At 45.4% G+C, this 72,089-nt stretch overlaps 1 protein-coding gene across 2 annotated transcripts; it reads left to right on the top strand.

The window, feature by feature from the left end:
• Positions 1 to 19,800: 19,800 nt before the first annotated feature.
• Positions 19,801 to 64,483, top strand: UBXN2B (UBX domain protein 2B). 2 transcript variants are annotated; one of them, XM_040432200.1, is made up of 8 exons: positions 19,820 to 19,950; positions 22,059 to 22,159; positions 29,678 to 29,798; positions 34,266 to 34,358; positions 51,303 to 51,412; positions 59,908 to 60,045; positions 62,539 to 62,700; positions 63,956 to 64,483. In XM_040432200.1, exons 1-8 carry the CDS (start codon positions 19,834 to 19,836, stop codon positions 64,116 to 64,118), a joined length of 1,005 nt encoding a protein of 334 aa, XP_040288134.1. In that variant the 5' UTR covers positions 19,820 to 19,833; the 3' UTR covers positions 64,119 to 64,483. The 2 variants fall into 2 exon arrangements, with proteins under 2 accessions (XP_040288135.1, XP_040288134.1); XM_040432201.1 differs by lacking the exon at positions 22,059 to 22,159 and having other exon boundaries at positions 19,801 to 19,950.
• The last annotated feature ends 7,606 nt before the right edge of the window (positions 64,484 to 72,089 follow it).

The following is a 72,089-nucleotide window of genomic DNA, read 5'->3' as shown; positions in this document are numbered from 1 at the left end:
TAGTGCTATTCTTGCAGTAATAAACCCTGATGACAGCCATATCCCACTAAGCAATCAGTGACAGTGGGCATGGCTGCATTATAAACTGAAACCATGAATCTAGTGTGAACAGAGCCTTACTGATATTGATCTAAACTGTATGTTAGGTTTATCTTCTACAGAAATCATTTCCATTTACTGTATGCAGAAATAATGACATTAGGTCAGATAATGTTTTTCTCACTGACTGCATTATGAGCTATGACATTACAGAATAGGTTCATTAATTGTGCCAGTGATATCCAGTGATTTGCTGCCTTCTGAAAATGTAATAGGCAGTTTTGCATCCTGCGGTCATCTGCAGTTTATGGAGACCACAGTAAAATGACCCATCAATGTAATTATGTTTTGAGTCCTAGTAATACTAATGCACGTGACCCATTTTAGAACGATCAATGTCCTGCCACATTCAGGGTCTCGTCTGTATGAATGATATTACAGACACATTGTGTGCTAACATATTCTGCAACATTTCACTAATGCACCTCTATTTAAAAAAAAAACGTCTCACATGACATGGAGTAACACGCAGAATAGTGTAGCTAGAAGGAAGGGGCTGCAGAGTGCCGTGGCCCTTCTGCTACTATCGGCTTCGCGTGGTTTCATTTGGGAGTTGAGAAAAGGGGCTATAGACTGTAATACAAATATGAAATAAGAAACCTCAAATAAAATTTATAATCCTAACAATCAGCGTTCATCTGACAGCTATTTCTCCCGACTTAAAGGGGTTCTCTGCGAATGATTCAAAATAACCGCAGAATGTGAGCAGGACTAGCTGCCTAAGGGGTTGAGGCCTCACTACACTGTTCTACAATAGATGGTAATGATGTGGTCCTACCTATGATACGTCATCATGGCTGAGCAGCCTGACAGGAGCACTCTCCGATGTGTTGTATATGCAAATGCCAGAGTGCAGTGTGTAGTGAGGCCCCTCACTCCCCTATACAGTTCTGCAAGTGGAGGCAACCAGTGCTGCTAGCATTCTAGGACAGGTTTCCGGTGGCCATTCCTGGAGAATCCCTTTAAAATGGCTTTTTCAGCGAACCTGTGGAGAGAATACACTTTCAGCAGTACTTGCTCTTCCGTCACTTCGCCAATTCTGCAATCCTAACTGGCTGCTTCTTCTGACGTTCCAACCGGACAAGCTTCTTCCTGTACAGCCGCATATTGTAGATGCAGCTGGACGTCTAAGGGCCCAATGACATGTGTAGACGATCGGGCAAATAACAGGGACAAACATTCACCCAATAATTGCCCTGTCCAAATGTTCTAACAAGCAGCCGACAAATTAGCAAATTCCCATTTATCAAGTGATTTGATCATTTATTAGGGACAAAAAAAATCTAAGTCATCACCCAGTATAAACAATGAAGTGCTGCCAACAAACAATGAAACTATATGGGAATGAATGATCGTAGTAATGATCGTTCCTGCATGTAAGTCCAGCTAACAAGCAGGCAAAGATCAAGAAAAAACGTTTGTATGAAGGTTCGTTTTCTGTAACTGCTCAATAGGTAGTCAGGGCCTCTTTACTGTCCATGGCCTGATGGTGGACGATAACATGTGACGACGGATGATAAAACAATATGACCAGCACTCACCATAAAGCTGTAGTGCAATCTGCAGGCAGCATGTTATAGAGCAGGAGGAGTTGAGCAGACTGATATATAGTTTTATGGGAAAAGATTCAATAATTTATTCATATAAATCTCTGCTTTTTCTGGGATTAGGAGTCATGTGGACGGTCCTATCAGCCTTTCTTGTAGGGTTGAGCATACAGATATCTCTGTCAATCACTGTGAATAGCCCACATGACCCTAATTGCTCATTGGTCAGCTGATCAGTGAGGTGTACTGTATAGACGGGTTGTGATCCGCCAGACAAATGTTCCTACGAAGATTTTCTCCCGTTCAACAGCCTATGTAAAAGGCCATTACCCAGAGGCAGACTGGCCATAGACCCTAGAGGGAAATTTCCCAGGGGACCACCTAAGCCCTCCTCCTTCCCACTTAGGAAAAGTCTCCACCACTGTGCAAAACAATGTGATAATCACCTTACTACTCTCCATTGCTCCTGTTAGGCCTCTTTCACACTTGCGTTGTCCGTATCAGTCATGCACTCCATTTGCCGGAGGTGCCCGCCGGATCCGTAACAACGCAAGTGAACTGAAAGCATTTGAAGACGGATCCGTCTTCAAAATGCGTTCAGTGTTACTATGGCACCCAGGTCGCTATTAAAGTCCTGGTTGCCATAGTAGTAGTGGGGAGCGGGGGAGCAGTATACTTACAGTCCGTGCGGCTCCCGGGGCGCTCCAGAATGACGTCAGAGAGCCCCATGCGCATGGATGACGTGACATGCGATCACGTGATCCATGCGCTTGGGGCGCCCTGACGTCACTCTGGAGCGCCCCGGGAGCCGCACGGACGGTAAGTATACTGCTGCCCCGCTCCCCACTACACTTTACCATGGCAAACAGGACTTTAGTGTCCCGGCAGCCATGGTAACCATTCAGAAAAAGCTAAACGTCGGATCCGGTAATGCGCCGAAACGACGTTTAGCTTAAGGCCGGATCCAGATTAATGCCTTTCAATGGGCATTAATTCCGGATCCGGCCTTGCGTTCAGGATTTTTGGCCGGAGCAAAAAGCGCAGCATGCTGCGGTATTTTCTCCGGCCAAAAAACGTTCCGTTCTGGAACTGAAGACATCCTGATGCATCCTGAACGGATTTCTCTCCATTCAGAATGCATGGGGATAATGCTGATCAGGATTCTTCCGGCATAGAGCCCCGATGATGGAACTCTATGCCGGAACACAACAACGCAAGTGTGAAAGAGCCCTTAGGCAATTGCCATGTAGGCAATTACTGGCTGCTGCGGAGACCTGCGCGTCAAGAGGAAGCAGAGAACAAAGGGGGGCCGTGAAGCAACTGAACAGGAACAGTGGGAAATCGATGAGGTAAATACTGACTTGTTTTAATATGTTATACAACTGGGAAGTTTCTTTAGAAAGTGTAAATGGCTGGAGTACCCCTTAAATTTTTTTTTTTTGCTTTTACATATTCCAACTATAGAATTATCATCCTAAAAATTGTGAATGTTTCTATGAAAGTCTACGTGATAAGTTCTGTTCACATTAACAAATGTCTTCCTGTAATGGAGCTACCACTGCTAGGATGGAACTGTTCTCGGACAGATCCCGACAGGCCCCATTGACCTGGGGTCCATCAGGTTTCTGTAGCAGTTCCAATACTATTGCCGTGGAAGCCCTTGGGTAACAGATCTTATTACTATACAACAATATGGAATTATAATTTCAACCAGTTAAATGACACCTAAATACGACACCAGCCTAGAGAGGCACCCAAATCTTTTCAGAAAGAGGAGCTCTGTGATCTCTTCATATCAAGTCAATGTTGCCTAGGGGAGATTGATTCTCTGATCTCAGCTAAGACAGAGGAACAGCTAAAAAGCATGACACAATCTGAGAAGAGCTGGCAGCAGTCATCGTCAGACGATCCGCCTGACCTCCTGCTTCTGAGGATCTCTTTGCTTGTCAGCTTCAATTATTTCAGCAGATACATGAGAAAAATACATATTTCTGCATGTTCTATTTCAATCCGTTTAGTTATTTAGCCTAATATTAACTCTTGATCTGGATGACAGAGCAAGGTTTACGCTTGTGTCATTTCACAGGTATCAGAGAGCAGGATTTATTGGGAACCAATCGCCTTTTCTAATGGAAACGTAACCAGTAATAGAAGTAAATAACTGCTCAGTCAGCATTTTCTTCTACACTGAAGACAAACATATAATATGTACATGGTGGCCAACATTTGAACACTTTTTCTACGCAGGACGCAGTCTATCAGAGTATGGCTTGTTATGAGGTGGGTATTTTTGGGGTTGTGAGTCGTCACTCCAAAGCAGTACCACTGTAGTGATATTGCCAACTTACAAAAGAAGAGTCCGGGACTCTTCTCCAGCGACATCGGGAACATGCATGCACACTGCGCCTATAAAGCCAAGGATTGTACAGGTCGCTTCACTTTGCACGAGCCCAATAGCCCAGTAAACCGAGGTGTACCATCCTTGGCTTCACACGTACATTATAATGACCAGTGTCACGCAAAGGGAGGGAAATGGGAAGGCCCTGTCCAAGGGAGAGGGAAAGGTGGTGACCCCTGACTCACCTTGCGGCTGGCACCTGACTGCCCTGACGTCCCTAGACGGGTTCCTCACCCGTACACCGATCACGTGCCTAAACCCTGGCTTTCCCTAAGATGAGCCCTGTGTAGTGAACGGGGCGGTGGGATCACTAGTCCGCACCACTGACACTAAGAGGAAAACACCAAGGAGAGGACAGACAATACAGACAAACATATAATCCCAGGTGGGCGACAACAGCAGACCACCAAGGCCCAACAGGGATCCGGAGGGTAACGCTCTGGAACAACAACCAGGGATCACAGCTACTCAGCTCTAGTAGGTCAGTATAGAAGTCCAGGCAGGAAGCTCTATATCTGGCAACCAGAGAAGAGGGAGAGGGGAATATAAGGAGGTTGGGATTGCTGGACAAGAAACAGCTGAGGAGGAGAAGCTACGGATCCCTGAGTGAGCCAAAAAGGATTGCAAGGCAAACCCAGAAAGCTACCATTACGAAACAGCACTGTCTTTGTACATCGAACGCGCTGCGACTTCCTGACCCCGGGTATAACGGAGTCAGACGTGGCTCTTGACACCCTCGTGACATACATGGGATGAGTTCTGGACTCGTCCCTCAGTAAGTCTGAACTTCATTTACTTTCTTTTGAAGGGCCAAATAGGTTTTCTATGGGCAGGTTTGGGACCCTAAATCTCGGCTGCATAATGGCATGCTAGTGATTTAGTGGCCCCAAATCAGGGGACAGGTTCCCTTTAAGGGAAACGGTCAGCCCCTTTATGCTGCAATCTCTGAGGGCAGAGTAAAATAGTGATAGATGTACTGATTTCACTAATGTGTCATTTATGTCTGAAGATGTTTTAGTTTTGGAGAACTCACGGCTTAAAGGGGAACTTTCATGGTTTTTGCTTATTCTAGATAAATACCTGTCCCTTGCGGAGTACCCCCCGCTGATGCTGCCACCCTGCCTGTTTTTTTCAAATATCACTCCTGCGCCCCCCTGCAGTTTTCCCGCTCAGTATGTTAATCCTGAGCATCGATACAGGAAGGAGGAGACGCCAGGGTTTCTCAATGGGCGTCTCCTTCTCCCTGGCTGTGCCACGATCCAATCACAGTGAAGAGCGTCACAGCCAGGGAGAAAAAATCTCACCTTCTCCCCGATTGTGACGCTCTCCGCTTTGATTGGATCGTGGCACAGCCAGGGAGAAGGAGACGCCCATTGAGAAACCCTGGCGTCTCCTCCTCCCTGAACCAGGATTAGCATACCGAGCGGGAAAACTACAGGAGGGCACAGCGGGGCGATATTAAAAAAAAAAAAAGGCAGGGTGGTAGCATCAGCGGGGGGGGGGGGGGGGTACTCCGCAGGGAAAGGTATTTATCTAAACTTAAAAAAAAAAAAACATGAAAAGGTCCTGTTTAATCTTTGCTAGTGCTGTGAGGCAGGAGATCTCTGGATCCATGTGAGGTACAGGGCTGGTTGTACCTATGTTAGAAAGAGGTTGTCATGTACTAGATTTTTTACAATAATCATGGGATAACCCATTTAAGCTATATATATATATATATATATATATATATATATATATATTGTTTATAATCAGACCATGTTATATCTTTAGCTATGGGAAGTTAGCCATAGGCTTAAAGGGAATCTGCCAGCTCCAAAACACCCCCTAAACTAGAGTAAGCGGACACTGTGCTCCCACAAACCAGCAGTAAAATGCACTGGGAGGACTCCTCTTTGAGTCTCCTCCATTAGGTGCATGAGCTTGGGAGTCCTCTCAATGCATTTTACTGCTGGTTTGTGGAAGCACAGCGTCAGAATGAAATGGAGTATGCAGATAAAAGTTACATAACCGGACCAGGTTATCACCATACACTGCTTGTTCTAGTAGGGGGATGTTTCGTTGCTGATAGGTTCCCTTTAGGATGTCTGTTGGCTGAACGATCACTTGGCCAACAGATACAAGCCCGATGCACCCATTAACACGAAGATTTGGTAACATTTTCCCAAACCCTATCCATGTGACTCAGAGCAGAGTAGAGAGAATGCCCCACATTTACTATGCCATGCTTGGCAGTTTTGGAACGTCTGATTTTAGAGATATTTATTATTCAGATGCACCAAAAAAAAAAAAGACTTTTTCTTACATCCTCAAAATTTCTAGGTTGGCAAAATATGCATACCTTCCGTGTGCATTCCGCTTTTTTTTGACACTACCATCAATAGAAAGGGCTATACTCACCTGCAAACGAACCAGAATAGGACATGCTCTATAATTCACAGGACAGAAAATGGGATCCAAAAAATACGGTCATGTGCGTGACTAATTAGATACAACTGTGAAACTGAAATCCAAAATTCTGCCACAAAAAAGTGGTGCAGGTTTAACCAACTTAGAGCTGGTCTAAGGTTTTTGGCAGTCTGAATTTTGGCGCATTGTGACAAATCTTCAGCTCATACTAAACCAACAAATAGGTCATATAAACTACAGACAGTCTAAAGATGTGCCAGATTTATCATCCAGCATAAGCCACATGATACATTTGGCATAGATTTTCTGTCTACAAATTAGATTAGTAAACTTGGGTCCATCTTTCTCTCTGGAAGACCCCTCTATTGATTTCAATCAGTACCGTGTGATACAGCATTAACAGATAGGCTCATCATCAGGGCACCTGTCTAAAGATGTATTGCCCAAACTGGAAAGAAACACATGGGAAATGATTTTTATTTTAAAGAAGCAAGCGCAGATAACACCGGCACCATATATCTCTAGGTGAAACCAAAGGACTTGATTGAAATAATCAATCTGAGTCCAGTTCCTTCGTAGCATCAACAGTCTACTCTCACCACTTCTGAATGTGCAATGGTGCCCTCAGGAGATTACATTTGGGAATTGGATCGACACCAAGTTCCATTGACAGACACTCAACTGTATCTCTCCAGTAATGTTACAAAGCTCCTCGACTGGTCCCATCCACTATCAGTTACTTAGGAATCACATTCTAGTGACCAAAATGTGTAGTACAATATGCTAGTGTGATCTTCACCAGTCCAAAAAAATGGTTGGCACTGTGGTGGCGTCTAGCTATCTTGGCAGCGAGGCTACGGTCTCACCAGCTAAGGGTCTCTGGTCTTTAATTAGGTAATGCTCCAATACCACTGCTAATCAAAGTCTCCTGGAGAACGACTTCTACCCGAGTGGCCTTACACTTCCTCACAGCTGTCTGTTGTGGTCCTTGCTTGGACCTTTCCAGGAGTTTTGTGCCTTGCAGGTTCTCTCTTTGCTAGACCAGACCCAGATGAGCAGATTTTGCTCAAAACTAAGAGAGTGGCCAAAAATTTGTGGTGCCAACTGTAACCGCCTCATATGTCTTCTTAGTCCCCCCAGAGGAACACCATTGCATAGTGTTCCAGGGCCCAACACAACTGACCAGTTGAACCACTACCTGTACACAATAAACAGTATATAAAATAGTTTAAACCCAGGATGCTTAACCTGTGGCCCTCCAGCTGTTGCAAAACTACAACTCCCAGCATGCCCTAATAGCTGTAGGCTGTCCAGGCATGCTGGGAGCTGTAGTTTTGCAACATCTGGAGGGCCACAGGTTGGGCATCCCTGGTTTAAATAATACACAAAGCAACAAAGTATAACTACATTGCATCTAAAATATATACAATGCAAATAGGTACCATAACAGAATAGACTGTCAGCTCAGAGGACGCACCCTCACAATGACATAAGTACGACATCAAGTTATGTAATTCACATTATATACTAATGGTTCTCAAAGAGAGCACCCCAGAGACTGCATGCTTTTTTAGATCTTGGCACATCAGCATGCAGAGTAAATTACTATACCTGGCCAGATGCCATGGACATGACTGATCTAGGAATTCAACTGTCAAGAAAATACACCAGTCACTTTCTGCCCTCTGTCTTCTTAGTATTGTAGCTTGTGGAACTGTAAGCACATCACTGAGCAGCTCCTGCATGGTGACATCTTCAGCGTCAGTCGATGCATTGAGGACACAGGAGACGTGGTGGTGATCACATATAACATATCAGTGTGTTGATCTGCCAAGATAAAATAGACAGGGGTCCTCAAAACCCTGGAGCTGACAAAGACTTCCAACCAGGCATTCATTTACCTTATTACATGTTGCATAATGCTGCAGCTAGCCTCTAGATGTCCTACATGCTGCTAGGATACAGGCCCAGATTTACTACTGGGTCCGTGGCAAAAATCGGTGCTAATTGGCGCGTCTAGGGTTTCTACACTTTTCCCCAACATGCTTTATAATTGGTTGAGGCTTAGTAGAAAATGGTCAGAGCATCATTGGAAAGAGGTAAGGCTACGATACGGTTTCAAAGTTTCATGGCAATTCTGTCTCAAAAATCTGTCTTAAAGGGGTTGTCCACTTTTTACTATTGATTACCTATCTTCAGGATAAGTCATCAATATCAGATCAGTAGGGTCCAACTCCCAGCACCCCCATCAATCAGCTGTTTGAAGAGAAGGCAGTGCTCATACGAGAGCTGCTTTCTCTGTCCTGTTTACCTGCTCGCTGCAGAAATTGCAGTGGTCAGCAGGTGTAATTTCAAGAATGGCTTACCCATTTACTTCTATGGGATGCCACCGTCTGTTCAAGTGAATACTACAGAGGCGTACCATAGAAGTGAAAGGGGACGCCATACTTGTACTTACACCTGCTGACCACTGTAATTGCTGCAGCGAGCAGGTAAACAGAAGAGAAGGCAGTGCTCATATGAACGCTACCTTCTCTTCTAACAGCTGATCGGCGGGGGTGTTAGGAGTTGAAACCCCGCGGATCTGATATTGATGACCTATCCTGAGGATAGCTCAATAGTAAAAAGCGGAATAGTAAAGTAAGCCAACCAATAGTTGGTATGGAGTCAGAGAAAGGCGTCAATCTCTACAGCACATTTATCAATTCTGTGATGGCTAACTCCAGCTGTGCTAAAACTACAACTCCAAAGATGTACACAAAATGAATGGAGCATGCTGGAGTGCCGGAGGTTAGCCATCACTAATCTAGCCTAAGCCCCTGTGATAAATCTGGTGCAAGTGTAGACAGCCTAGGAGTGGGCGATATAAATTTGTGCCACGATATGGATTTTGTGCATATTGCCGGACCGCGATATGATCGCGCTCTCGGCACGCACCATGTTCTCCTGAGCCGGCACAGTGGAGAAGGAGGGAGTCCCTCCCTCCCCACTGTGTGCGGCTGCCGCTGACCACCAATGAGAACAGAGTAGGAGGAGGAGGGGAGGGACTGTGGCCACTGCGCCACCAATGAATGTGACGGCCATGTAACCGATCGGAGCCAGGAGTCACGCTACTGAAGTCCTGGCTGCCATGGTATGTTAGTGAGCAGCATTATACTCACGTGCGCCGTGGCCGCACGGCGCACCTGAGTATAATGCTGCTCACTAACATACCATGGCAGCCAGGACTTCAGTAGCGTGACTCCTGGCTGCCATGGTAACCGATCGGAGCCCCAGCATTACACTGCTGGGACTCCGATCAGAACTGTCCACTGCTACCAATGATGGGGGGTAGGAGGGGGACCCTGTGGCCACTGCCACCAATGATTAATACTGGGGAGGGAGGGGGGGCGCACTGCCCACTGCCACCAATGATGGGGGGGGAGGAGGGGGACCCTGTGGCCACTGCCACCAATGATTAATACTGGGGAGGGGGGGGGTTTGAGTTACCAGAGGGGGCTGATAAGAGGGAGAGGCTGGGGGGCGGATCAGAGGCTGGGGGGCAGATCAGAGGCTGGCTGCCATGGTCAGCTCCCTGCTGTTGTGTGCACAAAGCACAGGGCAGCAGGGAGAGTGTAAAGTACTATTCACCCTAATAGAGCTCTATTAGGGTTTATATGACAAGGGTTCTAGCCCTTAAGGAGGCTAATAGTTATTAAATAAAAAAGTTTTAAAAAAAAGTTTAAACACCCCCCCAAATATAGAAAATATATCTCGATATATATCGCATATGCTTAAAATTATATTGCAATATAGATTTTATGCCATATCGCCCACCCCTAAGACAGCCTGTATAAACTATGCCATCTTTATGTTTAGTAAATCTGGGCCATAGCGTTTGTTTTTTCTGACTTAAACTGGGCTCCCTAGTACTTTATAGAACAGGAGGAGCTGAGCAGATTGATATAAAGATTTGTGGAGAAAGATTCAGTATAATGTAATTTTGTATCATTTAAATTTCTTCCTTTCCATGAGTAGGACTCCAGCTGCAATACAATACAGAAATGCACACTGCCACTAACAGCCAATAAAAAAGTACACCTTTATTATTATAAAGTAGTTAAAACACATACATAATAGGCAGACACAACCCACATAACAGATGCCATATTACGGTCTAATCAGAAGATATTGAGGGGGATGGGAGGGTACTAAATGCTCAAATGTAAGTATCCAAACGTAAGTATTCAATCTAATATATAAACCTGTAATTACAGGTAGTACAAAAAGAGAACCCACCAAATCCCAAATAGTTAGTAAAAGGTCATACAGACCCAAGATATGGGACTCAGACAGACCCCAACATGTGTTTTGCGATGCTTTCACAGGGGTAAGGAAGCACAGCATGCACAGTGAAGCTGGGTGTACATCACCTGGCTTCACCACGCATGGGATGCGGAATGGCAGACAGTGTGCCCATGAGCGAGAATAGGAGACGTGGGAAGATGACGTGGACATGGGTCCAAAGTGCGCATCAAGGGGAAGAGGACTTGATGCAGAGGAGAAACCAGACTCCTTGAGTTCAAAGAGGGAATTTACATGCGCGGGGACCGTTAAAGTGGATTTTCACGACAACCAAGCTACACAAAAACAGAAAAACTTCAGAAAACACATGACAGAAGTAATAAGGTAATGGGTATATAAAAAAAAAAATCTAAAAGTGGGATCGCAGGTTGCCTTCAATTATGTCAAATGGACCAAAGAAATGAGTTGCCAGTTTGTAAGAGGGCACTTTGAGTTTGATGTTCTTACAGGACAGTCAGACTTTGTCACCAGGAAGAGAACTGAGGTGGCATTGGACTGTAGAAGAGTGGCTTTAGTCTCCTGCCTGATCTGAGAAACTAACAGAAAAATCAGCTGCTGGGATTCCAGAAGTAACAGAAATAGGAAGATGAATTCTAAGTTGGCACCCATAAACAATGGAAAAAGGGAGACTTGCCCATAGATGCACTAGTGTGATTATTATAAGAAAAGTGTACACATAGTTGTTTAGAATCTGGTTAATGCACTCTACTTGTCCATTGGTTTGTGGGAGGCAAGTGGTAAAAATGTCCAAACTGACCTCTAACCACCCAAATGGCATCCATGTGCAACCAGAGGCATAGGGAAAGTCTGTAATGAAGTCCAAGGCAATGTGCTGCCACAGAATCTCTTCCACAGACAAAGTAAGAAGGAGACTAGCTGTCACGGTGGGAAGTGAGGGAAACCGTCCAATGTCAAGGATAATGGGGGGAGCAGCTAGGCCAGGACGCCAGAATCAGGGAGCAGGTCACCTCCTAAAGTGTCCCTAATCCTCACCCTAACAGCGGACCTGGATGGTAGGACGGCTCATACCAGGATACCTTTGGCCCTGATAATCTCTCACATAGGATCAGGGGAGAGACGACCTGTTCTTCCCAGACACGGATGAACAGGAGTCTCAAATGGCCAAACAGCAGGGAAAGACCATATGCAGCAAGAGGATCGGCAGGTAAGAACAACAAGACAACTCACTTACCTGCTGGAGCCTCCACAACCAGAACCCGTGCATAAGTACAGGAGCCAGAACACACAGCAGGTCACAGTACAAACAACCCACACAGGAATCCAGCATACCAACTCTGCCAGAGTCCCCTATGCTCACACAGTGCATGGCAGCCAAAAGCAGTGCTGCATATAGGCTTATGGTTTACCCCTCCGGGAAACCAGCCCCCTCACGGAGGTATCAACATACAGGGTAACATATAGCATACATGCAGGGACCAACACAAACAACAGCCCAGACATGTAACAACCAACAAAATGCTACACACACCCAGAATATAAACCCACACCACATACAAGTGAGGGTAAAGGTACAAGCAGGGTACAAAACGGATGACAATTTATGTTCCATAAGGTAGCCCTCAAGGACTGGGCTGGAACACCCAGGCAAGGAGCAAAGCTCCAACACCAAGCAAGGCTGTAGTACAACTGCCCCCAGCCTGCAAGCCACAGGTTTATAACAAGCTTGCGGCCACACCCAGGAAACAGCTTAATCCCCACTAGCCAGAAGATTAACCCCTTTCTCACCAAACAGCAGGGAGGCACACCCTAAAGGAGAAGTGCATGAGCAAACCGCAAACTTCACGTTGCCCCTGGCAACCAGTATGCACGGCAACCACATCACGGTCAAACACCAATATGACCGTGACACTAGCAGGCTTCAGAGTCTTAGGCCTCTTTCACACGAGCGAGTTTTCCGCACGGGTGCAATGCGTGACGTAAATGCATAGCACCCGCACTGAATCCGGACCCATTCATTTCAATAGGTCTATATACATTTTTTTTTCACGCATCAGTTCTGCATTGCGTGAAAAACTTAGCATGTTCTATATTCTGCGTTTTTCACTCAGCCCTGGCCCCATAGAAGTGAATGGGTCTTCAGTGAAAAACTGGAAGCAAGTCCGGACGCAATGCGTTTTTCACTGATGGTTGCTAAGAGATGTTGTTTGTAAAAACTGAACGCAATCGCAGACAAAACTGACTGATCTTGCATGAAAAATGGTGCGAGTTTTGCTGAACGCACCATGAACACATCCGGAGCCAATCTGTATCGTTTATGTGAAAGAGGCCTTACTGTGAGCACAAGTATTTCCGAATGTCTTCAAACATAGACAGCCACCAATACTAGAGGGAAATCAGCATGACTGGCGATCTTAGAGCGATGCCCAGGCTAGGGCTTCCTTGGACAAATGTGAGATCAGAAATGCCGACTTGGTCCGTTCGGTGGGAAGCTGATGGGATAGCAACTCAAAGTAAAATGTGCATTGGTTAATGAATTCACAACATAGCTTGGGATCACCAGCATAGTGTGGGGGGTGGGATGATAGATGAGGGCCGGATCCTCCTGTGTGTGCAGCTTGAGCATGTGGTACAGGTGCTGCTGAGGGTTGCGGTACCACTGCGGTAGTTTCAGAACGTGAAGGTGGGCGGACATAATGTAATACTCTAGAAATACTTAAGGTAGACCCATTCAGGGTGGGCCAGAGGGATCCATGGCCTGAGTTCTACAGACACTTGTTGTGGAACCAGTGTACCAACGAACTGGTAGTGGTTAGGATAGGCAGCAGAGGATCAGAAACGGTAAACAGGCAAGGTTCGGTAGACGGGCAGACAGAAATTATCACACCTTCACTAGGAGTAGCAAGATTATAATTCCTAAAGTGCAAGTGTGTTTCCCTTAAAGAAGGCGCCTTAAATACACAAAAATGACCAGCCATAGGCTGCAGCAGATATCAGCACACACACACTGACCCTTTAAGTGTCAGCAAGAGCGCACGTCCTAAGGATAGAGGAGGGGGCCATTGCGGAAGGAGCAAGCTGCAGCTTGCACATAGGATGCCAGAGCCCAGGCCTACTGCATACAATAGTTAAAGAAGCAGTGGATCTGGACTGTTAGGCCTCATGCACACGACCGTTGTTTGGGTCCGCATCCGAGCCGCCGTTTTGGCGGCTCGGATGCGGACCCATTCATTTCAATGGGGCCACAAAAGATGCGGACAGCACTGCGTGTGCTGTCCGCATCCGTGGCTCCGTTCCGCGGCCCCGCTAAAAAAATATAACATGTCCTATACTTTGCGGACAAGAAACGGCACGGTCGTGTGCATGAGGCCTAAGTTGAGAGAGGGGCAGCCTGGTGAGTGATGTAGGGCTACTGCCCACCCTGCTCACTCCTTCCTGCTCCCCTCACATAGACTTGTATTGACATGTGTAATATAGTCCTTCTGTGAGCTGCTCCCATCCTGGATGGATTCAAAGCATATTTCAAAGAGAAAAGCAATTAGCAAGGAAGGGGAAGGGGGGGGGGGAAGTAAACAGTTGATAACATGAGAACCAGACATTTTTATCTGATAAGATATATTACAAAGTTTCTTATGGTCACTTGTACTTGATGTGTGAAAAGTTAGTGACTAATAAAGGAAAATACATAAGTAACTAAAAGCAACTGAATGATCACCAGATAATGCCACCATGGCTCAGAAGTAATTGTTTCCCATTAGTGTGCCTAGCTCTGTTCAGCACAGTTGTTTCCATAATACCAAGGCTTGCAGTAAGCTTCCCTCTCACAATTATTCTGTTTCCAGCATGCCCTTTATGACAAGGTGTGCTAATGTGTTACTTTAGACTCAGTCTGCTCTTGGGTGCCCAGAATGCCACCTCAACAGGCAGAGAGTGAAGGGTAGCAAGGAAGAAGCCGAGATAGATAGTTGAGAAGAGGATGGGATGTGTTCAGAGCAGAAGATAAATATTTCTCTTCATCCAACCTAGACTGCCATGAAGATTTCCTCCGGCCACGACTTGTGTCCGTACAGTGAAATGTAAAGAAATCTTTGGGTCCTCACTTTGACCACCATTGAGTAGTTATGTCAATGTTTTTGCTCCATACAATAATAGTGTCCTTTGTGCCCCCATACAATAGGAATGTTCCTCTTCGTGCCCATATACAATAGTGATGTCCCCGTTTGTGCCCTTGCATTACAGTAATATGCCCTAGTTGTGCCCCTTTCACACAGTCAGTATTATGGGTCCAAAACACAGAAGAGGCACAAGTCTTGCCTCATGCACATGACCGTATTCTTATTTCAGTCTGCAAACCACGGATCTGCAAAATACGGATACCTTCTGTGTGCTTTCCGCATTTTTCTATCTTCCAACAATAGAGGTGGCTATTCTCGTCTGGGATGTGGACCAGAAGAGGACATGTTCTACAATTTGCGGAATGGACTTAAAGGGGTTCTGCACTTTCCTTTAACTGATGATCTATCCTCTGGATAGATCATCAGCTTCTGATCGGCGGGGGTCTAACACCCGGGACCCCCGCCGATCAGCTGTTTGAGAAGGCAGCAGCGCCGCGGCCTTCTCACTGTTTACCGCCGGCCCGCCGGCCCACTGACGTCACGACTAGTATCAACTAGCGTGGGCGGGGCTAAGCTCTGTTCACTTCAATGGAGCTTAGCCCCGCCCACGCTAGTTGATACTAGTCGTGACGTCAGTGGGCCAGCGGCCCGGCGGTAAACAGTGAGGAGGCCGTGGCGCTGCTGGAGCGTCGCTGCCTTCTCAAACAGCTGATCGGCGGGGGTCCCGGGTGTCGGACCCCCGCCGATCAGAAGCTGATCTATCCAGAGGATAGATCATCAGTTAAATGAAAGTGCAGAACCCCTTTAAGGATGCAGATGACATCCGTGTGCTGTCCATTTTTTGAGGACCCATGGAAACGAATTAGTCCGTGTACGACCCGCAAAAATGCAGATCTGACAGGGATGCAAAATAGGGTTGTGTGCATAAGGCTTTCCACTTTATTCATTATACTTTTTGTCTGTAGATTCCTGTACTCGTTTTTGGTCACAAATATCAATGCAAAATACTGACCAAATATTGACTGTGTGAAAGTGGCCATCCCCTGGTTGGATGAGAAGTATTTGTGAATGGTTCCCTGGAAGCTTATCCTCACAGTGTGTTGTGACTACTCATTACAGGAGCGCCACCTAGTGACTGATTGGATCATGTCTCCACTTTTGCAAGGCACAAAAACTTACTTTCTGTACTCCAAAAATGTACAGGTTTACAGCAAATAATGTTCAATTCTCAAACCTTTGTGTTATAGTTAGAAGTGGAGCTACTGTAATGTAAAATCCTCAGTGTCCCAATAAGATAATTGTACAGTCCCTGGAGACTCTGTGATGATCTAGTCCCTTCATAGAAGCCAAACAGGGACATGTGGAGATAGCGAGCAGTGTAGAAGTCTTAAGTGCCCCCATAACAGTTGCCACCACAATGCCGGCACAGTCAGTCACAATACTACTAATGCCAGTCACAGTGCCCACAACCATCCACACTTGCCAGGTGACAGATAAGGAAGAAGTCTCCTAGGCTCCCAAACACGGTACCCTCTGCCCCTCCTATCAATATGAGAAGAGCTCATACTGCCAATGAGATATGTGTGCTGCACTGTGTCTGAGCCCCAGATCTTGATGACCCATCCTCAGGATAGTGTAACAGTAGGATTAGGAGCAGCACTTGTGGGCCTTATAGACTTTAATGGAATGCAATAGCCTGTCCACCACCGCAGATCCTCAGCAGTTCACAGATCAGCAATCAAATACAGATGACGGCAGCATCTCCAGATGAATATTTGTTCAACGTTCTCACATGAATATGTACAACAGAAGAGCAAGAAAATGCAACGTTTCGGCTACATAGCATGCTTGAAAAAGGCTACCATGTATCCGAAACGTTGCATTTTCTTGCTCTTCTGTTGTACATATTCATGTGAGAACGTTGAATAAATATTCATCTGGAGATGCTGCCGTCATCTGTATTTGATTGCTATCCTCAGGATACGTCATCAATATCAGATTGGTGGGGGTCAGATTCCCGGGACCTCCACCGATCGGAAGTTTGAATATGCTGCAGCACTTGTGTGAGCGCTGCGTCCTCTTCAGAGTTTACCTCCACGCCGTCCCCTTCATGTGATCTTCAGAGGAGGCGGTTATCAGTGATGGTCAGTTCGCAGTGTTCACCAGCGAACACACGCGGGCTGCCATCTTTAGTAAGGTAGACTCACCCGTCCGCCAATGCATAGGTAAGCCCTTACCTGTGCCGGGAGCCGGTCTGAAATCAAATGCAGTCACCAGGAGCAGGCAGTTCCGAGAATAGCCCGATGAAAAATAAAAAGTAGGAAAATAAAAAAAATAGTCATCAGGACTCCTTGGCCCTGAGTTATCATGCCTTCACTCCAGAATTCTGGCTTCAAAAAGTCACATAATGGAGTTTTAGCGACTTTTTAGGTTCACTTGCGCAAAGATTTTTCAACTTTTTGCATTTTTACACCACTCATTCCAGTTCTGAAATCTGGGAAGGTAGGTGCGGTTATGGGAAATCTGGGAAGGTAGGTGCGGTTATGGGAAATCTGGGAAGGTAGGTGCGGTTATGGGAAATCTGGGAAGGTAGGTGCGGTGAGCTATGTCTCACTCCAGTAGGAGGGTGGAGAAGGGAAACTGGAGCAGCTTTCTAGACAAAATTGTTAGCTTAAGGGCTCATGTACACGGCCGTTGGATGTTTTTGCGGTCCGTAAATTGCGGATCCGCAAAACACGGATATCGGCTGTGTGCATTCCGTATTTTGCAGAACGGAGAAGCTGGTCCCTAATAGAACACTTCTATCCTTGTCCGTAATTCGGACAATAATAGGACATGTTCTATTTTTTGGGCGGAACAGACATTGGGAGATACGAAAACGGAATGCACACATTTCTATCTTTTTGCAACCCCCTTGAAGTGAGAGGCCGCAAATTAAAAAAAAAGAATGGACACGTAAAAAAAAAATACATTCGTGTGCATGAGCCCTTAAGGAGAAGAAAAAATGCTCAAAGCCCTACATCTACAGTACTACTTATGTATTACTGCAGACAAGTGAATAGGTCCGCATCTGCAAACGGCGGGCGCACGGCTGGTGCCCGTGCATTGCGGATGGTTATTTGCCGTTTCGTGTGACAGATTATCTTTAAAGGGATCTGTCACCAGGAAATTCACTGTTAGGCCTCTTGCACACGAACGTATTTTTTTTCCGTTCCGTTTTTGCGGTTTCCGTTTGTGGTCCATATGCGGAACCATTCATTTCAATGGTTCCGCAAAAAAAAAACGGAATGTACTCCATGTGAATTCCATTTCTGTATATATCCGTTCTGCTAAGAGATAGAACTTGCCCTATTATTGCCTGCAAATAACGTTCCGTCGCTCTATTCAAGTCAATGGGTCGCAAAAAATACGGAATGCATACGGAACACATCCGTATTTTGCGGATCCATGCCCACTTTGTCCATGTGTTTACTGTTTACCAACATTACAGTACATTACAGTAATGATTACAAATTGTATGTTTCTGTTTGCGATCCGCAAAAAACGGATTGCGTACAGAAACCATACAGAGATGTTTTTTTCAGAAATATGGAACGGAAACGGCAACACAACGGAAACAAACAACGGATCCGTGAAAAACAGACCGCAAAATACAGCAAAATACATATGGTCGTGTGAAAGATACCTGCTTCGATTTTTTTCAACGCTTTACCTTCTAAAAAAAATTTAAATAGAAAGTGATCAAAAAGCCGAACACCCCAAACTGTTATCAATAAAAACAACAGATCGCCCCCTGCCATAAATGAGCCCTAACTACAAACAGGTTATGGCGGTCAGAATATGGCGAATAGAAGGAAAAAACTCATTTTTTCAAAAGTTTATATTTTATGTTTCAGTATTAGGCTACATGCACACGAATGTTGTTTGTTTCTGTGTCCGTTCCGTAGTTTTTTTTTTTTGCGGATAGGATGCGGACCCATTCATCTCAATGGGCCCGCAGAAAATGCGGACAGTACACCGTGTGCTGTCCGCATCAGTATGTCCGTTCCGTAGCTCCGCAAAAAAAATAAAACATGTCCTATTCTTGTCCGTTTTAGGCATTGTTACAATGGTATATATGGTACACATGGTATATGGTCGTGTGTATGTAGCCTTAAAACAAGAAAAACGATATACATCTGGTGTCACTGTAATCGTACTGACCCAGAGAATAAAGGAAACAGGCCAGTTTTACCGCATAGGGAACGCCGTGAAAACAAAACCCATAAAATTGTCGTGGAATTGCTTTTTTTCCCCAATTCCACCCCATTTGGAATTTTTTTCAGCTCCTCGCGACATCGTAGGCAATAGTAAATGCTGCCATTAGAAAGTACAACACAAAAAACAAGCCCCCGATGTGAACGGAAAAATAAAAAAGTTATGGCTCTGGGAAGGCAGGGAGCGCAAAAAAAAAACACGTAAAAATGAAAAACCGCCCAGGGCTGAAGGGGTTAAGAGAAATCTGGTCTGAGGCCTGTATTTTAGGCGGTCTCTATTAGTTTACAGCCTTTAGGGGTCCGCATTTATTTTGAGGGTTTGGTCTTGTGTATTATCTAGGTCTGGTGTGAGATCTCTATTTAGGGGGTCAGTGGTCTACTATATTAGTCTTGGGGTCTGTATGGGGGTAAACCCTTTTCTGTCTACATTGTACAGTAATGTGACATCATCGCTTTTATGCTTCATTTACCTCACAATATCTACGGTCCCTAAACTGGCGCCAAAACACATTCTTCTGGTCTGTAAGGGGTTAAGCTCGTCTCCTGACCAGGCCACCAGTGTCACCTGCGCTCTCTGAGCCTGCGCGGCCATGTTACCATAGCAACCAGCGGCGCGCCGACTGGTGACAGGCATATCAGGGAGCACAGGGCGGTGACGTAGGCGGGGGGCGGGGAGCCGTCACCTGCTCGCCTGCAGCAGTCTGAACATGGAGGAATCCCGAGCAGAGGAGAACGGACAGGACGAGGCTGAGGGTCAGGATGGAGAGGAGGAGGAGGAGGAGGAGAGGGCGGGGCCTCTCAGACCCTCCGTGCTGGACATCCAGGTGCGTGGTCCTAGTGCGCCTCTGTCGTGTACCAGTGAGGCCTTGTTCGCACCTTGCGTCTTTTTGCAATTGTGCTATCACATCTTTCTCTCTGCAGAAGGCACAGCCGGCCATGTTTCTGTGCAGGCCACAGCAGAGGTAGTCCTGAGCAGTGACTACCCTACTGGGCATAGCTTGGCCAGAGGTGCCCATTTTATGCCCATCATGCCACGGTGTGGTATCCCTGTCTGTGGCTCATTTACACCCCTCCTGAGGGAACTGATAGGAGTCCATGTGTCTCCCCCCATGTTCTACCCCCCCCCAGTGGACAATGTGCTGCAACTGGAGGCACACAATACAGAAGACCGCGTGTGGCGCAAGCGCCTAAAACCGCCGCCTGCCCAATGCCAGGCTGAAGCAGTGTCCACTGCAGGACACACTATGATAGAATGAAAACTGAGACAGTTTTGGAAAGCACCACAAGATGGCGCTCATGGCAGGTGTCACTTTTTAGGCCATTGACTCCCACTGGATAATGTGTATACATAGAAGGTACAGCGGTTCCATCTGGAGTATACTGTAGGCGTCTACGCAGGATGCTCGCTGCATAAAGACTATTTTGTTTCAAGTGCATGTGCTGTCCGCATCCGTTGCTCCGTTCCGTGGCCCCGAGACATGTCCTATTAATAGGCCTCTCTATAATGGGCCTCCTGTTCCGTTCTGCAAATTGCGGAAGGCACACGGGCGGCATCCGCAATTTGCGGACTGCAAAAAAACGGCACGGTTGTGTGCATGAGCCCTTAGGTGTAGGTTTTTTGTTTTTATATAATGTATTTGCAATATTACATTTTTTGAACTCATTAAGGGATTGCTACTAGACATCCTTTATTTTGGGCTGGGGCTACACGGCCACATGAAAGTGGCGCAATTGTGGTGCAACTAGGGTTTTCTGAGTTGCTGAAAATGGGGACGGGGCCTAAATGTAACATTTTTGCTCCAAAATTGCCTCAAAATGCTTTCATAAAATTTGACGAATAGTTGTACAGAGTCAGAGAGAAGTGTCCGTCCCTGCACCAGATGTATCATCCAGCCTGAGGCCCTGTGATACATCTGGTGCAGGGACAGGCGTCCTGTCTAAGCTCACACCATCTTTAAGGATTAGTAAATTTGGGATTTAGGGCTCATGCACACGGCCGTTGCCCCGCCGTGCCCTGCCCGCCGCGTTCACCCCGCATCACGGATGCGGACCCATTCACATTCACGGATGCGGACCCAGAGATGTGGTGTTGAAGCACGGATCGTAAACCCACGGAAGCACTACGGAGTGGTTCCGTGGTGTTTATGGCCGTGCCTCCGCACCGCTAAAAAATATAATGCATGCACGTCGGATGCGGATCGCGGACCCCAAGTGAATGGGTCCACGTTCTGCATGCGGCTGCCCCACGGTCGGTGCCCTTGCATTGCGGACAGCAATTTGCGGTCTGCAGCACGGGCCCGGCCAGCACACGGTCGCGCGCATGAGCCCTTAGTGCGACCCTATTTCTGAACAGACAGTCCTGGTGTTCTTTGTAGATCCCCAGCGCTTACTGCTGATCAGTCTCCAATGCAGTACTCTTCAATCAATCCACGGACTGCTGCAGTCAAAGGGTTAACAGAGCTTCCTCTGATCCCAACTGTACAGCCAGAGACTGCTCCAAGAACTGACGCTGATCGTAGACCTGGTCGGGAGCTGCTAAGCCCCTCTAATGCAGACTGAAGACCCAGACTGCCCACCATCAAAACACAGTGGGCAGGATTAAAAGGTGAAAGAGAAATAAAAAAATAAAAATGATGGTTTGAGAAGTAATTCTACCCGGGGCGTCTGGATGACTTTGAAGCTGGTGAAGGTCTGGGCTCCTGGACATGTGGAGGAGCACTGTGTGGAGAGTTCTCTTGGTTCTCGGCTGTCAGCCAACCAGGAGTGTTTTCGCCAATGCAGTTCTCCATAGGTTACAGGGGCTATTGTGAGGGCACTGATTTCTCCTTTATCTTCTGATGCCCGTGTGAGTTTGACTCGTGACGGAGGTGCTGTGTGACTATACTTTTTTCTTTTTCTTTTGCTGTTTTGAGTCTTCTATTTTTTTGTGTAGTTGGCCTTGGAACGTTTATGTGAGGACGGATATGGAGAGCAGCCATCAGAATCCGACCAACATATTTCCTTGGAAACCAGCCAGGAGGATTCACTGGAAAGGTAGACACAATAAATCAGTGAAGTGTAAATGTGGTAAAGAGGGTGTCCCATATTCAACACTTAGCAAATGTCTGATCGCCAGGACCCTCGCCATTCCTGAAGCTGGCACATACCCGCTGCTGCTCCAGTCTATGGGCCTGACAGATATAGCAGTGACAGCACTTGGTAATCTTCTTCAGTTCCATCGAAGATGAATGGAGTGACAGCGGGCATGTGACCATCCGTAACCACCACCACTTATTGTAACGTGGAGCACAGGACCCCCACTTTTGTGATTGGTGGGCTCTCCATGATCACATGAGTGTACAGCACAATGGCTATTCTGTGTCTGCAAATCTATTCTTGGAAGGAACACTCCGGGCTCCAGCAACACATTTACGTCCTCCCTGCTGTCACTGCGCTAGACCCTGTGGCGAGGCGGGACGCTGCACAGTACATGTGTTGGGCACAGCCACCTGACCTATAGGAGGACATTTATTGAGACTGGCGTTTTCCATGCCATTCTTAAAACCTCTGCACTGCTGGTCCATTCACACATCCGTATGTGTTTTGCGGATCCGTAAAACACGGACACCGGCAATGTGCGTTCTGCATTTTGCGGACCGCACATCGCCGGCACTATAATAGAAAATGCCTAATCTTGTCTGCAATTGCGGACAAGAATAGGACATGTTCTATTTTTTGGGGGAACGGAATTGCGGACCCGCAAGTGCAGATCCGGACAGCACATAGTGTGTCCCCATAGAAATGAATGCAAAATGCAGAACAGAATTACAGACGTGTGAATGGACCCTTATGGGGGGGCATGGGGGGGGGGGAGGGGTGATAGACTAATCTTCAACAGCTCCCTGCCACTAGCTCATTGGTAAAAAAAAACTGTCCGGTCTGGCCCCGCCCACTTCCCTGCCCATGCCACACCGCTTTCGGAAAAGTGGCGCGAGCAGGAAAAAGTTGCCGATTTTACTGCAAAATGGCGTGCGACAAAATCTGCGACTTGAATACGCCAATATTGTGGCGTATAACTGTTAATAAATGTCCCCCATAGTAATTAAAAGGAACCTGTCACCTCTGTGATGCCCGTTCCCCCCCAACCGCCCACAGTACTTTAAAGCTCAGGTCATCTTGTCTCCAATGCTGCCTTTTGATATTTGATCCGATGGGCAATTTTGCAGCAAAACAACTTTATTTCCCCCGACTCCACGACGCAAGTGTCGCTATCGGGCACATCGCGCCTGAAGAAAGAGAAATAGCTGTCCATCAAGAGTGAAGAAGGCAGAAAGGGGGTGTGGCAAGCTTGACATGAAGCACGAAGGCCGCCGCCCCCTTGACTTCATGCTGCTCATTTACATACGCCGAGTGGGGGGGGGGGAGTTGTTGTGCTGAGATTTTAACCATCAGATCAAATAACAAAAGACAGCATTGGACCAGACGACTTGAGTTTTAAGGTACTGCGAGCAGTTGGGGGGGGATTACGTGAGTAGGTTACCACCAATACACCTTTTTACGGCGATCACTAAGGGGCCTTAGTCGTAAAAAGGCGCCAGCCCAGTCTTAGGTCTGCACATGAGAGCCGTACTCGTGCTGTAACAGCCAGGACTTGCAGGAGCTCCGATCTGGGCTGTTTAACCCCTTACATGCCGTGGGCAATGGTGCTCGCAGCATGTAAGCGGTTACAGAGGGAGTGGACTACCTCTATCTCCCACTGGCACCCCGCAAATGATATCACGGGGTGTCGATGTGTGGCCTGCCTCGGGTGTTCAGTATAGCACTGACATTAAAATACAATGCACTATATAGGAATAGTGGGGGATATTTATCAAACTGGTGTAAAGTAGAAGTGGCCTAGTTGCCCATAGCAACCATAGCAACCAATCAGATTGCACCTTTGATTTTCCAAAGAAGCTGTGAAAAATGAAAGGTGGAATCTGATTGGTTGCTATGGGCAACTAAGCCAGTTCTACTTTACACCAGTTTGATAAATATCCCACAGTGTATTGTATTTTAGAAGGATCGCCTGTTATAGTAATGGTTAGAAAAGTAAAAAAAAAAAACATTTATTAAATAAAACATTTCAATAAAAAAAAAACTTTTCAATGGAAAAAAATTGAAATCTCCACATATTTGGTATTGCCGCATCCATAAGGACCTGCACTATGCAAAAATCATGTAAATTATAGCATTCATGCCATAAAAATAAACAACAAAAAATGCCAGAATTACAGCTTTTGCTTAATCGCCACCAAATAAATTAATAAAGAAATGATCAAAAAGTGTTATGTACCTCAAAATGATACCAATGAAAACTGCAAGTCGTCCTACAAAAATCAAGCCCCCGCTCTGTAGAAATAAAAATAAAAAAGCTATGGGTCTTGGGTTGTGGCGATGCAAAAAGATTTTAATCTTTTTAAACAAAGGGTTTTTGTTGCGCAAAAGTAGTAAAACTTAAAAAAAAACCCAAAAAAAAAACTATATGTATTTGGTATCACTATATCCATAAGTAATTGTGTTATTTATGCCAAAAAATTAATGTCGCAAAAAACTTAAAAACTAAGTGGCTGTGTTAATAAAAGTTACCCCAAAATATCACCATTGAGAACTACAATTTGTTCTGCAAAAAACAGGCCCTCATACAGCTACATAGACCGAAAAATAAAAAAGTTATGGTTCTTGGAAGGCGACGATGAAACAATGAAAAAAAAAAATACTTGCTCAGTAATGCACATGACCGTAGGCAGCCCGTGTCCGTATGAGTCTGCAATCCGGAAGATACGGAGTGGAAGGCCACGGAAGTACTACGGAGAGCTTCTGTGGCATTTCGGTCTGTGCCTCCGCACCGCAAAAATATAGAACGTGATGCGGACGGATCCCAGACCAATTCAAGTTGAATGGGTTTGCATCCGTCAGCACTGGCCACACGGACGGTACCCGTGTATTGGGCACTGCAATTTGCAGTCCTCAATGCACATGACGGGCGGCACACGTTTGTGTGAATGAGCCCTAGGCTGCGTTCACACTTCCATCAGTTATTGTGAGCCAAAAACCCGTAGTGAGGCCTCCAGTCAGGTATTGTGAATTGATCCGTACCTGTTCTGTGGTTTTCACCCGCACCTAGTTTTGGCTCACCATATGGCCTCATGCACACGGACGTTTTTTTTTGCGGTCCGCAAAAACGGTTTCCGTTGTTCCGTGATCCGTGTCCGTTTTTTCATCCGTGGGTCTTCCTTGATTTTTGGAGGATCCACGGACATGAAAAGTGAAAAAAAAAACTAAGTCAAGTTTGCATTAAAAATGGTCGGAAAAACGGACACGGATCACGGACGCGGATGACTATGTTGTGTGCATCCGTGATTTTTCACGGACCCATTGACTTAAATGGGTCCGTGAACCGTTGTCCGTGAAAAAAATAGGACAGGTCCTATTTTTTTCACGGACTGGAAAAACGGATCACGGACGCGGAAGCCAAACGGTGCATTTTCCGATTTTTCCACGGACCCATTAAAAGTCAATGGGTCCGCGAAAAAAAACGGAAAACGGAACAACGGCCGGGGATGCACAGAACGGTCGTGTGCATGAGGCCTAACTGATGGAAATAACTGATCAAATAACTGAAGTGTGAACTCAGCCTAAGGCCTATTGCACACGACCGTATGGCTTTTTCAGTGTTTTGCGGTCCGTTTTTCACGGATCCGTTCCGTTTTTTGTTTCCGTTGTGCTTCCGTTTCTGTTCCGTTTTTCCGTTCCCTTTTTCCATATGGCATATACAGTAATTACATAGATAAAATTGGGCTGGGCATAACATTTTCAATAGATGGTTCAGCAAAAAACGGAACGGAAACGGATGCATTTCCGTATGTGTTCCGTTTTTTTTGCGCACCCATTGACTTCAATGGAGCCACAGAACGTGATTTAACGGGCAATAATAGGACATGTTCTATGTTAGAACGGAACGGAAATACGGAAACAGAATGCATACGGAGTACATTCCGTTTTTTTTGCGGAACCATTGAAATGAATGGTTCCGTATACGGACCGTATACAGAACGCAAAAAACGGCCAGTAAACGGGGGGAAAAAACGGCCGTGTGCAGGGGGCCTAAGGCCTCTTTCACACGACCGTATTTTGTTTCCGTGTCCGTACCGTTTCATTTCAATGGGTCCACAAAAAACGTGTGCTGTCCGCATCAGTATGTCCGTTCTGTTGCTCCGCCAAAAAAATAGTGCATGTCCTATTTTTTTCTAGTTTGCGGACACGGATAGGCATTATTACAATGGATCCGCAAAAAAAACGGATCCGCAAAAAAAACGGATGCCATACGGAACGTCATCCGTTTTTTTTGCAGATCCGCAATTTGCGGACCGCAAAACACATACGGTCGTGTGCATGTAGCCTAAGGTCTCTTTCACACGACCGTATTATTTTCCCCCGTGTACGGGCCGTTTTTTTGCGTTCCGGATACGGTCCATATACGGAACCATTCATTTCAATGGTTCCGCAAAAAAAACAGAATGTAATCCGTATGCATTCCGTTTCCGTATTTCCGTTTTTCTGTTCCGTTGAAAGATAGAACATGTCCTATTATTGCCCGCAAATCACGTTCCATTTAAGTCAATGGGTCCGCAAAAAAAAAACGGAAGACATACAGAAATGCATCCGTATGCTTTCTGTATCCGTTCCGTTTTTTGCAGAAGCATCTATTGAAAATTTTATGCCCAGCCCAATTTTTTCTATGTACAGTAATTACTGTATATGCCATATGGAAAAACGGAAACAAAAAACGGAACAACGGTTCCGTTTAAAACGGACCGCAAAACACTGAAAAAGCCATACGGTCGTGTGAAAGAGGCCTAAGGGCCCTTGGGCCTCTTCACACGACCGAGACATAAGGTCCATGAGCCGGCCATATGTCCCGGAGCGGCATACATCGTGCGCACGGGAGCGCACAGCATCATAGATTACAATGATGCTGTGCAGGTCGGGCCGCCCGCGGGGCTATTGTCCCGCACTCATATGATCGTATAGCCCCGCGGGCGGCCCGACGTGCACAGCATCATTGTAATCTATGATGCTGTGCGCTCCCGTGCGCACGATGTATGCCGCTCACGGACTGTCTATCTCGGAGGACATACGGCCGTGTGCAGGGGCCCTTAGGAGTTCATTCCGCCTTTGTGTCCGCTCTATGTATACTAACCCTGTTTTGGCTCGTGTTTCTCCTCTGCTCTGATATGAATGTTGACCTGACCTGCTGTGGTTGCCTGACTACTCTCTGGGTCTCCCATGTTACCAGGTGCGCTCTCTCTGCACCTTTCTGCCCCCCCCCCCCCCCCCCCCCCCTCACGTGAATACATCTACCTACTCTGGTATGGGCAGATGGGGGCCAATCTAAAAATGAGTCCACTTGTTGGCCAAACATCATTATCCAGGATGAGTGTTCCTTTTACAGTATGTCCACAAAATGTGGTCATCAGTAGATGCTTCTTTCCGTAGGATGCGATGTGTGTAGTGAACGCACAACATCCGGACTGACACCTGACCCATTCATTTCACTGGGTCTGTGTCCGTGAGCGGCGTTTTTCACCCATCATCTCTGCGTACAGCATGTTCTATGTTGTACGTTTCCCTGGCTCCATAGAAGTGAAAGGGTCTTGCATGAAAAATGGACGCCGTCCGGACGGTTCTTCGGTGATGTGGATTATCATTGTTCCGTTTTTATTCACGTGCATGAAAATTGCATGCAATCCGGATAAAATCCAGAATGCGCATGCAAAACCATCCGTTTTTTTTCCGCAACAGCTGCTGACACAATCTGGATCGCTCGTGTGAAGGAGGCCTTACATTGCACACGTAATGTGTAAACTGTAGGGGGCAGCCTTTCCATTCCGATGTAATAGACTCAGGTAAAGGGAACCTATAGAGAGACCTCTCTGACAGTATAAAGCCTACGCCGCCTTGCATCTTTACAGCAGGATAACATTTTTTTTTTTCAGTTTAGGTTCAGTTTTTTGCGTTCCGTATACGGACCCATTCATTTCAATGGATCCGCAAAAAAAAACAGAAGGTATGCCTTCAGTTTCCGTTTTTCCGTTCCGTTCAAAGATAGAACCTGTCCTATTATTGTCCGCATAACTGACAAGGATAGGACTGTTCTATCAGGGGCCGGCTGTTCCGTTCCGCAAAAAATGGAGTGCACACGGATGTCATCCGTATTTTTTGCAGATCGTTTTTTTGCGCACCGCAAAATACTGAAAAAGCCATACGGTCGTGTGCAAGAGACCTAAGTCAATGGTGCCGGATTCATTTTCTCGTAGACAAAATAAAAAGGATCTGTCCCCCATTGACTTAGACCTCTTGCACATGACCGTATTGATTTTTCAGTATTTTGTGGTCCGCAAAAAATGCGGATGACGTCCGTGTGCATTCCGTTTTTTGCAGAACGGAACAGCTGGCCCCTGATAGAACAGTACTATCCTTGTCCGTTATGCGGACAATAATAGGACATGTTCTATCACTGAACGGAAAAACGGAAATGAAAGGCATACGGAGTACCTTCCATTTTTTTTTGAGGATCCATTGAAATGAATGGTTCCGTATACGGAACGCAAAAAAAGGAACGGAAACAGAAGCAAAAAACGTTTGTGTGCAAGAGGCCTTATAATGGTTTCAGAGACGGATCCATCATGGCTATTTTAGAGATAATACAACCGGATCCGTTCATAACTAGCGCAGTCGGTTGTATTATCATGACGGAAGCGTTTTTTCTGATCCCTGCCGGATCCAGCAAGGATGGGAAAATAGCTTTTATTGGGTTGATAGGCGTTCGTATAGTTTCTTTCATCTGTAAAGACGGTGATTTCCGATACAGTTGGCAACCACAGAAAATCGCTTACTGTGTGACCAATGTGTGACCTGTGCCCCAGTATGGCTGGACACTGGCGTACATCTCAGGCTTCTGTCGGGGTTATACGTTGGGAAATCGTCCCTTCCTATACCTCAGATGCAGTGTGCACAGATTCTAAGGCTACATTCACATGACCCTATGTGTTTTGTGGTCTGCAAATTGCGGATTCGCTAAAAAAAAAAAAAAAACAGATGACATCTGTATGGCATCCATTTTTTTGGCGGGTCCATTGTAACAATGCCTATACTTGTCCGCAAAACAGACAAGAATAGGACATGTTCTATTTTTGGGGGGTTTTTTTGCGGGCCTACGGAACGGACATATGGATGCGGATAGCACGCAGTGTGCTGTCCGCATTTTTTGCGGACCCATTGAAATGAATAGGTCCTCATCCAATCCGGAAAAAAAAATGGAGCAGACACGGAAACAAAATACATTTGTGTGAATGTAGCCTAATTGTGATTTATGTTAGGCCGTGTGGCCACTTACAGTAGTGCAGTCTAATAATGCGTTTACTAGGTGGATGTGGATGAGTGGAATTATTCAGTCATATTTTATAGCTAGAATTGATTATTTTTAATATTACATTTCAATGATAATATTGTTTTTCTTCTCTTCGTTAGCTTTTCTAGAGTTCATTCTCCCGGTAAAATAGTCAATGAACTTTTTAAGGAAGCGAAGGAGCACGGAGCAACCTCAGTAGAAGAAGCCAGCAAATTGTCAGAAGAACTTTTTAAACCAAGGGTATGTGTGCTGTGTAACATTGACGTTTTGTCCATTTAGGCCTAATGCACACGAACGTATTTATATTCCTTGTCAGTTCCATTTTTTTTTTGTGGACTCTATACGGAACCATTCATTTCAATGGGTCCGCAAAAAAAACGGAAGGTACTCCGTGTGCATTCCTTTTTCGTATGTCCGTATTTCCGTTTCGCAAAAAAATAGAACATGTCCTATTATTGTCCGCATTACGGATAAGGATAGTACTATTCTATTAGGGGCCAGCTGTTCCGTTCCGCAAAATACGGAGTGCACACGGATGACATCCGTATTTTTTGCGGATCGCAAAATACATAAGGTAGTGTGCATGAGGCCTTAGGCTGGGTTCACACCTGAGCGTATTCGATAAGCGCTGTTTACAGGCGTTTTTATCGGGCGTTTTTGAGGCGTATTTTGGGGCGTTTTTGTATTTTGGAAACGCGCGTCGTACACGCGTTCTTGCTATTGACCACAGAGGCGTACAATGAAAAACAGAGGTGTTACGCGCGACAATGCGCCCCAAAGAAGCTCCTGTACTTCTTGGGGCGTAGGGCGTTTTACAGCGCGTTCGTATGTGCTGTAAAACGCTCAGGTGAGAACCATGCCCATAGGGAAACATTGGTTTTTGCCTGTTGAGCGTTTTACAGCGCGTAGGAACGCGTTTTAAAACGCTCAGGTGTGAACCTAGCCTTAGGCCTCTTTCACACGAGCATGACGGATTAGGTCTGGATGCGCTCAGTGAAACTCGCACCATTTTGCAAGCAAGTTCAGTCAGTTTTGTCTGCAATTGCGTTCAGTTGTTCTGTTTTTTCATCACGGGTGCAATGCGTTTTGATGCTTTTTTCACACGCGGGTGATAAAAAACTGAAGGTTTACCAACAACATCTCTTAGCAACCATCAGTGAAAAACGCATCGCTCCCGCACTTGCTTCCGGATGCAATGCGTTTTTCACTGAAGCCCCATTCACTTCTATGGGGCCAGGGCTGCGTGAAAAACGCAGAATATAGAACATGCTACGATTTTCACACAACGCAGAAGTGATGTGTGAAAAATGAATGGGTCAGGATTCAGTGCGGGTGCTATGCGTTCACGTCACGCATTGCACCCGTGCGGAAAACTTTCTCGTGTGAAAGGGGCCTTAGTAAAACATTGAACACAAAGGTAGAGATTTATTAAGACGGGCTTTATGTATGCTGGTCTTAATTTACCCTTCACTGGTGTCAGATGCTCCACAATTATTAATTCACACAGTCAGGCCTCGTTCACATTTCCGTTTTTCACTGGCGTGTGCTGTAGATTGTATAGCACACACCTGTAGATTGTATAGCACACACCTGTAGATTGTATAGCACACACCTGTAGATTGTATAGCTCACACCTGTAGATTGTATAGCACACACCTGTAGATTGTATAGCACACACCTGTGGATTGTATAACTCACACCTGTAGATTGTATAGCTCACACCTGTGGATTGTATAGCACACACCTGTGGATTGTATAGCACACACCTGTAGATTGTATAGCTCACACCTGTGGATTGTATAGCACACACCTGTAGATTGTATAGCACACACCTGTGGATTGTATAGCACACACCTGTAGATTGTATAGCACACACCTGTAGATTGTATAACTCACACCTGTAGATTGTATAGCTCACACCTGTGGATTGTATAGCACACACCTGTGGATTGTATAACTCACACCTGTAGATTGTATAGCTCACACCTGTGGATTGTATAGCTCACACCTGTGGATTGTATAGCACACACCTGTGGATTGTATAACTCACACCTGTAGATTGTATAGCTCACACCTGTGGATTGTATAGCACACACCTGTAGATTGTATAGCTCACACCTGTGGATTGTATAGCACACACCTGTAGATTGTATAGCACACACCTGTGGATTGTATAGCACACACCTGTAGATTGTATAGCACACACCTGTGGATTGTATAGCACACACCTGTAGATTGTATAGCTCACACCTGTGGATTGTATAGCACACACCTGTAGATTGTATAGCACACACCTGTGGATTGTATAGCACACACCTGTAGATTGTATAACTCACACCTGTGGATTGTATAGCACACACCTGTAGATTGTATAGCACACACCTGTGGATTGTATAGCACACACCTGTAGATTGTATAGCACACACCTGTGGATTGTATAGCACACACCTGTAGATTGTATAGCACACACCTGTAGATTGTATAGCACACACCTGTAGATTGTATAGCACACACCTGTAGATTGTATAGCACACACCTGTGGATTGTATAGCACACACCTGTGGATTGTATAGCTCACACCTGTAGATTGTATAGCTCACACCTGTGGATTGTATAGCTCACACCTGTGGATTGTATAGCACACACCTGTGGATTGTATAGCACACACCTGTAGATTGTATAGCTCACACCTGTAGATTGTATAGCTCACACCTGTGGATTGTATAGCACACACCTGTAGATTGTATAGCACACACCTGTAGATTGTATAGCACACACCTGTGGATTGTATAGCACACACCTGTGGATTGTATAGCTCACACCTGTAGATTGTATAGCTCACACCTGTGGATTGTATAGCTCACACCTGTGGATTGTATAGCACACACCTGTGGATTGTATAGCTCACACCTGTAGATTGTATAGCTCACACCTGTGGATTGTATAGCACACACCTGTAGATTGTATAGCTCACACCTGTGGATTGTATAGCTCACACCTGTGGATTTTATAGTACACACCTGTAGATTGTATAGCACACACCTGTAGATGCTCATGGACATGGTGGTTTTATGGCTCCGTTTTATACATGCTGTAATAGTGCTGTCATAGAGGTGTACGAGTCCTCCACTGTATCACCGATTTCATACGGAGGTTTTTTGTGGCATGATCCATTGGACTTCTTTTGTATGGAGGGGATCACCCCCAAAAACATTGAATTTTAGGGTAATATATTGTGGCTAACTGCAGACATCACCACCTAATATTGCCAGGGGATTGCCCTAGGACTAATTGATTGAGTTTAGTCCCCCCCCCCCACTCCTTCCTCCACTTAGGGGTGTAAAAAAAGAGCAAGGGGAGAGAGCCAACAACTAGCGTTGAGCGACTCGAGCTTTAGATCCAAGATCCGAAGTCGAATCACTCAAAACTTCATTTTAATGCTGTATATAGACCCGTCTCCGTACAGCATTTAAATGTATGTGCTCCGGCAAGGTGAACAGAGTTATCACCGAAATCTGGCGAGTTTTCGGTGAATAACTTTGGCCATCGATTTTTTAACTTTTAAAAACCATTTTAAAACATGGATCCGAAGTCGCCTTCGGTATCGGCTGGTTATAAAGTTGAAACCAACTCCCGCGACACTAACGAATTTCCCTTGCCGGAGCACATACATTTGAATGCTGTACGAAGACGAATCTCCATACAGCGTTCAAAAGAAGGTTTTGAACGAATCGACTTCAGATCTTGGATTCGAAGCTCGATTCGCTCAACACTACCAACAACACACTCCACCATTACGTTAATTGATATTAGGCCACAAAAAACAGGGTGGCAGCGGCACCCCGATAGTTTTAATGGACTACACTTCTCGTACCCTTTTATCAATATGAACATTAAAAGTTACGTTTTAACCATTTCAAGGGTGACCCTGCACAGGGATCAATTTAGGGTTGATAGCCCCCTTTATTTCTCTTTTTCCAAAATCCCCATGGGATTCACCCTCTAGGGACTTTTATTATTATTTTTTTTAAAACCAGAGGCCTCCAACAATAGCCTGGGGAGGAATTAGGACATGTGTGCACTGGTCCATAAAGAGCGAGGAAGCACAGGTGCCCTATGGGCAGGGGGAGGAGGCCAGACCAAGAAGCACAGGCTGCGGCCTGCAGGAGCAGCACAAGACCCTAGCGATCAGGCCCTCTATGGGTGAGGAAAGGAGGGACTGCGGGTACGGGCTGCCAGACAGGTCAAGGAGGGTGGGCAAATCAGCACCTGTGCCCAGGCCTCTGAGCTAACACCTATCTTCAGGATAGGTCCTTAGTATCAGAACATCTGTGGTCCGACATCCGGCACCCCTGCCGATAGCTGTTTGAAGAAGCCGCGACACTTATGCTAGTGCCAGGTGCTTTTAACCTGCTCGCTGTCTAGATCATAGCACTGTATAATTACACCTTCTATTGAATAGTAGAGGAGGGTGTAAAAGGCAGAAGAAGATGTAATTACACAGGGCAGCGGCGATGATCTACTGTAGATGGCGAGCAGTTTAACAGTGAAGTGGATGTGGGGCTTGCACGAGCGGCTGATCTGGGAGGATTCCGGGTGTCAGATCCCTGACAATCTGATATGGATGATCAGTATCTGAGCACCACACAAGCCCTTTAAAGAATGCTGACAAATGTGTAATAATGGTTTTGTGTGTTTTTCTTCTAGTCTTTTTCCGGCGGTGGTTACAAACTGGGCGATTCATCAATAAAGAAGTCTGAATATATTCAAGAAGATGAGCTCTTTTCTGGAGGGACAGATGTAAGAGGTTTCACCTTATAGTTTCATCGTTAACTTTAAATGATCTTTTTTGAGTGCCCGTGTATGTAGCAATAGTGAGCCACGTGGCAACGGTTTGCAGCACAGATTTCAGCCGCAAAGCTTGAACCAGTGAAGCACATTGCAAATTGCAATCTGCCCTGCATACTAGCAGTATGTGAACAGACACCCATATACCGATTACCAGTTTTAACATATATACATTACTAGCAGGATGACCCGTCTTCGCACGGGTGTATTTCGTATTTCGTCTATTTCATTTAATGTTTGTGTGTGAGGTTAAAAGATATCCATAGTGTTCTCCATAACAGTGACCTCTACAGCACCCCTCACCCTTAATAGTGACCTGCACAGCAGCCTACCCCCTTAACTTTGACCTCCACAGCAGCCCACCCCCTTAACTTTGACCTCCACAGCAGCCCACCCCTTTAACAGTGATCTCCACAGTGCCCCACCCCGTTAACTGCGACCTTCACAGCCCCCCGCCCCTATAACAGTGTTCTCCACAGCGGCTGGTCCCCTTAACACTGACCTCCACAGCAGCCCACCCCCTTAAATTTGACCTTTACAGCAGCCTGCCCCCTTAACCCCTTCACGCAACATCACGTACATGTACGTGGGGGAATGTGGTGCCTCACCGCATTCCCACGTGCATGTACGTGATCGGCTTTCACTGTCAGCGCAGGGAGCGAAGCGCTGAAGCTCCAGTGAAGCCGGCGTGCTGGGGTTGCTAGGCAACCAGAGAAGCCGGCAGGAGCTGTATTGGAGCTCTGACCCGCCCGCGATCGCTGTGATTGGTCCATTACTGCAGAGGGACCAATCACAGCGCATCGGGGCAGGTAAGAGGGGGTTAGGGAGGGACTATGTGCTTCTCCTTCTCTGATCGCCCCAATTCCTGTCAGGGAAGCGATCAGAGAAGGAGATAGTGTGAAAATATTCCCGACCTATGATGAGTATACTCGTCATGGAGCACTGCTACTTAGCGCGCCATGATGAGTATACACGTCATGGCATTTAACTGTCACCATGTCTGCAGACATGGTGACAGCGCTGAGATCCCGGCTGTCACACACAGCCGGGCACCTTAGGTCAATGCCGAGGGGGGTCCTGTGACCCCCCCATGTCGGCGATCGCTGCAAACCGCAGGTCAATTCAGACCTGCGGTTTGTAGCGGTTTCTGATCGCCGCGGTCCCTGACCGCGGGGATCAGAAACTTTACTATGCCCAAAATAAAGCTTTTTCACCCCCCCTGCACCCCTGAATGATGTTATGTGGGCGGGTGGTGCAGGGGGGGTGTCGCAGGCGGTGGGGAGGTGCGGTAAGCTGCGGGAGGCGGGCGGTGCGGCAGGCGGGATCGCGATCCCCCGCCCGCCTCCCTTTCAATGATCGTTGGCTTCTAGTGGGGATACCAGGGTGCCAGCACATTGCTGGCACCCTGGTATAAACGGCTGACATCTGCGATGCGATGTCAGCCGTTTAACCCTTTCCATACAGCGGTCCGTACGGACCGCTGTATGGAAAAGGTTAACAGCGCAGGGAGCTCTCTCCCTCTCTCATCGGGGGGCTGCTGTGCCTTTGCAGCCCCCCGATGGGAGAGGGAGAGAGCCCCCAGAGAGCCCCCCTCAGCCCTGTACTTACCCTTCCCCGTCTGCGCAGTTCTGACCAGTACTGAGCAGACGGGGAAGGTTCCCATGGCAACAGGACGCCTCTCAGGCGTCCTGCTGTCCATGGTGCTGATCAGAAACTTTACTATGCCCAAAATAAAGCTTTTTCACCCCCCCTGCACCCCTGAATGATGTTATGTGGGCGGGTGGTGCAGGGGGGGTGTCGCAGGCGGTGGGGAGGTGCGGTAAGCTGCGGGAGGCGGGCGGTGCGGCAGGCGGGATCGCGATCCCCCGCCCGCCTCCCTTTCAATGATCGTTGGCTTCTAGTGGGGATACCAGGGTGCCAGCACATTGCTGGCACCCTGGTATAAACGGCTGACATCTGCGATGCGATGTCAGCCGTTTAACCCTTTCCATACAGCGGTCCGTACGGACCGCTGTATGGAAAAGGTTAACAGCGCAGGGAGCTCTCTCCCTCTCTCATCGGGGGGCTGCTGTGCCTTTGCAGCCCCCCGATGGGAGAGGGAGAGAGCCCCCAGAGAGCCCCCCTCAGCCCTGTACTTACCCTTCCCCGTCTGCGCAGTTCTGACCAGTACTGAGCAGACGGGGAAGGTTCCCATGGCAACAGGACGCCTCTCAGGCGTCCTGCTGTCCATGGTGCTGAACAGATCTGTGCTGAAAGCATAGATCTGTTCAGACAAGTGTAAAATACAGTACAGAACAATATATATTGTTCTGTACTGTATTATACAGACATCAGACCCACTGGATCTTCAAGAACCAAGTGGGTCTGGGTCAAAAAAAAAGTGAAAAAAGTAAAGTTTCAAAAAAACACATTTATCACTGAATAAAAAATAAAATAAAAAAATACACTACACATATTAGGTATCGCCGCGTCCGTAACGACCTGATCTATAAAACGGTCATGTTACTTTCCCCGCACGGTGAACGCCATAAAAATAAAAAAATAAAAACTATGAGGAAATTGAAATTTTGCCCACCTTACTTCCCAAAAAAGGTAATAAAAGTGATCAAAAAAGTCGCATGTACGCCAAAAAAGTACCAATCAAACCGTCACCTCATCCCGCAAAAAATGAGCCCTTACATGAGACAATGGCCCAAAAAATAAAAAAACTATGGGTCTCAGACTATGGAGATACTAAAACATGATTTTTTTTTTGTTTCAAAAATATTATTGTGTAAAACCCTGATAAATTATAAAAAGGTAGACATATTAGGTATTGCCATGTCCGTAAGAACCTGATCTATAAAAATACCACATGACCTAACCCCTCAGGTGAACACTGTAAAAAAAATTTAAAAAAAACGGTGTCAAAAAAGCTATTTTTTTGTTACCTTACATCACAAAAAGTGTAATAGCAAGCGATCAAAAAGTCATATGCACCCCAAAATAGTACCAATCTAACCGTCATCTCATCCCGCAAAAATGATACCCAACCTGAGACAATCGCCAAAAAACTGAAAAAACTATGGCTCTCAGACTATGGAGACACTAAAACATGTTTTTTTTTTGTGTCAAAAATGATATTATTGTGTAAAACCTAAATAAATAAAAAAGTATACATATTAGGTATCGTCACGTCCGTAAGAACCTGCTCTATAAAAATAGCACATGATCTAACCTGTCAGATGAACGTTGTAAATATTAAAAAATAAAAACAGTGCCAAAACAGCTATTTTTTGGCAAATTTTCCATTTTAATTCATTTTTTCCCATAACAAAGCAAGGGTTAACAGCCAAACAAAACTCAATATTTATTGCCCTGATTCTTTAGTTTATAGAAATGCCCCATATGTGGTCGTAAACTGCTGTATGGCCACACGGCAGGGCGCAGAAGGAAAGGAGCGCCATATGGTTTTTGGAAGGCAGTTTTTGCTGGACTGGTTTTTTGACACCATGTCCCATTTGAAGCCCCCCCGATGCACCCCTAGAGTATAAACTCCAAAAAATGACCCCATTTTGGAAACTACACCCCTCAAGGTATTCAAAACTGATTTTACAAACTTTGTTAACCCTTTAAGTGTTCCACAAGAGTTAATGGCAAATGGAGATGAAATTTCTGAATTTCTATTTTTTGTTACTTTGCCTCACAAAAAAGTGTAATATAGAGCAACCAAAAATCATATGTTCCCTAAACTAGTACCAACAAAACTTCCACCGTATCCCGTAGTTTCCAAAATGGGGCCACTTTTTTGGAGTTTCTACTCTAGGGGTGCATCAGGGGGCTTTAAATGGGACATGGTGTCTAAAAACAATCCAGCAAAATCTGCCTTCCAGAAACCATATGGCATTCCTTTCCTTCTGCACCCTGCCGCGTGCCCATACAGCAGTTTACGACCACATATGGGGTGTTTCTGTAAACTACAGAATCAGGGCCATAAATAAAGAGTTTTGTTTGGCTGTTAACCCTTGCTTTGTTACTGGAAAAAAAATATTAAAATGGAAAATCTGCCGAAAAAGTGAAATTTTGAAATTTAATCTCTATTTTCCATTTATTCTTGTGGAACACCTAAAGGGTTAACAGCGTTTGTAAAATCAGTTTTGAATACCTTGAGGGGTGTAGTTTCTTAGATGGCGTCACTTTTATGGAGTTTCTACTCTAGGGGTGCATCAGGGGGGCTTCAAATGGGACATGGTGTCAAAAAAAACAGTCCAGCAAAACCTGCCTTCCAAAAACCGTATGGCATTCCTTTCCTTCTGCGCCCTGCCGTGTGCCCGTACAGCGGTTTACGACCACATATGGGGTGCTTCTGTAAACTACAGAATCAGGGCCATAAATAATGAGTTTTGTTTGGCTGTTAACCCTTGCTTTGTAACTGTAAAAAAAATATTAAAATGGAAAATCTGCCAAAAATGTGAAATTTTGAAATTGTGTCTCTATTTTCCATTAAATCTTGTGCAACACCTAAAGGGTTAACAAAGTTTGTAAAATCAGTTTTGAATACCTTGAGGGGTGTAGTTTCTTAGATGGGGTCACTTTTATGGAGTTTCTACTCTAGGGGTGCATCAGGGGGGCTTCAAATGGGACATGGTGTCAAAAAAACAGTCCAGCAAAATTAGCCCTCCAGAAACCAAACGGCGCACCTTTCACTCTACGCCCCGCTGTGTGGCCATACAGTAGTTTACGGCCACATATGGGGTGTTTCTGTGAACATCAGAGTCAGGGCAATAAAGATACAGTCTTGTTTGGCTGTTAACCCTTGCTTTGTTAGTGGAAAAAATGGGTTAAAATTGAAAATTAGGCAAAAAATGAAATTCTCAAATTTCATCTCCATTTGCCAATAACTCTTGTGCAACACCTAAAGGGTTAATGACGTATGTAAAATCAGTTTTGAATACCTTGAGGGGTGTAGTTTCTTAGATGGGGTCACTTTTATGGAGTTTCTACTCTAGGGGTGCATCAGGGGGCTTCAAATGGGACATGGTGTAAATAAACCAGTCCATAAAAATCAGCCTTCCAAAAACCAAACGGCGCACCTTTCACTCTACGCCCCGCTGTGTGGCCGTACAGTAGTTTACGGCCACATATTGGGTGTTTCTGTAAACGGCAGAGTCAGGGCAATAAAGATACAGTCTTGTTTGGCTGTTAACCCTTGCTTTGTTAGTGGAAAAAATGGGTTAAAATGAAAAATTAGACAAAAAAATGAAATTCTCAAATTTCCTCCCCATTTGCCAATAACTCTTGTGCAACACCTAAAGGGTTAACAATGTATGCAAAATCAGTTTTGAATACCTTGAGGGGTGTAGTTTCTTAGATGGGGTCATTTTTGGGTGGTTTCTATTATGTAAGCCTCGCAAAGTGACTTCAGACCTGAACTGGTCCCTAAAAATTGAGTTTTTGTAAATTTCGGAAAAATTTCAAGATTTGCTTCTAAACTTCTAAGCCTTATAACATCCCCAAAAAATAAAATATCATTCCCAAAACAATTCAAGCATGAAGTAGACATATGGGGAATGTAAAGTCATCACAATTTTTTGGGGTATTACTATGTATTACAGAAGTAGAGAAACTGAAACTTTGAAATTTGCAAATTTTTCCAAATTTTTGGTAAATTAGGTATTTTTTTGTGCAAAAAAAATAATTTTTTTGACTTCATTTTACCAGTGTTATGAAGTACAATATGTGTCAAAGCGTTTTAAAGTTATTAGCACTTAAAGTGACACTGGTCAGATTTCCAAAAAATGGCCTGGTCCTTAAGGTGAAAATGAGCCCGGTCCTGAAGGGGTTAAAGGTGACCTCCACAGAGGAGTGCCCCCTTAACAATGACGTCCACAGCACCTCTCCCCCTTAATAGTGACCTCCAAAGTACGCCACCCTCTAACAGTGACTTCCACAGCAGCCTGCCCTCTTAACAGTGACCACCCCAGAACCCTGCCCCTTAACTGTGACTTCCACAGTGCCCTGCCCCCTTTACACTGACCTACACAGTGGCCAGCCCCTTAAAAGGGACCTCCAGAATGCCCTGCCCCCTTGAAAGTAACCTCTACAGCGCCCTGCCCTCTTAACAGTGACCTGCACAGTGGTCCACCCCCTTAAGAGTGTCCTACACAGCACTCGTCCCCTTAACAGTCACCCCCCCCAAGCACCCCACCCCCTTACCAGTGATCACCACAGCCTTCCGCAACCGTAACAGTGACTTCCACAGCGGCCTGCTCCTTAAGAGAGACCCCCCTACAGTGCCCTGCATAGCGGCCCACCCCTTATCATTAACCTGCACAGTGCACCCCTTTAACAGTGACCCCTCCCCTCCACTGTGCCGCCCACCTGTCATATAAGACCTCCACAGCACCTCGCCCCCTTAAAATGTGACATCCATAGCACCTCGCCCCTTAACAGTGACCTCCACAGAACCACGCCCCCTTAACAGTGACCTCCACAGAACCACGCCCCCTTAACAGTGAGTTGTTATGGAAACCTGGTGTAACTATGTATGTCAAGACTGAAGGACCTGCGAGTTTCTATTGGAGAATAAGGGTCATGTGACTGTGTGAATGGTAATTAGAATGTGAGTAAAGCTGCAAGCTCCTATTGCCTAATACATTTTTTGGGAATATCTCAGGAACGATACGTCCTAGAGAAATGAGACCTGGTCTAAAAGCTTCCCGGACACCTGATGAAACTAACATATGAGATACAACCTATATTTTCCAGACCCCATTTTACATAAGTCAATGCCACAGAAAGGGAAAAAGAGGGGAAGGGGGGGGGGAGAATACTACCAATACAGAAAGGTACAAGGGCACTCATGTATTTAACATAATCTACATGAAAAGATGCCATAAAGTAATGCCACTCATAACAAACACATCATGGCCATAAATACCTGTTAGGGTAGCGTAGAGGGAAATTAGACCTGTGTGGAGCTTGGAGCTTGTACCTTTATGTATTGGTAGTATTCTCCCCCCCCCCCCCCCCCCTCCCTCTTTTTCCATTTCTGTGGGATTGGCTTATGGAAAATAAATACAGGGTGGGCCATTTATATGGATACACCTTAATAAAATGGGAATGGTTGGTGATATTAACTTCCTGTTTGTGGCACATTAGTATATGTGAGGGGGGAAACTTTTCAAGATGGGTGGTGACCATGGCGGCCATTTTGAAGTCGGCCATTTTGAATCCAACTTTTGTTTTTTCAATAGGAAGAGGGTCATGTGACACATCAAACTTATTGGGAATTTCACAAGAAAAACAATGGTGTGCTTGGTTTTAACGTAACTTTATTCTTTCATGAGTTATTTACAAGTTACTGACCACTTATAAAATGTGTTCAATGTGCTGCCCATTGTGTTGGATTGTCAATGCAACCCTCTTCTCCCACTCTTCACACACTGATAGCAACACCGCAGGAGAAATGCTATCACAGGCTTCCAGTATCCGTAGTTTCAGGTCCTGCACATCTCGTATCTTCACAGCATAGACGATTGCCTTCAGATGACCCCAAAGATAAAAGTCAAAGGGGGTCAGATCGGGAGACCTTGGGGGCCTGCGGTGTTGCTATCAGTTTGTGAAGAGTGGGAGAAGAGGGTTGCATTGACAATCCAACACAATGGGCAGCACATTGAACACATTTTATAAGTGGTCAGAAACTTGTAAATAACTCATGAAAGAATAAAGTTACGTTAAAACCAAGCACACCATTGTTTTTCTTGTGAAATTCCCAATAAGTTTGGTGTCACATGAACCTCTTCCTATTGAAAAAACAAAAGTTGGATTCAAAATGGCCGACTTCAAAATGGCCGCCATGGTCACCACCCATCTTGAAAAGTTTCCCCCCTCACATATTAACTTCCTGTTTGTGGCACATTAGTATATCACCAACCATTCCCATTTTATTAAGGTGTATCCATATAAATGGGCCACCCTGTATATTACATTCCTATTGGGAGTAGTAATTTTACCCCTTGTTACCTGTGTTGGAGCTGTGGTCTGTGGTCCGCAGCGTCTACTGCATTACTGCTTCATACATCTTTTCATATCTTTATGTATTGTTTATAATGGTGTAATTCAATAAAATAGGCTTTTATATTGCACACATAACATATGAGAGAGACTCATTACATGCAAAGCGAGATATTTCAAGCCTTTATTTGTTATAATTTGGATGATTATGGCTTACAGCTTATGAAACCCCAAAGTCACAATTTTGAGGTCCCCTTTGCTCAGGTGTTATGAATTAATTAGCTGACTAGAGTGTGACACTTTGAGCCTAGAATATTGAACCTTTTCACAAAATTCTAATTTTAAGCTGCATTAATGCAATTCCTTTTAATTTGCATTACTGAGATGAATTGACTTTTGCACGATATTCTAATTTTTTGAGTTTCACCTGTATATATAGACTAGCAGGATGACCTGGCTTCACTTGGGTATATTTCTACTATTTCATTTGTGTGTATCGACAGTATCCCCCATAACATTGACCTCCACAGCCCTCACCTCCTTAACTGTGACCTCCACAACTGCCCGCCCACTTAACAGTGACCTCCACCGTTCCCTGCCCCCTTCACAGAGACCTTCACAGGGCCCACCCCTTTAACAGTGACTTCCACAGTATCCCACTCCCTTAAAGGGAATCTGTCACCTGCTTTTAGCATTTTAACCACCTCCGGACCGGCGAACGCAGCGACGCGTCATGGAGGTGGTTGATTCATTCCTCCTGGACGCGCCGGCGCGTCCTCTCGCGAGACGCGAGATTTCCTGTGAACGCGCGCAAGCCTGCCAGCGGCGATCGTTCACTGGCAGGCTGGAGATGTGTTTTTTTTAACCCCTAACAGGTATATTAGACGCTGTTTTGATAACAGCGTCTAATATACCTGCTACCTGGTCCTCTGGTGGTCCCCTTTGTTTGGATCGACCACCAGAGGACACAGGTAGCTCAGTAATAAGTAGCACTACACTACACTACACCCCCCCCCCCCGTCACTTATTAACCCCTTATTCACCCCTGATCACCCCAGATCACCCCATATAGACTCCCTGATCACCTCCCTGTCATTGATCACCCCCCTGTAAGGCTGCATTCATATGTCCGTATGATTTTTACGGATCCACTGATACATGGATCGGATCCGCAAAACGCATACGGACATCTGAATGCAGCCTTACAAGGGGGTGATCAATGACGGGGGTGATCACCCCATATAGACTTCCTGATCACCCCCCTGTCATTGATCATCCCCCTGTAAGGCTGCATTCAGATGTCCGTATGATTTTTACGGATCCACTGATACATGGATCGGATCCGCAAAATAAAATCTCACATGAACTCACCATACCCCTCACGGAATCCAAATGCGTAAAAATTTTTAGACATTTATATTCCAGACTTCTTCTCATGCTTTAGGGCCCCTAGAATGCCAGGGCAGTATAAATACCCCACATGTGACCCCATTTCGGAAAGAAGACACCCCAAGGTATTCCGTGAGGGGCATATTGAGTACATGAAAGATTGAAATTTTTGTCCCAAGTTAGCGGAAAGGGAGACTTCGTGAGAAAAAAATAAAAAATATCAATTTCCGCTAACTTGTGCCAAAAAAAAAAAATTTCTATGAACTCGCCATGCCCCTCATTGAATACCTTGGGGTGTCTTCTTTCCAAAATGGGGTCACATGTGGGGTATTTATACTGCCCTGGCATTCTAGGGGCCCTAAAGCGTGAGAAGAAGTCTGGGATCCAAATGTCTAAAAATGCCCTCATAAAAGGAATGTGGGCCCCTTTGCGCATCTAGGCTGCAAAAAAGTGTCACACATCTGGTATCTCCGTACTCAGGAGAAGTTGGGCAATGTGTTTTGGGGTGTCTTTTTACATATACCCATGCTGGGTGAGAGAAATATCTTGGCAAAAGACAACTTTTCCCATTTTTTTATACAAAGTTGGCATTTGACCGAGATATTTATCTCACCCAGCATGGGTATATGTAAAATGACACCCCAAAACACATTGCCCAACGTCTCCTGAGTACGGGGATACCAGATGTGTGACACTTTTTTGCAGCCTAGGTGGGCAAAGGGGCCCACATTCCAAAGAGCACCTTTCGGATTTCACCGGCCATTTTTTACAGATTTTGATTTCAAACTACTTACCACACATTAGGGCCCCTAGAATCCCAGGGCAGTATAACTACCCCACAAGTGACCCCATTTTGGAAAGAAGACACCCCAAGGTATTCGCTGATGGGCATAGTGAGTTCATGGAAGTTTTTATTTTTTGTCACAAGTTAGTGGAATATGAGACTTTGTAAGAAAAATAAAAAATAAAAAATCATCATTTTCCGCTAACTTGTGACAAAAAATAAAAAATTCTAGGAACTCGCCATGCCCCTCACGGAATACCTTGGGGTGTCTTCTTTCCAAAATGGGGTCACTTGTGGGGTAGTTATACTGCCCTGGCATTCTAGGGGCCCAAATGTGTGGGAAGTATTTTGAAATCAAAATGTGTAAAAAATGGCCGGTGAAATCCGAAAGGTGCTCTTTGGAATGTGGGCCCCTTTGCCCACCTAGGCTGCAAAAAAGTGTCACACATGTGGTATCTCCGTACTCTTGGTCAAATGCCAACTTTGTATAAAAAAATTGGAAAAGTTGTCTTTTGCCAAAATATTTCTCTCACCCAGCATGGGTATATGTAAAATGACACCCCAAAACACATTGCCCAACTTCTGAGTACGGAGATACCACATGTGTGACACTTTTTTGCAGCCTAGGTGGGCAAAAGGGCCCACATTCCAAAGAGCACCTTTCGGATTTCACCGGCCATTTTTTACAGATTTTGATTTCAAACTCCTTACCACACATTTGGGCCCCTAGAATGCCAGGGCAGTATAACTACCCCACAAGTGACCCCATTTTGGAAAGAAGACACCCCAAGGTATTCGCTGATGGGCATAGTGAGTTCATAGAAGTTTTTATTTTTTGTCACAAGTTAGTGGACTATGAGACTTTGTAAGAAAAAAAATAAATTAAAAAAAATCATCATTTTCTGCTAACTTGTGACAAAAAGTAAAAAGTGCTATGAACTCACTATGCCCATCAGCGAATACCTTAGGGTGTCTACTTTCCGAAATGGGGTCATTTGTGGGGTGTTTGTACTGTCTGGCCATTGTAGAACCTCAGGAAACATGACAGGTGCTCAGAAAGTCAGAGCTGCTTCAAAAAGCGGAAATTCACATTTTTGTACCATAGTTTGTAAACGCTATAACTTTTACCCAAACAATTTTTTTTTTTTTACCCAAACATTTTTTTTTTATCAAAGACATGTAGAACAATAAATTTAGAGCAAAATTTATATATGGATGTCGTTTTTTTTGCAAAATTTTACAACTGAAAGTGAAAAATTTCATTTTTTTGCAAAAAAATCGTTAAATTTCGATTAATAACAAAAAAGGTAAAAATGTCAGCAGCAATGAAATACCACCAAATGAAAGCTCTATTAGTGAGAAGAAAAGGAGGTAAAATTCATTTGGGTGGTAAGTTGCATGACCGAGCAATAAACTGTTAAAGTAGTGTAGGTCAGAAGTGTAAAAAGTGGCCTGGTCTTTAAGGGTGTTTAAGCTAAGGGGGCTGAGGTGGTTAAGCTGTCACCATTGCTATGTTCACTAAAGTACATGATTTCCAGCAGTCTTCTTTTTACTTGATTTCGTTTTGTCCTTTTGATATAAAAGCGCTTTTTATGATATGCTAATGAGGGTCCAAGGTGCCCAGAGGGGTGTTTTTTTCCCTCTCCGGAGCCCAGTGACGCCCCCCTGCAGTGCCCAAGAACGCCTCCTGATACTGAAATAACCTCCCACAGCCCGTCAAACGGTTCCGCCCCTCCCCACGTCATAGTCTACCTTCTAGAAATGCCCTGTCCTTCTTCCTGTCGGCGGCCAGAAAACTCGCGCAGGCGCAGTACCGCCTGCGGCCTGCGCGATCATCAATCTCCTGAGGGCAACAGCCTCAAAAGTCTCACTGGGCATGCGCTGAGCCCAGTGATGTAACCTGAGCGCTGTTGCCCTGTGGAGGTTGATGATCGCGCAGGCGGTACTGCGCCTGCGCGAGTTTTTTGGCTGCCGTCAGGAAGAAGGACGGGGCATTTCTAGAAGGTAGACTATGACGTGGGGAGGGGGCGGAACCGTTTGCCGGGCTGTGGGAGGTTATTTCAGGATCAGGAGGCGTTCTTGGGCACTGCAGGGGGGCGTCACTGGGCACCGGAGAGGGAAAAAAACGCCCCTCTGGGCACCTTGGACCCTCATTAGCATATCATAAAAAGCGCTTTTATATCAAAAGGACAAAACGAAATCAAATAAAAAGAAGACTGCTGGAAATAAGGTACTTTAGTGAACATAGCGATGGTGACAGCTTAAAATGCTAAAAGTAGGTGACAGATTCCCTTTAACAGTGACCTCCACAGTACCCTGCTCCCTTAACAGTGACCTCCACAGTACCCTGCTGCCTTAACAGTGACCTCCACAGCAGCTGCCCCTTTAATAGTTACCTCCACAGTCACCTGCCGTCTTTTTGTAATTTCCACAATGTCTGTCCCTTTAACAGTGACCTCCACAGCGGCCCGACCCTTTAACAGTAGCCTCCCCTTTTTTGCTGACCTCCACAGTACCCCGTCTCCTTAACAGTGATTTCCACAATAAATTGCCCCCTTAAAAGTGACCTCAACAGCGCTCCGTTCCCTTAAAATGTGACCTCCACAATACACCGCCCCCTTTTACAGTGACCTCTACAGTATTCCAACACTGAACTCCATAGCAGACCGTCCCTTTAACTATGACCTCCACAGCAGCCTGCCCCCTTAACTGTGACCTCCACAGCAGCTGCCCCTTTAATAGTGACCTCCACAGTCCCCTGCCTCCTTAACAGTAACCTCCAAAGCGCTCGCCCCTTCAACAGTGACCTCCACAGCAGCTGCCCCTTTATTAGTGACCTCCACAGTACCCTGTCTCCTTAACAGTGATTTCCACAATGACCTGCACCCCTTAACATTGACCTCCACAGCACTTCGTTCCCTTAAAATGGGACCTCCACAACATCCGCCCCCTTAACAGTGACCTGGCTTCGCAGTGGTATATTTTCAATGTTTTATTTAATGTTTGTGTGTGTTGTTAAAATATATTGACAGTGTCCCCCATAGCAGTGACCTATATGGCACTTTGCCCCCTTAACAGTGACCTCCACAGCACCTCACCCCTTAACACTGAAGCCCTCACAGTGCCCCTCCCCCTTAAAATGTGACCTCCACAGCATCCAACCCACTCCCCTAACAAAAGATCTCCACAGCGGCCCACCCCCTTAACAGTAACCTCCACAGCACCAGCCAGGGGCGTAACCGGCAGGGGGAGGGGTCCCGCAGCATTCAGATGTAATGGGAGCGCTCTGACGGGGCTCGGCATGAAGTACAGTGACAATGCCGGGCCCCGTCAGAGCGCTCTTCAAACTTGTATAATATGCGCCCAGGGCACAGAGACAAGAGGAGGCGCAGAGACAGGGGAGCGCAGAGGCAAGGAAGGAGGGGGGGGGGGGGGCGGGGCGTGCGCACTCTCCCGGCAGTTTTTGTCACTGCCGGGCTGTTTGTGTCAAGAGTGAAGCAGGGAGCCCTCTCCGCTCCCTGCTTCACTGTTCCTTTGAGCTCCGGCGCTCCACCTGCAGGCCGCACATCGTGCAGCGCAATGTGAGTGTGGGAGCACGTCCTCAGGGAAAAAGGTAAGTATGTGGGTTTTTTTCTTCATAAATCTGCAGACTGGAGAAAAAAGGGGGGGCAACAACTAGAGTGAGGGGGCACAAAAGTGGGCATCTTTACTGAGGGGGCGCCTCATCTGGAATAAATACTGTGAGAGGGAACCTAATCTGGCATAACTACTGTGAGGGGGCACATATATGGGCATACCTACTGTGAGGAGGCACATATGTGGGCATAAATAATGTGGGGGGGCACATATGTGAGCATAACTACTGTGAGGGTGCACATATCTGGTATAACCACTTTGAGGGGGCACATATCTGGGCATATCTACTGTGAGGGGGCACATAATCTGGCAAAACTACTGTGAGTGAGGCACATATCTGGGCATAACTACTGTGAGGGGGCACATATCTGGGCATAACTACTGTGGGGGGCACATATCTGGGCATAACTACAGTGAGGGGGCACAAAAGTGGGCATAACTACTGTGACAGGAACAAAGGTGGGCATAACTGCTGTTGAGGGGCCACAAGGAGGACATAACTATTTTGAAGGGACCACAAGGTGGGCTTAATTACTGTGAGGGGCCACAAGGTGGTCATTATTACTGTGAGGGGCCACAATGTGGGCATTAGTACTGTGTGGTAGCACTTAGGTGAAATGTCCTAGATTACCCTGCTATACATTGGCATGGCTCAGTCTTACAGGCCAGCACAGCGCCCCCTGCTGGTGATTTCACAGGGGCAGTCAACATCCCTTCCTTATGTGATTATTCTTTTTTTCTCACCACAGGGACCTTGTTCTGGATCCAGTGGACATCGCGCCGACGCCAGCGACACCCTGGATGAGGGAGGACCATATTTTATGAATTGGGCTTAGTGTAAAGAAAATCTGCCGCCTCTGGGGCCCATAACACTCTAGTTACGCCACTTGCACCCGCCTTTTAACAGTAACTTCCACAACGCCCGCCCCTTTAACAGTAACCTCTACAGTGGCCGCACCTTTGTTGGTGACCTCCACAGTACCCCGTCTCCTTAACAGTGACTTCCACAATAACCCGCCCCCTTAACAGTGACCTCCACAGCGCTCCGTTCCCTTAAAATGTGACCTCCACAACACTCCGCCCCCTTAACAGTGACTTCTACAGAACCCGCCCCTTAACACTGACCTCCATAGCGGACCGTCCCTTTTACTATGACCTCCGCAGCTCCCTTAACAGTGTCATCCACAGCGCCCTGCCCCTTTAAAGGTGACCTACAGCAGCGAAGAAAAATAGCTGGGTTGTTATGGAAACCTGGTGTAAAAGTGTATGTCAAGACTGAAGGACTTGCAAGCTTCTATTAGCTTATGGGTCATGTGACCGTGTATATGGCAGTTGGGATATGAGTGAGAGACCATTGGGCTATTATTGGGTAATGCAGGTCATGTGATGGTGCCATATTTGCATTATTTTTTTTATATATCTCAAGAACGGTATGCCCTAGAGAGCTGAGACCCAGCCTAAAACCTCCCCGGACATCTGATTTATCTATGTGCCAAATTTGGTGAAGATCGGTCCAGTCGTTTGGTCGCGCATAAAGAACAGACCGACAGAAATTAATTTTTATATATATAAGAGATTTGGCTATTAATAAGAGACCGGATAAAGGGTTGTGACTAGTGTTGAGCGAACTTCTGTTTTAAGTTCTGCATCTAAAGTTCGGCTTCCGGTTAGCGGAGAATCCCGATATGGATTCCGAATTCCGTTGTGGTCCGTGGTAGCGGAATCAATAATCGGCCATTATTGATTCCGCTACCACGGACCACAACGGAATTCGGAATCCATATCGGGATTCTTCGCTAACCGGAAGCCGAACTTTAGACCCCGAACTTAAAACAGAAGTTCGCTCAACACTAGTTGTGACTACTAGGGAATTCTGACCTAATAGAAGTGGTCCTCTGTTTAGGATCTTCATCTCTTGACCAGAGTGAAGAGTGACTACAGAGAATTTCTGGAGAACCTTTCCTGTCCTGCATTACACACATAAGCCAATTGATTTGAGTGGACACTGTGTAATACCTTATTTTCCCCTATGGTGGCGCTGAAGGAAAATTAAACAGGTTGTCACACAAATATCTGGTGATCATTAAAGGGGTTGTGCAGTGGTAAAATATTGATGACCTGTTGTCAGGATAGGTCCTCAGTATTAAATCGGAAGGGGTCTGACTCCCAGCATCCTTTCTGATCAGCTGTTTGAAGGGATTGAGAGATCCCTTCAAGGGAAATGGTATGCAGTTAGACTTTAAAGAGGGTGTAATACTCACACGTGTGCTGTGACCCCTTCAAAGAGCTAAGCATGTGTGTCCGGCTCAGCCAGGTAGACAGAGAAATAAGGAAAATAACAAACAGCAGGTGGCGCTATACAGATAGAGTCTATTGAATATCTCCGTGGCTATACTACAGTGAAAACGTTTTCAGATCCAGGTACTGTAACGTAGAACATTTTTCGTGGGACAACCCCTTTAATGAGGAGCCATATTACGATTGTGTGCCCAAGACCTTTGTGTGCTGCCATCAAAAACATGACAACAAGCCGAAGCAGAGCCAGACCTTATCCAACAGGTCATCAAGGGAGTATGCAGAATATTAAACAACAGGTAGAATAATGGCACAAACTGCTGGAATAACATTGTCACAAGGTAACCTACTAATGCGCTTGGTCTTAGTGGTGAAACCTTTTGATGTGTTGCTTTATTGTCAGACTGTTTCATCATTGCCTTGCTATGCATGTTATTACATATCGCTCTTATCATTCAAATGCGTCACGGATTGTTATGTCAAGGCTGATGGACCATTTCAAGGGCATCCGCCTGTCCCTCTGCCACACATTGGTAATCCTCTCTGCTCTCATGCCCGTGCTTCTCATTGTCCATGAACTTTGACTTAGATCTAGAGAAGCTAACAGTGAAAGTCCACAAATCTACAAAAGCAAATAAGAAGCCAGTGTTCTTAATATTGTACGGTAGCTTTCTTTATCGAAGGCACATTATGGCGTCGATGTGTAAATATAACCACTGTACTGCTCCTGACACATTTCTAAAAGCCGTTGCACGAGTTTGGATTGTAATACTTTATTGTATCATTTTTTTGGGCAGGTGCAAATATTGCTGAAACTGTGGAGCAATGGCTTTAGTTTAGACGACGGAGAGCTTCGAACCTACAGAGATCCGGTCAATGCTCAATTTCTGGAATCTGTTAAGAGAGGGTAACTTTCTTTCTAATTCTGCATACAAATCTGACTTAGAGGATATCTCACAAATAACATTTTTCCCCCATCCATGGGGCGATAAATGTCTAATCATCAGGGTTTAGACCCCTGTTACCCCCCAGTGATCCCAAGAACACAACTCCCTGGGTTCTCTTTCTGATTGGAGCAGTAGTGCACATATCTGTCCACCTCTCCATGGGGCTGACATAGACAGTGCTCTATCAGTCCTACAGAAGTGTATGGAGTAGTCCTGTGGAGAGGTCATAAATGCTGTTAGCAGGAGAAACCTACTTTAAAGGGAACCTGTCATCAACTTTATGCTTACCTCACTGAGGGCAGTATAAAGTAGTGACAGACGTGCTGATTTCAGCGATGTGTCACTCATGAGCTAATAGTAAGTGGTTGCCGAGAACCAGCCTCATAATTATTGCAGCCCAGGCCTTGAAAAGAGTCCTGGCCACCTGAGAAGAGTCATGGTTATTCATAAATTCCCGCCCACCTGCTGATGACTGACAGTCTTCTACCTAGTTTTCTCGCTTTCTCTCTAGGAGAGAACTGCCAATCATCAGTAGATAGGTGAGTGCAGGAGATTAGGAATAACCATGACTCTTCTCAGGTAGATTTGACTCTTTTCCAGGCCCGGGCTGTAATGATTATGATGCTGGTTCTCGGCAACCACTTACTTTTAGCTGATGAGTGACACACCGCTGAAATCAGCATTTCTGTCACTATTTTATACTGCCCTCAGTGATGTCAGGATTAAGTTGATGACGGGTTCCCTTTAAAGGATTCTGCTATTCAGTTTTATATGAGTGATCTGTACTCCAAAGTCTCTTCCTAAGGGCTCTTGCACACAAACGTATTTTCCATTTCATCCACCATGACGGCCCACAATGAGATTGACCCTTGACCTCTGTAGGGGCAGGAACACATAGAGAGTTTAAATTCCCCCCACCCCTCCACCTCCTCAGTGCTTTCCTGCCCCTACAGGGGCCAACATGTGCAGAGAGCCCTCCTTCCAGGAGGGTAGTATCGTTATTCTTTTACAGGAATCTCCTGCTGTCCTCCTGCAGCATGGGCTAAGACTAGACAGCATGGAGCAACAAGGACCCTCGTCTCGGCTCATGCTGAGGCCTGCGGTCCTTCCTTACCTTCAGACCTCCTTCCTTCTTCCGGGAAGCAGTCTGGAGTGCCGGCTTCACGAGGTGTCTCGTGCGCTGCGCTTGGCGTCCTCCTTCACTGCAGCATGTGACCGGCTGGGGGAGTAGTTGCGGCACATGGAGCGCTTTAGGAGGCGGGCCGTGCGGCGCACATACCTTTCAGGAGGCTGGTGCGGCGCAGGCACACCCTGTCAGCCGGGGCGCTGCTTGATGACGTCAGACGCCGGGGTAGGATTCAAAAGGATCGCGGTTTCAGTCAGCCCTTGCCTGCAAGCACCGCAATGTCTGAAGCACCTACTCCCTGCCAGGAAGGCTCTGATCCTTCGGCCATCAGTACCGTGAGTCCCCTCCGGGGGGGGGTTGTATTTCAAATTTTTTCATTTTTATATTTGAATACTAATTGCGGTATATCTGGTTGCTTCCTCACTTCCAGGGCAGCAAAGAGTCCAAAACTAAAGTTAAACTCTTAAAATGCAGTGCGTGCTCTAAAAGGCTCCCCGAAAATTACAAAAAAAGGTTGTGCAGACCCTGCACAGCAGAAATATGGAAAGAAGAGCAACCAGATATTCTTTCTGAAATGAAAACCTTCATTGTGGATGAGATCAAATCCTCTTTGGCCACTATGTCAGCTCCCGCTAGTAACCCCAACCCTCCCAAGAAACGCAAACTATCCGTTATCTCCTCATCTGATGCCGAGGATATAGAAGAAGCCTCCGTTACATCTAGACAAATACCTAATGAGGATCCCTTGTCAGAAGGGGAAATTATGGAGGAAGATAAAAAATATTTTTTCTCCTCAGATGAGATGGAGGAATTACTAAGAGCTGTCAGGTCCACAATGGGAATTGAGGATACCCCTAAGCCCCGTACTGTCCAGGATGAGATGTTTGGGGGTCTTAGATCAAAAACTTCCATTATCTTTCCCATAAACGAAAACATATGGGAAATGATCATGGAGGAGTGGTCGGATCCAGAGAAGAGGCTAGGAGTCCCCAAAGAGTTTAGGAATAGACTCTGCTTTGACCCAGTGGAATGTAAATTATATAATGAGACCCCTAAGGTTGACATGGTGGTAAATAAAACCGCTCTACCCTTTGAGGACTCCTCTTAATTGGGTGATCCAATGGATAGAAAAGCGGACGGGCTCCTAAAAAGATCCTGGGAGTCAGCAATGTTCGGAGTTAAGACAAATATTGCAGCAACATCCGTAGCCAGGGCTATGTATATATGGCTAGGTGAGCTCGACGAACACCTAAAAAACAAAACTTCCAGAGAAGAGATCAGGGATTCTATCCCTCTCCTTTGATCCGCCACAGCATTCTTAGCAGATGCCTCTGCGGAATCCATCCGTTTTTCAGCCAAAGACGCTGCTCTCTCTAATGCAGCCCGGCGGGCTCTATGGATGAAAGCCTGGTCAGGGGACAAAGCATCCAAAGCCAAACTCTTCTCTATCCCATTCTCAGGGGAATTTGTCTTCGGTCCCACTCTAGATAAAATTCTAGAAGGAGCATCAGATAAAAAGAAAGGGTTTCCGGAAGACCGGGAAACTAAAAAGAAGCTCTTTCGTCAGTTTCAGCCCCAGCAAAGATCTTACAGGGGTAAAGGAAAAACTGGCAGATGGAGCTATCCTAAAGGGGGAAGAGGGAGAGGCTTCATCCTCAATCCCCAAAACAGACAGAATAAACAGCAATGACGCCAGAGTAGGGGGGCGACTGATAGTTTTTTATCTTCTTGGGAACGAATCACCTCAAATCCCTGGGTTCTAAATGTAGTCTCCCAAGGCTACAAGATAGAATTCACATCAGTCCCCCCAAGAAGATTCTGTATCTCAGCCCAGAACAGAGCAGAACTTCCAAAAATATGGCAGGGCGTCCAAGACCTAGATCTAGGTTTAATTCAAAGGGTCCCAGTACTAGAAGAAAGGAGAGGATTCTATTCCAACCTCTTTCTAGTAAAAAAAAACAGACCAGTCCCTTTAAACCATAATAAACTTAAAGCCTTTAAACAGATCCATTCTATACAGGAAGTTCAGGATGGAAACCATCCCATCCACAATTCCTCTGATCCAGAAAGGGGCGTTTATGTCGTCAATCGACCTCAAAGACTCATACTACCATATCCCTATTCATCATCTCTCTCAGAAGTCCTTAAGATTTGCACTAAAAGGGATGGACGGTTTGATCCACCACTTTCAATATGTCGCCCTTCCTTTTGGCATCTCCTCGGCACCCAGAATTTTCACAAAAGTCGTGGTAGAGATGGTGGCCTATCTTCGCCGGGAGGGTATAACAATTATCCCATACCTCGACGATTTCCTAATTCTGGGCAGAACAGAAGCAGAAAATCTATCAGCAACTCAAAGATTTTCATAAATTCTAAGAAGTCTGGGTTGGATCATAAACATAAAAAAATCCTCTTTTATTCCATCCAGAAGAATAAGGTTCCTAGGTGTAGAACTGGACTCAACCTTGTTAAAAACCTTTCTTCCTCAGGACAAAACAGCGGCGCTGATAGAGAAAGTCAGAATGTTTCAGAGTTCCCACAGATGCTCCATCAGAAGGGCCATGAGTCTACTAGGAAGCCTAATCGCCTGCATACCTTCGGTGCCCTGGTGCCAAAGCCACACAAGGGTAATCCAAAGTTGGATTCTAAGAGTATGGGACGGAAAACAGGTAAACTTGGACAGAAGTATATGGATTCCACAGTCCGTAAAGACGGATTTAGATTGGTGGAAAGAAAAAAGAAGATTACTTGGAGGTCTACAGTGGCGGACCCATCCGGCTGTTCAAGTAATAACGGATGCAAGTCTCGAGGGCTGGGGAGCCAAAATAGGAGACCATCTTCTACAGGGTACTTGGCCAGAAGATATAAAAAGAAGATCATCCAATTACAGAGAACTGTACGCCATCCTCGAGGCAATAACAAAAGGAGAAGACCTATTAAAAGGACAACACTTAAAGATACTGTCCGACAATACCACAATGGTCGCATACTTGCGACGCCAAGGAGGCACAAGGTCACGCTTACTGGGTGCAGTGGCAAAGAGAATCTTCTCCTGGGCAGAAGAGAACACATTGTCACTCTCCGCCGTCCACTTAAAAGGATGCGAAAACACAGTGGCAGACTACCTGAGCAGAGAGAGAATAGATCCAGGAGAATGGTCCCTGAACAGAAGAATCTTCCAGAGGATATCGGAAAGATGGGGTCAGCCAGAAATAGACTTATTCGCCTCCAGAAGAAATGCTCAGGTAGAGTGCTTTTGCTCCCTAAATCTAGAGGACGGACCGTGGGCAATAGATGCTCTGTCAATACAATGGAGATGGAAACTAGCTTATGCATTTCCCCCAATACCTCTATTACCTCGAGTCATCCAGAAGCTCCTAGGAGAACCAACCACTCTCATCCTAATAGCCCCCATATGGCCAAAGAGGAGTTGGTTTTCTACTCTGAAACAGCTGTCGCTGGAAGATCCTTGGGAGATTCCCTTTCAGAGAGACATACTAGTCCAGGGCCCTCTTCTTCATCCCGACCCAGGAATGTTCAGACTGGCAGCCTGGATCCTTAAAGAGTAAGGGCCTTTCGGATAAAGTGATTCTCACACTCAGGGCCAGTAGAAAAAAAGTGACATCTTCCATCTACCTAAAGATCTGGAAAAAATACTGCTCCTGGTCAGGGGTTGATCACCCGAACACCTCCTCTCCTCCGATCAATAAGATTCTGGACTTCCTTCAGAGTGGCTTGGAATTAGGATTGAGACCTAGTACTCTGAAAGTACAAATATCGGCTCTCAGCTCCTTCTACGACTGCAGCCTAGCCAATCACAGATGGATCAGGAGATTCATTAGAGCAGCAACCAGATTAAGACCCACTCTAAAATCCAGAGCTCCAACTTGGGACTTAAACATCGTCCTAGAAGGCTTAACAAAACCTCCATTCATACCGCTGTCAGATATTTCTTTAAAGCATCTATCCCTAAAAACTGCTTTCCTGATAGCAATAACCTCAGCCTGACGTATTGGAGAACTTCAGGCCCTTTCTTGCAAGGAACCATATCTCCAAATCTGTGAAAATCACATTCGCCTAACGCTCGACCCAGGTTTCCTCCCTAAAGTAGTCTCATCCTTCCACCGGGACCAAGAAATTTTCCTACCCTCTATCACTAGGTCCGAAATTGTAGGGTCAAGTGATAAGATGCATCTATTAGACGTTAGAAATACCGTCATTCAATACCTTGAGTCTACCAAAGCATTTAGGATAGATAATAATCTCCTAATACAATTCTCAGGAAGTAATAAGGGGAAGAAGTTAGCTAAATCCTCCTTAGCTAGATGGATCAGATCCATCATTGAGTGTTGCTACAGGATACAGGGCAAACCCAGTCCGGGTAACATTAAAGCCCATTCCACTAGGGCCACGGCCTCCTCTTGGGCTGAAAAAGGAGGTGTCTCGCTTGACCAGATTTGTAGGGCTGCAACCTGGTCAAGCGCAAATACCTTTGTAAGACACAATCGTCTTAATCTTCCGGACTCGAATGAAGCTCTTTTTGGCCGGAGGGTTTTACAGGCGATATCCCCACCCACTTAGTCATTTGTTACCTCTCATTGTGGCCGTCATGGTGGATGAAATGGAAAAACCGCAATTAGACTTACCGGTAATTCCGTTTCCTTGAATCCACCATGACGGCCTGTACTATTCCCATCCCAAAAAAACAAAAGAAAACAAAAACACAGTGCTGTGTGTGTGTATATATTATCAAAAAAATAATAATGAGTTTAGGGGTATGAATCAATATCCTTTTACTTTCTGTTCCACCTTTCGGGTAATTTGTAAAGCACTGAGGAGGTGGACGGGTGGGGGGAATTTAAACTCTCTATGTGTTCCTGCCCCTACAGAGGTCAAGGGTCAATCTCATTGTGGGCCGTCATGGTAGATTCAAGGAAACGGAATTACCGGTAAGTCTAATTGCGTTTTTTTTGCCCATGTCCGTTCTGTTTTTTTTGCGGCCCGTATGCGGATCCATGCACTTTTTCAATGGGGTTGCAAACCCCCCCCCCCCCCCCCCCCAGAAATGACTCCATATGCATTCCGTGTCCGCATGTCAGTTCCGCAAAAAAATAAAACATGTCCTATTATTGTCCGCATTATGGACAAGGATAGGACAGTTCTGTTATGGGTCGAACGTACCGTTCCGCAAAATGCAGAATGCACGCGGTTGGTATCTGTGTTTTACGGATCAGCAATTTGCTGACCGCAAAACAACAACAGTCATGTACATGAACCCTGAAATTCTTAGAACGGCAGATGTAAAGGAGTTTTCCAGGATTTGAAATTGATGGCTTATCCTTTTGCTAGACCAACAATGTGTGATTGACAGAATCAGCGCAATTCCAGCAATGTAGGTAAATGTGAGAAAAAAAAAATCCAAGGAGGAATAGAGCTAGAGAATTTCCTGTGAGAAGTCGTTTATGGCAGAACCCTTTTCATTTTAAGGTATTACATTAATTTTCTCAGCTCCTCACATTGAAATTAATGAATAGAATGGGCCCTCAAGCAGCTGCACAGGTTGACCATATGGTATGCACACCCACGGATGTATCGCTCACTTAGTGAACATTGGTATTCCCATGCTCAGAGGTCGCACTCCCATGCAAATAACCACCCTCCTGTCAGCTTCTCCAACATACAGTCCCATGTAAATAACCACCCTTCCTGTCAGCTTCTCCAACATACAGTCCCATGTAAATAACCACCTCCTCCAACATACAGTCCCATGTAAATAACCACCTCCTCCTGTCAGCTTCTCCAACATACAGTCCCATGCAAATAACCACCCCCTCCTATCAGCTTCTCTAACATACAGTCCCATTATAAAAAACCACCCCCTCCTATCAGCTTCTCCAACATACAGTCCAATGCAAATAACCACGCCATCCTGTCAGCTTCTCTAACATACAGTCCCATTTAAATAACCACCCCCTCCTATTAGCTTCTCCAACATACAGTCCCATGTAAATAAGGCTACTTTCACACTGGCGTTTTGGCTTTCCGTTTGTGAGATCCGTTCAGGGCTCTCACAAGCGGTCCAAAACGGATCAGTTTTGCCCTAATGCATTCTGAATGCAAAAGGATCCGCTCAGAATGGATCAGTTTGTCTCCATTCCGCTTTGGAGGCGGACACCAAAACGCTGCCTCCAGCATTTTGCTGTCCGCTTGACGAAACTGAGCCAAACCGATCCGTCCTGACAGACCATGTAAGTCAACGGGGACGGATCTGTTTTCTCTGACACAATCTGGCACAATAAAAAAAACGTCTTGGCTATGTTACAGATAATACGTTACAGATCATGACGGATGCATGCGGTTGAATTATTGTGACGGATCCGTTTTTGCAGATCCATGACGGATCCGCCCAAAACGCTAGTGTGAAAGTAGCCTAACATTGCTCCCCTCCTTCCAGGATAGGGTTAATAAGCCCCTGGGAGGGGTCTGGAGTGAAGGCACAGCAGGATATTATAGCCAAGCGATAAAGTACAGGGAAGGTACACTATATTGGATTGTACTTTTTAACTTGTCCATAATAGACTGCTGTGCATTCACTCCAGGCCGGCCGCACCATTTAGTAATGCTCCAGTTATTGTACTACGATGTAAAATTGTGTGTTTTAAAGCAACATTTTTGCCAATTTTGTAAGATGAAAGTGCTAATCTGTGCTCTGTGAAATGTAGCGTTCATTATGTGAATTGTCATATGTAGAGTTGGCCATAGACATGAGATGGAAACGGGCCACCATACGGCCTCCCGATTGGCTACCCACCAGGTATAGCTGGCAGCATGAGGCCTCATGCTCAAGGACTTCTGAGACGTCTCTGGGTGCCCTAATACAACCCGGGGGAGCTGTCATAAGCCAATATATATATATATATATATATATATATATATATTCTGGGTCTCTGCTGTCTGTGTCTGTGCAGAGATTTGTTCTTTTGGGTTCTGTATGTTTTAAGCAGAAAAAAAAATCCCCAATATGCTTCCCCCCAGGATTTTATTTTGACACCCCTGCTGAACTCTCTAACAAGGAGTCTGGAGCGCTGCTTCCCCTCCCTGCTGAGCGCAGTAGTGAAGACGGCCCCATTCACTTCAGTAGACGGACTGTAAATGCAATGTGTTTTCTTCAAACAGCCGATCGGTGAGGGTGCCAGGAATCGGATAGGTCATCAATACGGGAATCGGGCCAACCCCTCATTCCCTGATTGTGATATAGCATATGTAAAGATATCAGGCCTACTATTAAAGAAAACTGTTACGATATATAATGTGTTTGTTATATTTTAGGGAAATTCCTTTCGAACTGCAGCGAATGGTACATGGAGGTCAAGTCCGCTTAGACATGGAAGACCATCAAGACCAAGAATATCTTAAACCAAGGCAAAAATTCAAGGCCTTTAGTGGTGAGGGCAAAAAACTTGGAAGGTATAAAAGTAATTTATTTCACTTCAGATGTTGTGATCTTGATACAGTTTATTGTATTTGCTCGTATTGACTTTTAGCGATAAACTAAGCTTTATTGGTATAAGGCATACCAAACGTAGACGCAGAACTGATGTTCATTGCAAACATGAATCTGAAACCGAAGATAAGCTTCCGAGCATTCCTCCCTAAGTTGGGTTCAAACATACAGTATGCAAAGACTAATAGGTAAAAACTTCCTTGTGTCACACAAGTAAGGTAGGTAGTCATGGGCACTTCACCACCACTGATGGGGCCTATATATTACGAATAGTCATGTTCATATACATTTTAAGAGCCGGAGCTCACTCCTTATTTATCCCAGTAGCAGATTTTTCGGCACCTTGGATACTTTGCTTGTGGCATTTACCTACTCCGGCTATACAGTATGTCCCATCCTGCCCTGCACTGCTTTCTAAGCAAGCTTATGGTATGGAAATACTGCAGGACCGTCCAGACTGAACCCTTCCTTTTTATTGCCCCAGTAGTACCTTAGCTCATACTAAAACTCTTCAGCAAGTGGTGGTATAATATCTGGGTGCTGTTTTTTGTATCATCAGTCCATGGTAGCGTAACAGACCAAAAAAAATGTATTTTTCTAGTATATACTTGTATATTTTATGCAGTACTATCATTTAGTGTTTTTAAAGAGGTTGTCTCATCTCGCTGTTGCTAAGCCGAGATGGGACTAAGCGCCGGGAAACAGCGGAGCAGGCTCCCATTGCATTGCAGAGCACCGGTCCTCTCCACTGTTTCCCGGCCACCTTGTGGTCGGCGTTTAGTCACCTCTTGCCATAGTACTGGCGAGATGGAGCAACCCCTTTAAGCAGTTTTTGACTGAAGTGCAAGCTTTTACACTTCTGTAATCTGTTACTCCAGACTTTTCTTTATTTTTTTTCATACTTTCATGCTTCCTTTCAGCTACTGTCTTAGTCATTGCTGCTCCAAGATAATTTATTATGCTGCAATGTTTTTACAGCTAATACCTATCGAGAAGCAGAAGACAGCTTATGATATCATTGCTATGACATCACAGCTCTGACAGCATGTGGCATGACTGCCCTGACAGCATAGGACATCACTGCCCTGACAGCATATGACATCACTGCCCTGACAGCATATGACATCACAGCTCTGACAGCATGTGGCATGACTGCCCTGACAGCATATGACATCACAGCCCTGACAGCATATGACATCACTGCCCTGACAGCATATGACATCACTGCCCTGACAGCATATGGGATCACTGCCCTGACAGCATATGGGATCACTGCCCTGACAGCATATGACATCACTGCCCTGACAGCATATGACATCACTGCCCTGACAGCATATGACATCACTGCCCTGACAGCATATGACATCACTGCCCTGACAGAATATGGGATCACTGCCCTGACAGAATATGGGATCACTGCCCTGACAGCATATGGGATCACTGCCCTGACAGCATATGGGATCACTGCCCTGACAGCATATGGGATCACTGCCCTGACAGAATATGGGATCACTGCCCTGACAGAATATGGGATCACTGCCCTGACAGAATATGACATCACTGCCCTGACAGCATATGACATCACTGCCCTGACAGAATATGGGATCACTGCCCTGACAGAATATGGGATCACTGCCCTGACAGAATATGGGATCACTGCCCTGACAGAATATGACATCACTGCCCTGACAGCATATGACATCACTGCCCTGACAGCATATGGGATCACTGCCCTGACAGAATATGGGATCACTGCCCTGACAGCATATGACATCACTGCCCTGACAGCATATGACATCACTGCCCTGACAGCATATGACATCACTGCCCTGACAGCATATGACATCACTGCCCTGACAGCATATGACATCACTGCCCTGACAGCATATGGGATCACTGCCCTGACAGAATATGGGATCACTGCCCTGACAGCATATAACATCACTGCCCTGACAGCATATGACATCACTGCCCTGACAGCATATGACATCACTGCCCTGACAGCATATGACATCACTGCCCTGACAGCATATGGGATCACTGCCCTGACAGAATATGGGATCACTGCCCTGACAGCATATGACATCAGTGCCCTGACAGAATATGGGATCACTGTTATGACAGCATATGACATCACTGCGATTTTATCAAAGCTTACGTGAAAGGCCAATCAGTGACGTCAGTAGGTTTAATACAATTGTAGTCCTGCATGCAAAATAGGATTTTTTAAAATTAAGATACTTGCATTAAAACTAGATGTAAAAAGGCATTGCTTCTAGGGAAGAAAACCGTGCCCTACAGAGGCAGCATACAGCTCCATAATACATCGCTAGCGTATCAGTGGCCTCCCATTCCTGCCCCATGTACTTCGTCATGTCATTCATACATCACTGCTGACTACATGACAACTTTTGTTTCATTATGTGCGTATATAATTATTTTTTTCTGCCATTCAGCTTGACTCCTGAAATAATCAGCACACCTTCATCCCCTGAAGAGGAACACAAGCCGTTTTTAAATGCTGAGGTTGAACTGGATGAACATGTTCCAACAACGAAAATTCAGATTAGATTAGTTGATGGAAGTCGGCTCATCCAAAGATTCAACCTCAGTCACAGGTAATGGCAAAGCCCAGGGCATGTGTTCAGTTATTGTCTTAGAGGTCGTCTCTGTGGTACAAACCCTTCCTGTGCACTTTAAGGCGTATATTGATAATAGAGGGGAGTCCTGAGGATCCCACATTGTTCATGCATCCCATTGAGTTCAGTATTGCAGCTTTGAGGTTAATGCATAGTGCACTGCATGCGCCCGGGGAGTACATGGTAATAGCACATGCGCCAGATTTGCAGAGCCCCTATTGGTGGGGTACTGTGGCTAGTGGACCACTTGTCATTCACATACACATATGCACCATTAAAAAAAATAAAAAGTTGATTTTAATTGATTTTATATATTTTAATTAACCTGATTAAATGTAGGGACACGTTTGTAAAGATTTTCAGGTTATATAGCAAGGCATGGTGGCGGTGTAGGGAGGTCAAACAACCTAACAGGTTCCCTTTAAAATCATAAGTAAACTTTTATATAATTTTTTTGTGAACGTGTCCCTAATGCCCTAATAATAGTTTTTGTAATTTTGTATTTTTATTCTACTTTTGCCTCCCTAAAGCACACGTTTCGCTTTGCGCTTAAAATCTACTTCTCTGTACACCACTTACTGCTCCAAGGTGTATGGAGAACACATTTTATGAATGGGACTGCAGCGCAGGGAGTACCCCCCCTCCCAGGAGGTTTACTAACTCCTGGCATAGCACATGGGTACTCTGTAACCATGTGCTATGGCAGGATTAGCTGAGCGGTGCGGGCTCCAGCTCCATAGCACATGGTTACAGAGTACCCATGTGCTGTGCCAGGAGTTAGTAAACCTCTGCAGGCAGGAGCAGCAATATGCGCTTCTGCCCGTACTCACCGCCCTGCGGACCCTATTCATAAAATCTGTTCTCCATAATCTGTGCACCGCTGAGCAGTCAGCGCTGTACAGAGAAGTAGATTTTAAGGGCACAGCGAAACGTGCGCTTTAGGTAGGCAAAAGTGTAAAAAAAAAAAAAAATACTAAATACCGGTACATTAGGGACACATTCACAAAAAATTCTACAAAAGTTTAGTTACTCTTTCAGTTATGTGTCAGTTATATCATGCATGATACAGATGGTAAAGCCCTATTGCATGCCATTACTGTCTCCTTGGCAAATCCATCAACATCTTGACCACGATAACTGTATACAATATGCAGACTTTACGCAATTAGGCTTCTCAATTATTTGTGCCTGTATTATACTGTATATATTAACTCTTCTTTTTGTTCCATTTCAGAATTTCGGATATACGTAATTTTATTCTCCAGGCTCGCTCCGAGTTTGCACAGACTGATTTTGTCTTGGTGACCACATTTCCAAACGCAGAACTTACAGACGAAGACCGGACGCTAGAAGAAGCCGAAATACTCAACACTGTGATTCTTCAGAGAATGAAGTAACCGGGCCTCATGCTGGCCGTAGCCGAAGAAATATTTAAGTGCCATTTTCTCCCTTAAACCACTAGGATGTACATATTATTGTGACTATGCACTTATCTCATAGCCATCAGTGTGGAGGCTGAGGTTTAGGTATTTTACAATGCTTTTTTTTCTTTCTAGGAGTTAATGATATAGTTTTTACACACCGTCCAATTTTACATTACCAAGCCTGATATGTAGATGGCAGGCGACTGAATTTTAGTGTTGCAGGACATATATGAACATCCAGCAATAAATTGGAATCATGTATAGACTGTTTAGTATAGAGTGTTGATCATAGAGACCATGACTGCAGGTGGGAGATTCTTTACTTGCTTCCCATTTTTAGGACATTCTGCATTGTAAAGATTGAAATCTGCAGATTTTGGCCTCATGCACACGGGCGTTGTTTTGGTCCGCATCCAAGCCACAGTTTTGGCGGCTCGAGTGCGGACCCATTTACTTCAACAAAAGATGCGGACCGCACTCCGTGTGCTGTACGCATCCGTTGCTCCTTTCCGTGGTCTGCAAAAAATCTATAACCTGTCCTATTCTTGTCCGCGTCTTGCGGACAAGAATAGGCAGTTATATTAATGGCTGTCCGTGCCGTTCCGCAAATTGCGGAACGCACACCCGCGGTTTGCGTACCGCAAAACACACAACGGTCGTGTGCATAAGGCCTTTTTCATAGGATGTGGATGAGATTTCATTGCTGGTACTATAAAAAAAAAGTGCAGATTTGCTTTTTTGTGGCAAATCTGCAGCATTTACTCCTCACGTGGACATACCCTAAGGCTGATTTTAGACGAGTGAGTGTCACGTCCTGAACTTCCAGCACTGCCGGGATCGCATAGCATTATATTGATTTATGAGGCTATGTAACCCTTACAGTTCTGGAATGTATTGGATAACACTGACCGCATTATGTCGTTGTTATACAATACATTCCAGACCTCTAAGGGTTACATAGCATCATATATCAATATAATGCTATGCTATCCTATCAGTGCTGGAAGTTCAGGACCTAAGAGGTAGTCCTGTAAGAGAGCAGTACATACGGTAATATGAGATTTAAATAAATCTCATCCCCATGCTGCAGGGAAAATATATAGTGTCAATTGACCCGTTGTGCATATTTTAAATCCACAACGTGTCGGTTTCTGCTGTGGATTTCCACCACAGATTTTACCCTTTAAAATGCACAGGGAAAAATCTGCAGCAAAATGTGGCACAAGTATATATTGATGATTAATTTGCTGCTGCAGATTTGCTACCAAATCTGTGGTAGATTTTTCCACCACAAATTACATCCCGTGTGGACATTCACTCTTCACCTGTGTCTTCTAGACTGCAGTCAGAGGGACTGTGCTCATTTTGCCTATGCAGATGACTGTGTTAGAAGAATTTTACTATTAGAGTGAACTACGATGCTGCTACCATCTGACGTTTTGTGAATTTTACATTTTTGCCAGTCTGTCAGATTTCCAGGATTCTTGTTGTTAATACAGGAATCCTGATGGACCGCATTATAAGTTAAAGAGGTTATGCTGGAATTTGATACTGATCACCTAACATCAGGATAGTTCATTAATCCAGCGCTCACTGGAACTCCTGGCCCCCTGGCCTAACCGATCTCATATTGATGACCTATCCTGAGGATAGATCATCAGTATCAAATTCCTGGATAACCCCTTTAAATATCTCTATTTGGATTTGAAGTTATCCTTATGCAAATAGATCCATAATAGCTAATCTATATTAATTTGAACAGAGCCTGGGGGTATGGAAATTTTTCCTACAATCAGGTCCAGCGGACTCCAATTGCAATAATAATTAGTACCTCTAAATGATCAAAATGTTTTCTTCAAGGAGATAATACTACAAAAGGTGTCTCCATCAGTGTATGAGGCATGATCCCAGAGATATCATGGGAAATAGCTATGATTTGTGCTGATCAGATTTCTCCAGTATGTACTATATATGTATGCAAGTATGTGTATATATTAAAAAATTAATATATATATATATATATATATATATACACACACACACACACACACACTAGCTGAAGAACCCAGCTTCGGACAGGTATATTTCTTCTATTTCATTTAATGTTTGTGTGTGTCGTTAAAAGATATCGACAGTATCCACTATAGCAGTGACATCTACAGTACCTCGCCCCCTTAACAGTGACCTCCACCGCCCCCCACCCCTTAACACTGACACAGTGCCCCGTCTCCTTAAAATGGGACCTCCACAGCAGCCCACCCCTTAACTTTGACCTTCACAGCAGCCTGCCCCTTTAACAGTGAGTTCCACAGCACCCCACCCTCTTGACAGTGACCTCCACAAGGGCCCACCCCCTTAACAGTGACGTCTACAGCACCCGCTCCTTAACACTGACCATAGGTTATAGTCCCCTTAATTGTGACCTTCACCATTCCCGGCCCGCTTAACAGAGACCTCCACAGCGACTGCTCCTTTAAAAAAAGGAAGAGACCACTGTGGTACTCAGCAGAAGTGGCAAAAATCATTAAAAACAAAAAGATAGCAATTATAAAAATAAAAAAAACGAGGATGACAGGGAAATTTCTAAGATTAGGCAGAGAGAGGCCAAGCAAGTTATAAGAGCTTCTAAAGCACAGGCAGAAGAGAAATTAGCTCAGTCAGTGAAAAAAGGCGATAAGACATTCTTCAGATACATAAATGAAAAAAGGAAACTAAAAACAAGGAATTACCAAATTAAAAACAAAAGAAGGAAGGTATATGGGAGAAGATAAAGAACTAGCTGACTGCCTCAATGAATACTTCTGTTCAGTTTTTACAAAGGAAAATAAAGGAATAGGACCTCAGTTAGGGAGGAAGACTAATAAAACTTTTGATGCATGTGCCTTTACAGAGGAAGAGGTTCTAAGTCAGCTGTCTAAAATTAATACAAATAAGCCACAGGGGCCTGATGGGATACACCCAAAGCTATTAAAAGAGCTTAGCAGTGTACTAGCAAAACCATTAACAGATTTATTTAACCAATCACTGGTAACAGGAGTCGTCCCAAAAGATTGGAAATTAGCAAATGTTGTACCCATTCACAAGAAAGGTAGTAGGGAGGAATTAGGCAACTATAGGCCAGTAAGCCTGACCTCAATAGTGGGGAAATTAATGGAAACCATACTTAAGGAGAGGATTGTGGAACATCTAAAATCCCATGGATTGAAAGATGAAAAACAGCATGGGTTTACTTCAGGGAGATCATGTCAAACTAATCTTATTGATTTTTGTGATTGGGTGACTAAAATAATAGATGGCATAGGTGCAGTAGACATCGCTTATCTAGACTTTAGTAAGGCTTTTGATACTGTCCCACATAGAAGGCTTATCAATAAACTGCAGTCTTTCAGCTTGGACTCCCATATTGTTGAATAGATTAGGCAGTGGCTGAGGGACAGACAACAGAGGGTTGTAGTCAATGGAGTATATTCAGACCAAGGTCTTGTTACCAGTGGGGTACTTCAGGGATCTGTTCTGGGACCCATATTGTTTAATATCTTTATCAGTGAAATTGCAGAAGGCCTCGATGGTAAGGTGTGTCTTTTTGCTGATGACACAAAGATTTGTAACAGGGTTGATGTTCCTGGAGGGATACACCAAATGGAAAAGGACTTAGGAAAACTAGAGGAATGGTCAAAAATATGGCAACTAAAATTTAATGTTGATAAGTGCAAGATAATGCACCTGGGGCGTAAAAACCCAAGAGCAGAATATAAAATCAGTGATACAGTCCTAACCTCAGTATTTGAGGAAAGGGATTTAGGGGTCATTATTTTAGAAGACTTAAAGGTAGGCAGACAATGTCATAGAGCGGCAGGAAATGCTAGCCAAATGCTTGGGTGTATAGGGAGATGCATTACCAGTAGAAAGAGGGATGTGCTCATGCCGCTCTACAGAGCACTAGTGAGACCTCATTTGGAGTATTGTGCTCAGTACTGGAGACCATATCTCCAGAAGGATATTGATACTTTGGAGAGAGTTCAGAGAAGAGCTACTAAACTGGTACATGGATTGCAGTATAAAACTTAGCAGGAAAGATTAAAGGACCTTAACATGTATAGCTTGGAAGAAAGACGAGACAGAGGGGATATGATAGAAACTTTTAAATACATAAAGGGAATCAACAAGGTAAAAGAGGAGAGAATATTTAAAAGAAGAAAAACTGCTACAAGAGGACATAGTTTTAAATTAGAGGGGCAAAGGTTTAAAAGTAATATCAGGAAGTATTACTTTACTGAGAGAGTAGTAGATGCATGGAATAGTCTTCCTGCAGAAGTGGTAGCTGCAAATACAGTGAAGGAGTTTAAGCATGCATAAGGCCATCCTTCATATAAGATAGAGCCAGGGGCTATCCATAGTACTCAGTATATTGGGCAGACTAGATGGGCCAAATGGTTTTTATCTGCCGACACATTCTATGTTTCTATGCTAAGAGCTATTATATTACTATATTAAACTCTTTTCTAAATCACTTACTTGCTGTTTCTAATGTTTAACAGTGACTGCCACAGTACCCCGCTCCCTTAACAGTGACCTCACAGTACCCTGCTGCTCCTTTAATAGTGGCCTTCACAGTCCCCTCCTCCTTTAACAGTGACCTCCACAGAGGCCTTCCCCCTTAACAGTAACATCCACAGCGCCCTCCCCTTTAACAGTGACCTCCACAGCGGCTGCCCCTTTATTAGTGACCTCCACAGTACTCCGTCTACTTAACAGTGATTTCCACAATAACTTGCCCCCTTAACAGTGACCTCCACAGAGCTCCATTCCCTTAAAATGTGACCTCCACAACACCCCGCCCCCTTAACAGTGACCTCTACAGCACCCTACTCCTTAACGCTGACCTCCATAGCGGACCGTCCCCTTAACTGTAACCTCCATCGTTCCCTGCCTCCTTAACATAGACCTCCACAGCGCCTGCCCCCTTAACAGTGACTTCCACAGCGCCTGCCCCCTTAACATAGACCTCCACAGTGCCTGCCCCCTTAACAGTGACCTCCACAGTGGCCTGCCGCTTTATTAGTGACATCCACAGTACCCCATCTCCTTAACAGTGATTTCCACAATACCTTGCCCCCTTAACAGTGGCCTCTACAGCAATCTGCCCCTTAACACTGACCTCTATAGCGGACCGTCCCCTTAACTGTGACCTCCACAGCAGCCTGCAGCTACGGTGGCCAGAGGTCCGGTTTTAGGGCGGACAGTCCGGCTTTCAGACTCCTTGTCCTCCGTCTGGCGCAGGGCCTGGTCGGACACAGGGATGTCCTTTTGAACAGCTCACTCTCAGACAGCAGCACTGTGCTGTCTGAGTGAGCTGCAAGGAGAAAGTTACCCTCCCTCCTATCCCTGCAGCTGACAGAAGTAGATTTTTATCTTAATTTTTTCAAACCCCATTGGATGCAGGTTGTGGGTGGGGGCGTGGCCTAACAGGATCAGGGCGTAGCTTAGCGGGACCGGGGGCGTGGTTTTTAAAACTGGCTTGGTTGTTGTGGAAACCTGGTTTAAAACTGTGTGTATGTGGAGACTAAGGGCCTGCGAGCTTCTATTGGCTGATAAGGGTCATGTGGCCAGGCTTCTATTGGCTAATGTATTTTTTGGGAATATCTCCGGAACGGTACGTGCTAGAGAGCGAGACCCGGTCTAAAACCTTCCCGGACACCTGATGTACCTGTGTTCCAAATTTTGTGATTGTAAATGCGACGGTGCGGATTCCTTTAGCTGACATACATATATACACACACACACACACATACATACACTTAGCTTTATATATTAGAACATACACACACACACCTACCAGCCATAACATTAAAACCACTGATCTTGTTACGATGGTGTAGGGTGGGATATATTAGGCAGCAAATGAACAGCGAGTTCTTTTAAAGAGGTTGTCCCACAAAAAATATTCTAGTGTTCAAACCAGCTCCTGGATCTGAATACTTTTGTAATTACATATAATAAAACATTTAGCATAGCCACTGAGTTATTCAATAAAATGTATATGTATAGGGCCACCTGCTGTTTGTTCTTTTTCTTATTTCTTTGTCCTGCTCACTGAGAAGGCCGCACATGCTCAGTTTCATCCTGATTTGGACACGCCTCCTGAGCTGTGATAGGGAGAACTTAGACACGCCCCCTTAGCTGCAGCAGAAAAGCCACTCCCCTTGAGCTGTCAGCTTGATATAAATCTAGCAGAGCAATGAATGGGGAGATCTCTGGATCCATGTGAGGTACAGGGCTGGTTCTAGCTTTGTTATAAAGAAGTTATGAGGTACTAGATGATTTTCACTTTTTACATTAGTCTTGGGATAACCCTTTTAAGTTGATGGGCAGGCATTAGTGACTTTCACAAATGCCATAATGTGATGTCTAACACCGCAGTCAGAGCATCTCCACATCGGCAGGTCGTGTAGGGCGTTCCTGGTGTTCCGTGGTTAGTACATACCAAAAATAGTCTTTGACATGTACCTCTTACCTATAAGCACTGTACAGACCAAGTACACCCATTCATGGCAATGATATTTGGTAATGGCAGTGGCCTCTTTCAGTAGGATAATGCCCCTTGCCACACTGCAAAATGTGTTCATTTTAACATGACTTGGCCTTCAAATTACCCATATCTCAAGTCCGATCCTCATTGGCCCACCTCACCACTTACAGGAAGTCTTGGTGCCAGAAATCATAGAACAGCTTCAGAGATCTGGTGCAGCCCATGTCTCAACAGGTCCGAGCTGTTCTGGTGGCAGAAAGGGGACCTGTATAATGTTGGTTTTAATGTTATGGCTCATCAGTATAACATCTGTGTGTAAAAGCATAAGGCCTCTTGCACACGAACGGTGTGTGGCCGTATTGCGGATCCGCAATACACAGGCACCGGCTTGTGTGCACTCCGCATCTCGGATGTGGACCCGTTCACTTGAATGGGTCCGCAATCACAGAGATGCGGAACGGAAGCACGGATCGGAACCCCACGGAAGCACTACGGAGTGCTTCCGTGGTGTTTCTGTCCGTGCCTCCACACCGCAAAATATAGAACAAGATCTATTTTTTTGCGGTGCGGACGGATCATGGACTGATTCAAGTTGAATGGGTCTCCATCCGTCCCGGCCGCCGCACGGACGTTGCCCGTGCATTGGAGACCGCAAATTGCGGTCCCCAATGCACAGAACAGATGTACAACGTTTGTGTGCAAGAGGAGAAGATCCTGATGATGAAAAACCACTGACAACATGCAAGTAAGGCTACATGCACACGACCGTTGTGTGTTTTGCGGTCGTGTATTAATGGCTGTCCGTGCCGGTCCGCAAATTGTGCGTTTTGCAATTTGCGGAACGGCATGGACAGCCATGAATATAACTGCCTATTCTTGTCCGCAAAATGGACAAGAATATCACAGGTTATATTTTTTTTGCGGACCACGGAACAGAGCAACGGATGCGGACAGCACACGGAGTGCTGTCCGCATCTTTTGCAGCCCCATTGAAGGGAATGGTTCCGCATCCATGCTGCAAAAACTGCGGCTCGGATGCGGACCAAAACTACGTTCGTGTGCATGAGGCCTAAATGAAAGATTTCCCAGGTAATTGATGTTCAGAATGGCCAGGAGCTGTATGTAGGACAAGGGCAGTGATCATCCCTTTACCCCCTGTGTATAGAGCAGGATCCAGTAGTTCCATGGACTTTCCTGTAAATTACTAACACTATAAGTGCGGGGTTATGTGGTATTAGAGTAGGATGTTCCAGAAAACCTGATGATGAAATGAAGTGGATAGACTGTAAGCAGGCATGAGATGGAGTTTCATCTGTACATCACTGCCTTTAGGTTTAGAGGGTCCGAAAACTCAAAGGTCTTGGTCGGTGGGGGTCTGGGCACGGCCACCAATCAAAGCTTTTGATGTGTCTCTA

The sequence above is a fragment of the Bufo bufo genome, chromosome 5, assembly GCF_905171765.1.
Source record: "Bufo bufo chromosome 5, aBufBuf1.1, whole genome shotgun sequence".
Taxonomy (NCBI): Eukaryota; Metazoa; Chordata; class Amphibia; order Anura; family Bufonidae; genus Bufo; species Bufo bufo.
This window is presented reverse-complemented; position numbering and strand designations above follow the sequence as displayed.

Bases quoted from the DNA above. Each gene is read 5' to 3' on its own strand.
- UBXN2B (XM_040432200.1), top strand. From the start codon at position 19,834: ATGGAGGAATCCCGAGCAGAGGAGAACGGACAGGACGAGGCTGAGGGT. The intron at 29,799-34,265 runs GTATGTGTGCTG...TTTTTCTTCTAG, and splicing joins AAGAACTTTTTAAACCAAGG to TCTTTTTCCGGCGGTGGTTA. The intron at 62,701-63,955 runs GTAATGGCAAAG...GTTCCATTTCAG, and splicing joins AGATTCAACCTCAGTCACAG to AATTTCGGATATACGTAATT.